The sequence below is a fragment of the Protopterus annectens genome, chromosome 11.part0 (assembly GCF_019279795.1).
Source record: "Protopterus annectens isolate FY-2018-M chromosome 11.part0, PAN1.0, whole genome shotgun sequence".
Classification (NCBI taxonomy): Eukaryota; Metazoa; Chordata; order Ceratodontiformes; family Protopteridae; genus Protopterus; species Protopterus annectens.
Genome location: NC_056745.1, coordinates 1,075,420,360 through 1,075,492,448, shown reverse-complemented (window position 1 = coordinate 1,075,492,448; position 72,089 = coordinate 1,075,420,360).

Here is a 72,089-nt window from a genome sequence, read left to right as displayed (position 1 = left end):
CAGGAATAAACATTTAGTTAATTATAATTTAACTGTTATGGAATGGGAAGCTCTCCAGAATTTAAGTAAAATGAGGGAGATTGTTTTTAAACCCTCATATAAGGGAAACAAGTTGGTTATTATGCATTATACTCATTATTTAGATATGTGCATGAAACATCTAGAGGATAAAGAAACATATGATAAGATTGACTTGTCGATCTACCAACAAGCTTTACTTGAATATAGTAAGTTATTACACAAAGGCAATAGGCTTGGATATTTTTCTGATGCAGATGTAAAAAAGAAGTTTAAACAAGATGGATGCAGAATGGCCCATTTTTATTGTCTTCCAAAAATACATAAAAATTTAGTTAATCCACTTGGGAGACCTATAGTTTCAGGCTGTGAGTATTTTACTCACAAGCTGGGTTCATTTTTGCATAGCTATTTAACACCTGTAGTTTATACTTTGCCATCCTATATAAGTGATGTATTTGATTTTTTGGCTAAAATAAGTGATGTCAAATGGAATGACAATATGTATTTTTTTACTATTGATGTTAAAAGTCTTTATACAAATCTTAGCCACAATTTTGGCTTGGAAGCTTTAAGATTTTTCTTAGGCAGTTCACCAGTAATGGAATATATAGTTGAACTGGTTTATTTTTGTCTTACTCATAATTTATTTAATAATGACCTTTATAGACAGAAAAAGGGCACAGCTATGGGGGCTGCATTTGCCCCCATGTATGCCAATTTATGTATGGGTCTTTTCAAGAGAGAATATATATATATATATATATATATATATATATATATATATATATATATATATAAATATATATCATACATTTTTTGTGACCATGTTATTAGGTATTTCCGATATATTGATGATTTATTTTTTATAGCTGAAGGTGGTTCAGAAAAGGTATCTTATTTAATTGAAATGTTGCATAATAATAGGTATGGTTTGCAATTTTATGGCCTTAAGTTAGGCGCGTGTATTCCCTTTCTGGATGTGGTTGTCAGTATTAAATATGGTACTGAACTTTCCACTTCTTTGCATAGAAAATTTGATTGTGGTATACAGTATGTTCATGGTGACAGTTGTCATCCTCCCCATACTATTGTAGCACTCCCTTTTGGTGAGATGCTTAGGATTTCTAGATTATGTAACAAGATTGGAGATTTTAGACAGGAATTAAGAACAACTGTTGATATGTTTGGTAATAGAGGCTATAGTTAAAGCTTATTGGAAAAGAGTTGAAATAAATTGTGTAATGTCTCAACTATAGGACATCATATTAATAGTAGATATTCTGTAGTCCCATTTAAATCTGGGAATAGAAATGACAAGGATATGATTTATTTTGTGACAACATATGGATGTTTTAGTAATATAGTTATAGAGCAGGTTAAATATTATTGGAAATACCTGTGCTCTTTAAAAAATGTCTCTTCCTGGTTGAATGCCAATCTTGGTGTTTCATATAGACGGGGAAGAAATATTCATAATGTTTTAGTTAAGGGTAGATTTTGTTTGCCATCTACTAATATACCACATAGCTTATATTCTACAGGTACTATTTGTTGTAATAAATGTAAAGCTTGTAAATTTATAGTTCAAAGTTTTTCTAGTATTAACAATATTTCATTTCAAACTTGGAACAATTTTTCCTGTGATACTGTAGGTGTGGTGTATGCTCTTAAATGCCCCTGTAATTTAGTTTATATTGGGGAAACAAAGAGAGCATTTAAAGTTAGATCATTGGAGCATGCAAGGGATATTTTTAATCAGAAATTTGAAAGTTCTATTGCAACACATTTTCAACAGTTTCACAATACTAATAATGAAGGGCTACAAGGCACCATTTTAGAAAAAAATAAATGTGTCAAATTTGATACGTTATACCCACATTGGTTGAATGAAGAATTAAATTGGAGATTGTTAATTTAATTGTTTAATTGTCTAATTGTTTTATTGCTATAATTTTTAGTATTTAGGCATGCTCTTTTAAGATGTTTCTTTACTCCTTTTAGGCTTTTTCAGACGTCAGAGAGAGAAGAGATCTTTTTTGTATTGTGTAATAAATCTGTTTGGAATCTGTGGCTGGTCGTATTTTATTTAAATAATACCTACATGACTGGACAGGTACTCATAAATTTATCCAAGGATTGACTGGCCTAGCCTTCCTGGAGAAAGGGAGAACAGTCCAAAGATGGGTACTAGTAAGGCATAAATGGTTACAAGGCTTAACTACCTTGAAATGTCTATGAGTCCTAGGAGTCCTAGAGGCAGATTAGAGCATATTGTATAGCATTACCTGTAACTAACAGTTTACTTAATACAGTGTCAAGTCTGTTACAAGCAATTTAGTCTAATACTGTAATTATTTTAAAATTACTTGTGACTGACTGATTGGCCACAATTAGCAAAATTACATGACTCAGCTGCATGTCTGTTACAAATCATCTGGTCTAATAATGTGATTATTATAACATTACTTATTGGCTAGTAGAAAAGTTTATAAGCAACGATGGGCATTATTTTGTTGTCTTGAGCTTCATTCCTTTAGACCTAATTTGCCTTTTTTGAGACTCTGAGCAAGTGACTTACAGACAGTGCTCCTGGCTTACCCATGAGAAGGGACAGTTGTGTAAGCGATTTTACTTGATTAACAAATAAATAAATACATAAAAACCTCAGCGGTTTGAAACATTATAGTATAGTACAGTACAGTGCAGTGTAATATTGTATAATAAATCAAGGCCAACTTCAGAGGCATCCTGAGTCACTGAAAGTCCAAGAAAAAAATAAACAGTGCCAGCCATGTAGAACAGTTTGCAATGCACCACCTTATGCGATACGTAACCTACTCCAGACCTGCACAGCCTCGAAGTAGGCTATGCATTCGTTTTTATCCCGCTACAGCTGCTGACAATCAGTGATATAACCCCTTGAAGACTTTGCCTCTCCCTTACAAATAAGTGACTCATTGTGATCTCCATTCTCCACTGCAAATCTTAAATGGAGTGTACACACTACCATCCATGCCCCCATCTCTTCTGAGAGGCAAGTGTCGCTTGTCTTGTGTAGCTAGTTAAGACAAAGAGGCCTGGGTATTCATTTTTATACTTTATTACATACAAACACATCAGGATTCATAGCAGCAACATAAAATATAAACAAACTGACTGACTGACTACTATACATACATGCATGCTTACACCTCTGCAGCTCTCTACAAAATGGCAGTCTTGCTTGCACATGCTCAGCATTTATATACACATGCTAGCTCACTGGAAAGCTTCTTAAATGTACATGCACACTGTCTTTACTGAGCTGTCTTGAAATAAAATAATTTTCAAAGGTTTTATAAATCAGAAGATGTCCATTGTTTTATTAAAAGAGAACATTCCAAGAGACAAGTTGATCAGTTAGAAAGCTGTCACCCTACTTTTTATGTTGATGGTGTGTATATACACACACACACACACACACACACACATATATATATATATATATATATATATATATATATAGATATATATATATACCTCTGTATTGCCAACACACTTTGGTTGACAGTGCAAATAGCGGACTGTTGTGTGATCAAATTCAAGCCCCTGGATGATGAATATGCCTCTTTCCTAGGTATTGTGCGATCTGTGAGTTATTTTAAAAAAGTAGCAGGGGTTTGGTGGTAAACACTGTTTTATAATTCTGCATGCACCAAGAAATAACCTTGGTGCATGTGCTGAAGCATGTTGACCTCTGCATTTCAACATTAGTATGTCGATTTTTGCCATGTCAAAATAATGTTGATTCAGTGAATGTCACTAAATGCAGATATACTTATATATACATATATGTATGTATTAAAAAAAAATAAATATATATGAATGCATATATATATATATATTTTTTTTTTTTTAAATGAATGGCAAAAATGACAGCATCCAAATGGCTGCATAAGACTACCAGTTGTACTTGTCATTATAGGGCCATTTCTCTACAAGCGTACAAAGTATTATAGTAAATTTACCACAACAATCTAATTACCTTCAGAGACAAAATACATTTAGCTGATGGTTCCAGCTGTAAGACACATACACAGTGGTATCTTCTTGTAATGAACAGGGATGGAGGTTCATAAATCCAGTGACAAAAAAAATCTGTTTTCAACAGAACCTAATTAGATTTTTACTTCTGATTTAATGACAGCTTAGTTAAGTATTTAGACTGTTGAGTATTGTACAGAATATCACAGCAGCACCCGTAATGAAAAGCAAGTGTAATGCAAAATTTCAGACTGTGGCAGAAAAGGCATATGAACTAAATCCTCTACATCCATTCATTGAAATGCTATGCCTTTGTTTTTCTTTGAGATTTCATTGCAAATCATTCTGCTACTTCTAACATATATAATGGGAATCAGAGGTTGAAAGTCTGCAAGTGGAAAGTGGGCATAATACCAAAATCTTTACTGTATGTATACAATTGGCCATATGTCACTTCACTGAAGGTAGTTCAGAATAAGAAAAAAAAGGAACTGGGTATACTAATATGATACTTGTGTACAAAAACACTTACATTGGGCCAAAGTGGAATATGTCCCTTTTGAGACAGTATACTATCTCTTACTGGAAGGAATCATAGAACTATAATGGTCATGATGTCATTTGACTGATACTGTGCCAACCCAACAAACCATAGCACTAATCAGTTTGAAGGATCCTGTAACTGCCATTTCAAGCGTCACCCACCTTCAAAAACAATGTCCACATTCACTATAATTCTGATGTCTCATCGAGAAGAAAATGAAAAGCAGCACCACAACCTAGTTCTGACCGCTGTAAAATTAAATAAGAAATAAACGCAAAGTGGATCCACAACCTAGTGCTGACTGCCGTAAAATGAAATAAGAAATAAACGCAAAGTGGATCCACAACCTAGTGCTGACTGACGCAAAATTAAATAAGAAATAAACGCAAAGTGGATCCACAACTTAGTGCTGACTGCCGTAAAATTAAATAAGAAATAAACGCAAAGTGGATCCACAACCTAGTGCTGACTGCCGCAAAATTAAATAAGAAATAAACGCAAAGTGGATCCACAACCTAGTGCTGACTGCCACAAAATTAAATAAGAAATAAACGCAAAGTGGATCCACAACCTAGTGCTGACTGCCGTAAAATTAAATAAGAAATAAACGCAAAGTGGATTTACACTGTGGTCAGTGTGTACTGCCCAGAATCTATCTGATTTTTTGCCAGTAAAAAGTGAAAGGACATCCAAATTATGGCTTTCAAATCCTAAGGTCATGCTGTACCTTCCGCCAAACTAGAGCAGTGGCCGCATTAATTTGATTAGCCTCAGACTACCATTTGCTTTCTTCCACAGACATTATCACAGTTTTCACTCTTTCATCTCTAAAATATGGAATACAGTGCTACCTAACAATATGGAACAAAAGACAAAATATGGAACATTTTTTTTACTTCATCTAGGAGGCTCACAGCATAGTAAATAAAATGTTTCTATATACATGCAAAAAGTTATTTTGATGAACTAAAGCAATTCAGTTTTACTCATTATGGCTATTTGTTAAAAAAATCCTAACTCAAAATATGGGACAGAGTTTCTTTGTGAAACAGAATGTAACAAGAAAGCTTTATACTCAAACTCACAAACTAAAGAGTATTGTTTTATTAAGGTACAGTTCAAAGCTATGCAGCCTCTATGTCCCCAGACAGACAATTTTGGCTACCTGTTGTGATCACTAAATGTAATAAAAATAGATGCAGCAATGTATTTCAAGCAATAGTGTAGCAAGGATGGGATGAAGGTAGCATCTGCCCTGAGCACAACCAGTTAGAGGGTATAATCTGAATTTTTTTTTTTTGCTCTTCCATTAAGCTAGAAGGAAGAGGGTAGGCTTCAGACTGCCATGACCAGTCTAGAAGACTGCTTTCCTTTTTTTTTTTGCTCTTCCAATGAAGAGCTGGTAGGGAGGGGACATGGGAGGATGTTTCTTTCTTTTTTTTTTCTTCACTATGAGCAAGGGGTTAGGGTGCTAGTGCAGTGAATGGCACAGGGTGTTGGGTGAGACAGCTATGCCTCTGATATCAAGTCACATTTTCAGGACTAAAAGTGCTGCCAAAGAGAGCTCTCCAACTGCTCTCAGCCTATTAGCTCAAGAATTATGAGCAATGCCAAAAACTAATGTCAGACAAATTCCCAAAATCAGGGACAGATTTTAAATATTGCTCTTATGTACTTAGAAAGTTGTTATTATAACAAACAAGCTTTATGTTAGCAACCATTTTCTAAAAGGAGGGAAGTTTAAAGCTCAAATATTTATTAAGTTATTGCAGTCCACAGCAATTTACTAGGAAGATGCACATTTTGTGATGAACAGACCATAAATATGAGGAAAAATCAGGGATAGTTGAGAACTATGCCCTCTTTGTACACACACACACACACACACACACACACACACACACACACACACACACACACACACACACACACACACACACACACACACACACACACACACACACACACTACAAGTGCACTTATGGGTAGCTTGGTAGATTGGCAATAAACCTGCTGCATGTGTTTGAGTAGAAATTGGAGCAGCCAGATGAAAGAAACATGGATAAAAGTAGATTGTGGCAAACCTATACAGAAGGCATCCAAGCTGTGACTTGAACTGGAGAACCTCCTACTATGAAGTAGCAATGCTATTTGCTGAGCAACTGTGATATCCAGTAAAGGATCAGAAAAGAAATGTTGCATTATACAGTAGTACATAACATTTAAAGTCACATAACTGACTAAAATGGTAAAGGAATTAGGGAGGGAACATGCCTTTCATTAACATTTCTTCCATCCTTTTTAAGGCAAATATATAAAAAATAAGAAGACAAGACTTGCTTTGCTTTTACTGATAATGACATTTAATACAGGCAACATTATAACTCATCAACATGTTACTTGTTTTAAAACATTAATAAAACATTAATATTTAACAAGTAAACAACATGCAACCATCAATATTTTCCTTATATGTAAAGTACACTTCCACACACATGCATGCACATCAGACAGACACATGTACATATGTGCACACACAGACAAGCCCATATGAATACACAGGCCCATACATGCATGTGGGCACACACACACACACACACACACACACACACACACACACACATAAAATGTTGCCACTTTTGCTTCACTACATGTTCTCTGCAAAATGTATTAACAACATATACTATTATCAGTATGACCATACAATTTATGACTAAATCCATCTTAATATTTCATAGGTATTTATTTACATAGACATTCATTTTTTTGTACATTGATAGCATATTTCATGATGTCCAGAATTTTAGCATAGATCTAAGTGTTGATGCTAAGAAAATCAGCAAAGACCATTTATAACATTTATAAGAATTCTTAATAAACTATAATAAACCTCACAAGAAATACAGCAATCATACAATCTTGGAGCCTTTACTATTAAATGAAAATACATTAGTTTGGGTGCAAGCAAAGGAACAAAGCATCCAAAATGCTGTAAAATAGAAACAAAGATTTCTGACTGCCTAAAACACGTGCTTTCAAGCACTTTGGAAGAACACACAGTAATTTAATTCTGAATGATAATAATGATAATATAATATATGGTGAGGGCTCACACACACACACACACACACACACACACACACACACACACACACACACACACGCACACACGCACACACGCACACACGCACGTACACATATGCGATTATAGTACAAAGCAAAAATTATCTAGTAAAGGGTTGAATGTTTTCCTCTTGCAGTAGATGAACTGGAACAGAATATCTTTTTTAATTAGAATTACCTGCATTTTTCACAAAAATGCACTCAGCATTTTACTATGCCACCAAAAGCTATGCAAAGTTAATTACCCTTTCAAAAAAAAACAAGCATGAGTACTGTAATAAGTGTTTGTTTTGTATGCCTTTCAGCATAAGTCTCAGCTTACTTAAAATGAGAACAAAAAAACAAGAGGACCTTGGGACATGACAAATACCGAAAAGTATATTACTTACTCTTAATAACATGATAATGCAAAAACATACCCAGGATATAAGCTCAGCAATGCTGATCTGATGCACCTGCAATAACAATACATTCAGACTAGCAAGGCATTATATCATGTTTCATGTTCATGGCAACCATTTACAGACAGACATTATGCCTTGGAGAACAGAAAAGGCAGTAACATTAAAAAAAAATAACTTCATATCATATATAAGCATTTGTGGATGCAAGCGCTACCTGTATTGTATGTCTTTGCATAGGCATGTTTTGTATGCTTGAAGAGTGTTTTTGGCTTAAAAAGGTATAAGAATTTATAATAGTGTCTCTCAAGTTGCAAAAAAAGCTCAATTAAGTTTTAAGTCAGAGTTTGACAAGATCTACAATTGTAAAAACCAAGACTGTGCAAACATGAGGTATTCTGAAAATCTGATCTCTGGTTTCATTCTGTGATATTTATTTGTTTATTGATGATTGCTAACCATGTAGCTGGAGTGATCAAAGATAATATGACATGCATAAATGAAATAAACTTCAACTGGATTTATGATCTCAGTACCTTAAATAGCCATGATTACTTATTTTGCATAAGACCCTCAGTCATCCTTTGTGAATCATGCCTAAAGGCATGTAAAAATATTAAAATCAGCACTTTTTACCATTTAATTGCACTATAGCTTTAGGAACAATGTATTGGTTAAATAAATAAACATTTATAGAGATGGGTTTAATGTTCTTTGTAACCATTTGCTTACTGTGTGACTTTGACTTTTTTTACTAGATTTAAACCTAGACAAATCCCCCACAATAAGACAATTTCCCAAGCAGGCATTATGTACTTAGCAAGTTGTTGTCTTTCGGCTTTTCCCGGTTAGGGGTCGCTACAGAGGAACTCCGGTCCGCTAATGATTGGCAGTAGATTTTCACGAATGCCGAGGTGCCAGCTCGATGTTCAATCTTCAACAAAGGCACGCCCATTTACACGTGTCTTTTGAATGCCCACCCAACCGCAGGGAGGACATGCAGACTCCACACAGAAGGCACTCCCCGCACTCCAGCCGAGAATTGAACGGGAGAACCTTTTGCTGTGAGGCAATAATGCTAGCGCTGCACCACCGCGGAAGTCTATGTAGTTAGCAAGTAATATAATCATAATTACAGAATGAAAGATTAGCCATTGTCAGTACAGATGTATCTACCTATCAGATTAGCCATTGTCAGTACAGATGTATCTACCTATCAGATTAGCCATTGTCAGTACAGATGTATCTACCTATCAGATTAGCCATTGTCAGTACAGATGTATCTACCTATCAGAAGGAACAAAGGAGAGTAAGGCATAAGCCAAGAGAACCAGCTATAGTGACATAAAAAATAAAGCCTTGATTAGAACAGATGACGTGATGTCAATTAGCAAGTTGGCTGCTTAATGGCATTGGTAGGGAAGGAGCAAAAGACAGAGCAGAGCATGCACAGCTGAAATCCCTTACAGGTGGGGCAGCATTGTAGTGGGTGTCCTGTCCTGGGTGAGTCTTATGGCTCACAAACCACTGCTTGGTGGCAGCATTCATTAGGGAGTGTATGGGAATGGGTGCATGCACTCATAGTGGGAAGGCATTGTCAGTCCCCACAGTAATCCAGGTAACTTGTCGTCCTGCCCAGAGATTGGGTTTGGATTTATACAAATACTCATATTACTGTGATTCTGGGGCAGCACAAACTCTTAGATGTCTTTTTGAATCTTGTTATAGTAGATATGGAAATAAATTCCCCACTGCTATGGAGCAAATAGTTCATGTCATATAGGGGTATTTTGATGGCTAATGATTGACAATCAGGGGATGAAAACACCTAGTTAAAAAATTATACAAACCCAAAAAATGCATAAATGAATGAATAAGCCTTTATTTTTATAAATGCAGAGACACACACTCATGTGAGCATGCATTCACAGATACATGCAAGCATCTGCACACATACACACATATTCTGAAGTTAAGAAATGAAAAAAAAACATAAACATAATATTTAAGCAAACTATTGAACCATAGTTTGGAATACAAATGATGCATTGCAAAAATAATCATAATAAGAATGTAGCCTTCCTAACTTTTGTACATAAAGGCAAATACACTTCATTATGCCCAGCAAGTATATAACACTGTGTTACAGACATTCCTTGCTATCACCTTGATTGTGGGGTGTTAGTAAATAAGCCTCTTGGCGGTTTCCATGAAGGGATTTATAAAGCATATATGCTATAAAACATCTAAAAAGGTAATGGAGCAGATTATCAAAACTCACATATGAATTTATGTTAAATATACTTGGCTTCCAAGACTCTAATCTGAGCAATTTTCTCTTTCATCAGCAGTATCAATAACTTCTTAACAGATTTTATAAATGATGCAGTATGTGTGTGTGTGTGTGTGTGTGTGTGTGTGTGTGTGTGTGTGTGTGTGTGTGTGTGTGTGTGTGTGTGTGTGTGTGTACGCGCGCACTCCTATCTATATATGCAGATATAGATGAAGTTAAGTTTCAACTGACGAAAGCGTTTAATTTGGTATTAAAACAACGAATAGTGCTTATTTTGGGTTTCATAGATATAGATATAGTTATAGATGTTTTCTGTCCAAAATCAGCTTTTGGGATTCACATAGGAAAGGAATATTCAGTGTTTCATGACAGAAGTGATTTTTTCATACTTTACGTTTTGACAGTCTGTTACAAAAAATGTTGACTTTTTTAATTATGAAGAAATGTTTCTACCATAAAATACAAACTTGTAACTTTGGCACACTGAGAAAAATTTTCAGAATATTTATGCTAGGGGATCCACATTATGAAATTGTACATGCTATGATGTAAGTTGCTCTCAGCAGATGATTTTGCATTTATTATATATGTTTTATCATCTCTTGTCTAACATTACAGTTGGAGTTGTACAAGTACTTGGACAGTTAAGCTATTCATAAGACGAGGCCATGCAAAATGGTTTTGCCCCAGGCAGATATTTTTGTCTTTGTAAGCCTGTCTGGGGTTTTGTTTTGGAGATATTTGTTAAAGATAGGGTAGGGGAGAGTGAGAGTTGTTTATAGGAGTTAGTTTGCAGGTATTACATGTTTGGGTATGGGAAGTGAGGCCTCAGGGGGAGATGGGCTGATAAGGATATTAAAGGAAGGGAACGAGTCTGAGGAAGTTCTCATTGTGCAGGTTTTGCTGAATGAGTATAATGTGAGAAGATCCATCAGTTCTGTGTCAAAGCAATCAAAGGAAGCAGTAGATGCAGTGACCAGGTAAGTAGGTAGGTGATGGGGATGTGGGAGGTAAGAGGCTTCATTACCATCTTTTTGGGTTTACAGCTGGACTGCTTGAAGATTAACTCATGAGTGAACGTTAGCTAAGCAGTAACAAAAGGTGTGTAAGTTTGAGTATGAGGTGGTCTGTGGTTACATAGGTAGCCTTGTTCTAGAGTGATGCTGAGGGAGTGCTAGGACTACTCTAACTTTCAAATTAAAGAAATAAATATGTGCATATGACAGCAGAGTCCCATTTCCTCCCTCTGCCTCTCTCCCCTTCCCCCCTCCTCTCTTGTGTCACTCCCCTCCTCCTCTTCTGTTAGCTGATTTAACTTGGGTTACAGTGTCATGAAAGGTAGAAATCTCATCCTTTTATTAATAAGGATTGCTTCAAACTGTATAATGAAAAAGCAGGAAGAGGTACCTTTAGGTGGGGGCTCTTTTTAGTGTTCTTTGCAGGTATGACAAGGGAGAGGTTTTTTATTGGGATGACTGCAGCATGGTCATTTGCCCATATTAAAAGGATTGATGAAAAGTTGTAAATCCTTTGTTAGGCCAGCATGGCAGTTAGGATGGCTGCATGATGGTGCATTGTCTGTAAAGTCATGGCACTGAGATATGAGCTTGCCACTAGATGCAACATATGCCTGAGAATGTTTGCATGTTAAAATGGTGGTGTTAACTTTTAGGTTAAGAAAAAAGAGAGATCACACCTGGAAATAGGAGTGTAAGATGGCCTACAAGAATTAAAAAGGGGCACACATTACACTATTAAAAAAGGTAAATAAAATAAAAAAATAGTTGTTGTGTCTTTCGGCTTTTCCCGGTTAGGGGTCGCCACAGCGGAACTCCAGTCCGCTAATGATTGGCAGTAGATTTTTACATGCTGGCTTGCCGGGCCTAACACACAACCTTCAATGAAGGAACACCCATTCATGCATGTCACCACACAGAAGACGCTCTAACTGAGAATCAAACAGACTTGTGTAGTGGGCCTAACTGGTTGAATAAAAGCATTATGATGTTAAGAGGAAAGGATGGGTTGCATACAACACAGCTTTGAGAGGAGGAAGGCCACACTGGTGTGGAGGCTAGAGCTGTGGGGAACTAAAGCAGCAGCATTTCCAGAGCGGTAGTCAGCAGTGGTCTTGGATTATAAGGTGATTACTGCAGTCACTAATAAGGCAGTATATGGCGGAGCCTTGATGTGGGATTTTGGGCTTCTTCATGATCCTTTGGGAGAAAAGCAGTTGAAGGTCAGGGTGTAAGTAGTTGGTCTGGTGGGGGCAGCTTCAAAGAAGGGAAGGTTAAGCAGTCTGCTAACTTCGACCAAGAGGAGTTTGAGCAGACAGGTAGTATCAATTGTTCCTCACAAGATGCAAAGTAAGGTTCAGGGTAAGGCGTATAAGTTTGTATGCTAACTGATTCCATTTGGACATGCAAGCAAGCATAGTTACAGTTGGGGATACAGGGCACAACTGAAGGTACCTATGAGTTTTATTTAAGTAGATGGTGGGTGGGGTGGGGGTAAGGATTAGGCTATAGGTAGTTAGCTCAGGACTTAGTCTCAATTAAGGGGGCTATGTGGTGTGGATATTGATATGTTTTCCTATAACTCTCTATTGTCTTCTCTCATGGTGAACATGGAGGAGTTCAGGAAGAGGTGGGAGGAGATCCAGATGCAGGTGGCTGAGATTTTCTAGTACGCAACTCCTACATCATAGGAGAAAAGCATTGAGCAGTCTAAGCAGACTAGATGTCAGAGGAGGAAGATTACAGAAGCCAATGATCCACTGGCAGAGTGCCCACAATGGGGGTAGGGAGGGATTCCACTGCCACAAAATGCTGTAGATAATGGACCTGTTATGAATGATGGGAAGTTTTCAGGGGCTTGCAGCGGGATCTTTATTTGGAAGGCAGGGTGTGATTGCAGAAATTACTGGGGGGGGGGGCTGGAGGTAGAAGTAGGGCATTTGCAGGATTTCCAGGTTAAGTTAAGTGGGGTGGCAACAAAGATGACAAGCTGTTTGTTATGGTTCCTTTTTGTTCAATCAGGCAAGGTGGGTTTTGAAAAGATGCACACACTGAGGTTGATGTAAGGTGTCGGTCAAGCAGTTTGATTGATTCTACGTAAGACATTGAGTAGTCAAGTAATTGTGGATGGGATGCACTCTTTCCATTTTTTTCAGATTGGGAGGGCCTCAGACTTAACATATGAAGGTAAGTTCATTGATTTTGTTAAAAGGAGGGGTTGATGGGTTTGTAATGCTTATAGAGTCTACATAACAAAGTTTAATTTATTTCTGTGGCCTAATTATAGTATTTTAATTTTTCTGGGAGGGAACTGTTGTTGATCATAGGTCATTCCTTCATATACTTAGATGAGAGGTGAGCTGCAATAAAACCAGGTGATCATTTCCTAGGTCTTGATACTATAAAATGGCAGATTGGAAAGTCTGGTGAGATATGCATTGACTGCAGTTGTTGCAACTGGCAGATGAGGTAACACTGCTGTGCAGGTTATTATAGTTTATTTGGGAGGGAATGATTTGGGGGTTATTCTGAAGTGAAGGCTTTAGGTTAGATATTGAGAAATCTGACATTATTGAAGCAGCATTTCCCAAGTGTTAACATAGTTTGGTCTTCTATTCCAAGACTGGCATGGAGAGGAGCAGTTAAAGTTTTACCTGTGGAGGCTTCTAGGTGTTTTATAAATCATAAGGTGGCAAGGGTGGCATTTTCATAAGGGATGATGGTGCTCGAACACTACAATTTCAATAACAAGTATCCATTGTGGTATAGGGAGGATGAGGTGCACCTTAGTGAGTTGGGCTTGGATCTTTTCAATCTGAATATGGTATTGGTAACTCTTTCATGCCTATAGTGTAACTTCAGCAGTCATTGGATTAGCACCTGCAGTGCCAACATGGAAAGACTGCATGTTCCTTTCATGCCTGCAGAGTGTATATGCACTGTGATTTTTTTTTTTGCTTTTACTTTACATCATAATTAGTTACAGATGGACAAATGCAGTTGATGAATGGTGAGTCTGTGCATGAGTAAGGCAGTTCAATAAAAACATGCCTTGGGATTCAGTAAACTCTGTGCAGGCTTTGTGCAAAGCCTGTATGGAGTTTACATGTGTAAGCAGTGATGCAAGGTGAGCAGCACTGCTCACTGCATATTCATGCAGTACACTGCATTTAAATGTAAATAAGCAAGGTTTCATGACTGGCAACAGTGTTGCTGGCCAGCAAACCATGTAAGGGAATACAGATAGCAATCTTATTTAAATCAGAGCACTGAAAGTCTGAGGTTATGTGCAGAACAGAATACCACAATGATGCCTGAAGCTTAACAGATAGCTCTCAATCTCTTAGTGTAAGATATCTGGGCAAAGACCAACATAATGAGGGGGACAATGACCCAGAAATAGGTACATATTTTATATATTTGCTCATTAGAAATATGCTAGAATAACCAAGGGTTTGTGTTAAGACACATGTTCTGAAGGATTTGAATTCTGAAACTCAAAAGTATGTAATTATTGAGTCACATCAGTCTTGAGATTATCCCATTAGTATGGCAGAAAACTACAATTTTGATAAGGAACACACCAAAAGATATATAAGGCAAAACTGGGCATTCTGTGAAAATCTGGACACTTGAGAGGTATTATTGTTAAGTGTATGGTTCAAACATAAAGGACAGTGTATCTGCAGTGCAGATTATTGTGAAATCCCATTCCTGGCATTCTGTACTGAAGTTATGTAAATGATCTGTAAGGGTGCATGGACTGCAGTGTAACATAAACACTCAGGGGAAGTGTGTGAATTGAATAGGGGCACACAGATGAATTGTAGGAATGAACACAGGGAAAGAAGACAAGTGAAACAACTTAATGAACAGCAGATGAGGGCATGTCAATGAAAGACGGTTGCAGCAGCAACACCAATTGCATTTCAGTCTGGTACAGTAAGGACTGCACAGTGAAAATGTGTATTATGTGATGTCACACAAGGTGACATAACAATGGGGAGGATGTCTGTGTGACATAAGCATCCTTACATGAATAATGCAGAGGACATCTATCAGGGATATGACATACAACTGGGGTATGTGAAGCTGTGCAAACTGATTTGCTTGAATATGAATGTAATCTCATCAGAGGTCTTCAGCAAGTTGGACACAGGTAAAGGCTCATGGACAACATTAAAAGAAGCAAGCACAATCATGGGTAATATCAGAATAATACCACCAGTAATCCCATTCGTCTGACATAACATATATGATTTAGAGTGATCAGTGATGATTCTGCACAAATACACTTGTACAAATATTATGATACTTACACACTGTATGATGGTAATCATGCACACTGTCCTGGGTACTGTAACATCTGCCAGACGTGTTAGGAGGGACAATGCTGCAATATTATGCAATACAGGCTAGTTGACTGGTGCATGGCATATATATATATATATACATATATATATATATATATATATATATATATATATATATATATATATATCTATATATATATATATATATATATATATATATATATATATATATATATATATATATATATATAGATATATATATATATATATAGATATATATAGATATATAGATATAGATATATATATATATATATATATATATATATATATATATATATATATATATCTATAGGGTCTATATTAGATACTCGAAGAGGCATTTCATCAAACGCCTCTTCATCGACCCGTAAACCACGAAAACACAAAACAGTGAATTTGCATATAAGCAATAAGAAATTGCTTACCCTAAACAAAATAACACATCATTACAAACAATACAAAGTGGGGGGCTTCATCTCCACACCCCCCAATGTGGGAGACTGTGCCACCCACATCCCTCCAACTAAATATACCAACTCCAGGATCGCACTACAGTGGGAAAAATGGCAAAGTAACAGAGGTGGCCAAGCGTTTTTTTTCCCAGGGAAAGAAATTGCTTTGTTATTTAATGGTCAATGAAGTGGCATTCAATGAAACGCCTCTTCTAGTATATAATAGGAACCCTATATCTATATATATATATATATATATATATATATATATATATATATATATATATATATATATATATATATATATATATATATATATATATATAGTAAAATCCACACTGTCAAGAATGGTACCCATGCCATAAATGTTTTCAAACACCTATGTATGTACTGTGTGCATCACCAGAACAGGTAGCACACATACATCTTGTATAACAACTTGATGGGGGTTCTGCACCATCAGACAGTATATTTATGCCACAAAAAGAATACCTAGATATGGCCAATATGATATGTGACAGCTCACTGTGACACAGGTGATACACTTCAGTTACACATCACCGGAAGATGTATAGGGAGTTACATGAAGAAAGGTGCATTGTACTCAGCTATTGGCATGACAAAGGCTGTGAACTATAGAGATATTATGGGCTCTGATGTGGATGTCCTTCACATACGCAGTAGATGTGTTCATACAAGACAGTAGTCAGCATTGTTGCCATATGCTGGTGGACGATCCACATACCATCTAAATAAAGACAAAGGTCACATTCCTAGTGGTCTAATTATAGAGCGTGATGTCCACATTATACTTCTTTTGTGTTTGTCTTCTTGAAGTAACAAATCCCCCCATGTTTTCTTATCATTGCAGGTCTTGTCATGTCTGTGGCAGTAGCCTTTGCTGTGTATTGACATGACTGTGTTATAGTAATATCACAGTTGGAGTCAATGATTGCCCACAGTCTGTAGTCCTTCACACAGCTATTTGGACACAGGATGTTTATGTCATTTGTGATTTCTGTGACTTTAATAAGGGCTTAGCAGACAGCCCTGATGTATGGACCTGATCACTGGACCTGAGATATAGTTTACTTCACACATTTCAACATATTTAGATGCCATGTATGTGCACCAGTGGTCTCCCCACTTGGTGATATAGGTGTTTATGGCCAGATCTGACAGTGCTGAGTGAATACGTCAGTGTGGATTTGTGTCAAATGAATTGGGCTTGTCAAATTCAAAAGGATGATAGTGTTGTCATGCATGAACTCAATGACCTATTTGAGGACATTTAACAGATGTAACAGACATGATGTAGCATTAACAACTCACACAGGTCTGTTGCACACAGCTAGGATATTACTAGTGTCCATTTAGTTAAAAGTCCATGATGACATGTTGGTCTCCTTTACAGATGACAAGAGTCAGGATGTGTTTATACATGCATGCATTGGGTGCTGTCCCCCACTAATTCACGTGGATGCATGTTGATGAAAACCCTTCTACAGGAACATAGTATGGAGGATGTGTTGAAATGTGTATTCAACTGTGTCAGGAAGGTGTATATGCTATGTCATGCAATAGGTGATCTGTGATGTTGTCACAGCCCATTGATTTTGTGTGATAGGCCTGGATGAACTAAAACAATGCATACTGCCTATCCTGGTCTGGCCTAAGGTTTGGTCATGATCTCCCATGCAGGTATCATTGAGAAACTCACTCAGCTGGGGATTAACCCTTACATCAGTAGATGGGTAACCAACTGTCTCAATGACAGAACACATACTGTGAAAGTTGGTGAATCAAACTGTACCAGTAGAGCTGTCACCATTGGCATGCTCCAAAGATCTGTGCTTGGCCCTTTACTGTTTGGAGTCTGTTTCTCGGCAGTTCAGGCTAAAGTTTATAGCCTTTGGCTTTCCATGTTTGCTGATTCTTGCATACTGGGTGCAATCATTGAGTCCATCTATGTTGATAACATACTACAGGAGACACAGACAAATGCTTGGTGACAAAGCCACATGGTCTACAAATAAATGCAAACATGCATCTTTATTTTGTCCTTCTGCAAAGTAGAATTCTTTGCTAATTACAGCATTAGCAGCAGTCCCACTATGCTGAAACCCAGTGATGCAAACACTGGGAGCACACATAGCTAGCAATATGAACTTCGACCCCCAAGTGTCCACACTGGTATTGAAAGCCTATGTTGTGCATATCATAAGTCATGCCATCGTGTTCAGATCTGAGGACTGTATTACAGAACTATACTCAAACATCATCAGAACACTAATAGAGCATAATGCTCTCTTTTGCATGTATCTCACCAGACACATGCAGCAGCTGGAGAGACCACAGGGGTTTCTCACCAAGAAAAAAACAGGACCTACAAGCCATGCCATAACGTATGTGGATAGACTGAAATGCATGTCACTGTAATCTGCATTGTATAGGATGAGGTGACTTCTGTCTGACATCCTGACCAGTCTCTGACCCTGCCCTTGTGAGAATAGTGCATATCCACAAATCAGATATAGTTGATAACATCAGCAGTGTCTTGTGAGGAGATTGTGGTAATAACAGTGTCCCACATGCTGGTGTAAAAGATTTTCTGTAAGGTCAAGCAAGCGCACAAACACACACATGCTCCAGTTGACTGTGGTGAGAACAGAACCTCTACATATTTAAGTACACCAACTACAGAACTCTGTATTTAAGACAAGCACCACTGCTCAAGTCTGATTTAGACTGTCTCAGACAACACCTTATAGCTGGTGACATCAGCCGTGTCTGTTGAAGAGAATATGGTAATAACAGTGCCCCCCACATGCTGGTGTAAAAGTCTTTCTCTAAATTCAAGCAACTGCGCACACACACACACACACACACACACACACACACACACACACACACACACACACACACACACACACACACACACACACATGACTGCAGTGAGAACAGAACCCCTACCTATCTAATACACAGACTTCAGAGCTCAATACTTCACACAAGTTCCATGGCACAAGTCTGACTTTTACAAGGCTGCAGGACAACTAACTTATAGTGGATGACACCAGCAGTGCATGTAGGAGAGAGGATGTTGAGAGACCTGCATGAAATGGATGTGTAGACATGTACAAGTGTCAAAATACTGTCAATTCATAGGACTGAAGTGGTAACTGTAGGATACACATGTATGTTCTTCTGGCTAGACACACACATGCAGCAGTAAGAACAGAACCCCTACACATCTAAGTACACAGACAACAGAACTCAGCATTTTACGCAATCACCACAGCACAAGTTTGACTTTTACAATGCTGCAGGACAACTTATAATGGATGACATCAACAGTGGATGTAGAAGAGAAGATGTTGAGAGGCCTGCATAGGTTCATAGGTTCATAGGAGTTTATTAGGCTAATGTCCCTAGGGTCTTTACAAGACTAGCCATGTAAAAACCCAAGTATCCTTATTAAGCATAGTTAGATGTTCATTGTTAGCAGACCAATTTTGTAATCAGCACTGACTTCCCCTGTCCATGTGGGACATAGGTGACACCCCTGGGGTAAGTTTATGATCACCAATCCAGTTGTCAAGGTTGCACTTGAAAAGGGTCATTGAGGAGCACTGTTTCACATGCAGTGGGAGCCTACTCCAGAGGAACAGCAATTGCTGGGAAATATATCTGTCTCTCCAGCATGTTCTGCTCATGTCACACACTAGGTTGAGATCCTTGGAGGAAGTTATTCTTATCTCATTTGATTTGCTGATGTCCAGCATTTCCAGTAGGGCAGGGTATGAGACTGCTCTGTAGGCCAGGCACAGGTCACCTTTCAGCAGCCTGTATGATACTGAGTACAGTGACAGGGCTCAGTGTTTCCATGTATGTCATGCTTTGGAGGCCATGGATTCTCCAGGCTAGAAACCTCTGTGGTTTCTGCAGTTTCTGCAGGTGTCTGGTGAGGTACATATAGAAGAGAGCATTGTACTCAGTGATCTGATAATGTTCATGTACAGTGGGGATATGACCTCTTTGGTCTTGGTTGTGATGCCCTTATTTATAAGGTGCACAGTGTAGAATGGGTGCCTTATCACTATGGAAACATAGTGATCAAAGTTTAGATTGCTATCAACTTATGTTCCCATGTCTCTTTCCACTGAGTTTGAACTTAGAGGAGTGCTATGTATATCATAATTAGCAGGGTACTTCTTTGCCAAAGGAGATAATGAAGCAATTTTTGCATTAGGTTTCAGTCCATGAGTTTGGCATCAATCATTTGTTGTGTTAGCCCTTTCTATAATATGTTAATATCTTTGGGGGACTTTATATGATTATGCCCAGTTGAGAGACATCTGCAAACTTGGTAAGCCACAGGTCATCTACCTTTGTTTGGACTTCAGATAAATAGTTTGCAAACAGTAGAGTGCCCAGCACATATCCTTGTGGTACTCCACTTGTAACTGATCTACTGGTGGAAGTAGACTTCCCAACTTAGTGTGCATTCTGTTGGTGAGCCAGTTGGTTACCCATCTAGTAATGTATGAGTTAATCCCCCAATGGGAGATTTTTTTTCTCTGATACCTGAATGGAAGATTGTTTCAAAGGCCTTGGCTAAATAAACATAGGCAGTATGTGCAGTTTTCCCTCATCCATGGCTTTGAGGACATTATCAAAGAAGTCAACTATGTTTCATAAGCAAGATCTACCCATGACAAAAACAAAATGGGTCAGGGGTACAGAGGTTGAATCTGACACTGAGGATGACATACAGCCATCCCCTGTAATTCCATCAGAAACAGACAGTAGGTCTATGCCTACCAAATCCAGTGAATCCTCAGATATTGGACAGGTGGATGATGAGACAATCGATCAAGGAACTGTGGTTACTGTGGCTTCAGTGCTGTTGACTCTGGCCATAGCCAAAGTGTGGGTGAGATGCCATGCAGGAGGCATGTTAAGGGTGCTCAGAGGAGGCCTGCTGTCCATTCTCCACCTGATACAGGTGTCTCTTCTGATGCCACTCAGTGTATGTTTAGGGCTGTCATAGAGGCACATGCACATTTCCATGGGTCCTCCAGAGAAATACTTAGGTTTGTATATGTAGCACAGGCTGACATGCATGACTGCCTCCACCATGTTACTGATTCAATGTTGTATTGAATGAATGCCACATTGGAATGGGCAGTGTCTGTGATGGAACATCTGCTGGGAGGGGGGACAGAATCTTCGTGGGTGTAGGTCAGCCACATTATCTGGTGTTAGCCAATGTGGCTGTGCCCAGTCATGCGTCCATAGTGGTAGTACTTCCAATGCTCCATCAGTGGTTGTGCTGTTTACACCCAGATATGACAGGCCATGAGGTCATGGTCCTGGGCATCCTTGTGAGGAGAGTTCATCCAGCAGACATCACATTCAGGTAGCAGCAGTGCATCTGACCGTGGGTGCGGATGTGCCAGCGTAACTCCTAGCAGAACCATTTCTCATGGTCAGGTACAACAAGGATGACCTGCTGCCTCTACTATGCATGGCTCACACCTGTACAACATACTAAGATGTAGAGCTAGCACAGAGCTTAGCTGTGTTCATGCAGGAACTCACACACTAATTTCACCTGGAGGACCCATACAGACACACACACACACACACACACACACACACACACACACACACACACACACACACACACACAACAGTTATATAGTTCATCCATGAAGCTTAAAACTAATTTTTTTCTCACTGGCCATTTGTTACTGTATGGGAATATCTACCTGCTTCTCTTTCATACTCACACAAACTCACCAACTTTTGTGCCAGATTAGACTTCCTGCCCCACCACACAACACCCTGTGCAAGTGATGATAACTGTGCTATATCTCTGTTTGCTATCTTTTGGATTCATAGGCTCATATGTTCATAGGTGTGTACTAAAGTAATGGCCCTGGAGCCTTTACAAGCCTAGCCCATAGGATTACCCTGGCATTGTGCCACACGACCTTAGTTCCCAGTGCCTCTGTCAAGTAGAGCCACTGGAGTTATCCCCGCAGTGAATTTTCTATTTCCCATCCACTTAAGATTTTTCTTGAAGAGGGCCAGTGAGGTGCTTTATTTGACATGTATGAGAAGTCTATTCCATAACATGGGCAGTCTCTGAGTTATGAACCTGTCCTTCTAGCACATTCTGTTGATTGTGGTAATGAGGTTGAGGTCTCTGGAGCATGTGGTGTGGAGGGATTTGGATTTCTTTAGATGTAGCATTTCTAACAGAGGGATACATAAGCTTTGTGCCTGATGCTCAGGGTACATAGCTTATTAGTGCTTAGTACATCTGCATTTATGATGTTGAATTGTTAATTTTATCTTTGACTTATATTGGTCTCAGAAAGCTAAACAGTTGATAGCATCACACTTTTTTGCATCCATATTGTTAATGATCTTGTGAGGGTTGTAAGTCTGAAACTGCAATGTGTCTCATTGCTTTCTAACTTCTCTCTTTAATGATTTTAGAGTACAAACATATGGTGCTAAACTGAGGGCATGCAGTGACCAGCAGTACTTTTGAGAGGTATGACTGCATGAATCTTTCATACCTGAAGCCTGCTCCTTTATAATGGACACATATAAGTCAAATAAGTTTAGGTAATTTCTGTCCAAATCATCCACCTTTTACTTACTTACATTACTAAGTAACAGCATGCAAGGATATGCCAGCCATTCATATTATTACACAATATACTCCAAGATCAACACTTACCTTGCAAATCCAGAAGTTGCAACAGTTTTAGTTCAGGGCTGACTCTGTCTGATGCTAATAGTACACAGCCATTACATGGGTAGGTAAAGGTTGTGAGCATTTTCTGGCTTCAATGTTACTATATGTATATGCATAGGAGGATGGTTTTAGTGCTTTAGGTGGTTAGTGAGTGTGCTATGCATTTTCTCTTAGCCAATGAGATGGCATATTAAGCATGTCTATGTCTGTCTACACCAACAGCAGCTGCTAGTTCCCCCTCTGACTCCTCACCTGCATATAGCTGCTATTGGTGGTCGGAGGTGTGCCCCTTCCCCTTGTTGATCCTGATTAAACTGTTTTCTCATGGTGATGTTGTATAGCATGACACATACATTGAATATTTCAGTACCTGTATGTGGATTGTACTGCAGGGTTCCCTCAGATGTATCTAGGCACTGGAACCCCAACTTCAGCAGCCCAAAGAAGCATTCTATGATATTTCCAGTTTAAACATGTGGCTTATTATGGTGTTCTTCACCAGCTGTGTGTGCACTTCTGATGGGTGTTATCAGCCATGGTTCCAATGCATAACCTGCATCACCCAGTAAATGACCTTGTGGGATATCCCCCCTAGTGAATATCTGATACAGCTGGGAGGTGTGCCACATATGTGAGTTGTGGTAACTACCTGGGTTGCCAACACAAACACTCAAGATGATTCCCTTAGTGTTACACACAACTTGGCCGTTAATAGAGTTGAAGCCCTTTCTATTTATGTAGACCCTTCCCTCTTCCATGGGTGGTGCCTTAATTTCTATACGTGTAGAATATTTGCACCCAGTACTTCAGGGTAGTGTGCTACAGGGTAGAACTCCTGTATATTTATGGCCTTGTCCTCATGAGTATGGGGCAAATATATGTGGTCACTAGCATGTTGAAGCATAGCGTTCAAGAACGGATGGAGGATCCTGGATGCTGATGCCTGTGACACCCCCAGCATGCTCCCTGCTGGTCTCTGAAAGGTATCTGTAGCTAAGATTCTAAGTGCTACACATACCTTTGTCTCCACTGGGATGGGTTCCCCTCAGTTGGACCTTTTTAACAGTTTATTAACTAGATTAAGCACTTTCATCAGTTTGTATCTCAGACTTCATCAGAATCCATCTTAACACCACAAACCACAGTGCTTAAATAATACACCAGTAAAATATCACATAATTATATCCTAATTAATTAATTAAGTAATGCACCAGTAAAAATCACATAATTACATACTAATTAATTAATTACTTAATTAATTAATTAATAAAAAAAAACTTTTAACCCCTTGTTAATCTCAAAATCAAATACACATGCTTTTTCCAACTTTTCCAACTTTTCCAAGTTTAGTTATCTAAAGCTTATGAATGAGTTTTTTAAGCCTAATGAACAAGAACTAATACAGGGTACTGAACAACAGCAAGATGCACTGTATACACAATTTCCAGTATTTCATGTTGATAAATTAATGGGAACAGTAATAGAAAATGTGAGCATATATGGACGTAAACTGACACAACAAAAGAGGAAGAACTTAGATAGAGACATAGCCGACTTTAAGAGTGGGAATGTCTTTTCGTGGCCTAGATCCCAGAGAATTAATAGACCTGAACAGAATGGAAAAGCAAATGAAAATGAACGTAGCTCAGAGCTTCAAACTAGTAAAGAACATTTGAATGTTAAATCAGTGGGAACACATAATAGAGTTCCAGTTAGTGACTTGCAAAGCCCTATTCCTTTAGCACAAGAGAATAGTGGTTTACCATCTCATGAAGTAATAACTAATGTAAGCCAGTCAAGTCCAGAAGTACAACAGTCTAAGCATATACAACCTGGTCAACCAGTAGTTAGATGGAAAGATACTACCAATAATGGATTACAAACATATCCAATTTTTCGACTACCCACCCGGCAAGAGAGAGAGGAAGGCAAACATTTTGGTCCAGGAGTCGAGGCAGGATGAAAAGGAAGGAACAAATGGACAACACAGAATATCCGACATTGAAAAAGTTGTGGCAGCAGAATTAAATCAAAATATTGTTTGGAATATATCACAGAAACAACTAACGAGTTCAGAAATTTCAGTTTTGCAAAAGGGACTTTCATTTACTTTGGTGCAATCGGCTGATTTGCCAGATACGTAAATAGATCTAAAACTCTTTCTGAGAAATGTTATGTTGAAACTGACATTTCCTATGGACACAGTTAGCAGGATTCATGAATATAAAAAGTTGAGTAATTATACACCTGTTAATCATCCAATCTTAGAAGCATTTGGAAAAATATGTGAAGATGAGATGTATAATATTTCCAGGAATAATATGCAACACAACAGGTATGTTAATTTAACGCAACAAGAAAATGTAGCGCTAACACAACTCAAAACAGATACATCATTGGTTATTAGGCCTGCAGATAAGGGCGGCATGACAGTAGTAATGGATAGAGAATTTTATTTCAATTTATTACATCATATGCTGTCTGATAAAAAAGTATATAAGATCATTACACTTGCAAACATACAGACAATGCAACATCTGATGAAAGTTAATATTGACTGCATGATTAGATATAATTTGTCACTGGAATTGATTCAATTTCTTATGGTGGAAAATCCTTTTATTCCATCATTCCAAGGCCAGCCCAAAATACATAAAAACAAATCTGAGCTACCCTTTAGGCCCATTGTAGCAGGTAGAGGGTGGCTAACAGAACCTTATTCTATCTTTGTTGAAAAGCAGGTTAGACCAGTATTGGATGGAATTGATGTTGTGTTAAAAGATTCTAAGGAATTTTTAGAGAGTCTGTTTGCATTTAATCAGGTATTACATTATAATGATAACACATATTTAGTAACACTTGATGTAGCATCTCTGTTCACTTCAATTCCCAATGTGGAAAGTTTGTATTTATTAAGGAACTTCCTGATAGGGAAACATTGATATAATAAAATGTTGATAGATACTATATGTACGTTCATGGACATAGTCTTGAAAAATAATGTATTTGTTTTTGATGGTACCTAATATCTCCAATGCGAAGGTGTAGCTATGGGCACTTGTGCCAATAGCTACGCCACCACAGTTATGGCACAGTGGGAGATGGAATGTATGTTTCCATTAGAGTTATATAAGAAGCATGTGAGCTTTTATCGCTGCTTTGTGGATGATATTTTTCTTGTTTGGGTAAGTCTCCTACCATTACTTAGAACATTTGTAGAAACAATAGAAAGTACCACACTCCTTCTAAAATTTGAATTGAAGTATTCCATAGAGGGGTAGCATTTTTGGACATTTTTTTCTCTATAAATGAACAAGGATCATTTAAGACTAGAATATATTGTAAGGAATGCTATACTAATACACTTTTGCATAGGTCAAGTATGCACCCAAGGAAAACATTTAAGAATATAGTTAAAGGGCAGGCGATGCATGTATCATGCCTGAGTAATCAGGATGATGTGTTTAATGAAGGTCTTGTCCAACTGGAAGGAAATCTATGTCATAGGGGATATCAAGGCACAGAAGTGATCCCAGTATTAGAAGTTAAAACAATGCGAAGTGGTAGAGCTAAGCCATACTTCTCTATTGGACCTAATATAGACCTACAAGGACGGAGGGAATTCAACTGGAACATATAATAGAGCAACTAGAGTAAAAATTACCATACCATATACCAGTGATATTAATAAAGTCAAGCATGCATTTTATAAGCATTGGCCATTGCTTATGACCGATAACAAGATTAAAGTAGTAGTAGGAGAACAACCTTACTTTTGTTTTAAGAATAGGAAGAATCTTAAAAGGATTTATGCCATCCAAAAGAACTAGCTGTTCCCACTAATTTGACAGTGACTGGAACAAAAAAATGTGATCATTGTAGTATGTGCCAGTATATCAAGCAAACTAATGAGTTTATGCATCCTGAAACACATGTTGTATATAAAGTATACAATCTAATGGACTGCAATAGTAAAAATATAATATACTTGGCGCAATGTGATTGCTGCTTAAGATTCTATGTGGGAAAAACTAACCATACATTTAAAGGGAGCATATCAATAGCATAAAACATAGGGATTCAGTTGGTGCACTTTCTAAGTATAATGAAATGAGTGTCTTGAATCATAATTTTAAATTTATGGGCTTGGAACAAATCAGCATTGCACATAGGATGGGGAATATTAAAAATCTAACTGAAAAAAAGTGAACTTAGATGGATATTACAGCTCAGAGCTGAAAAAGGACTAGGTCTTAATGGTAAAATTTCTATGAGGTGTGTATTGGAAGCAAGGGGTTTACCTTGTAAATAGCTCTAGGTGTATGTATATTAGGCTATATAGAATTTCTAACTAAACATATATGGAATAGATTTACCCTGTCATTTATTAGCACAGATATATAGGTATGGCTATAAGTAACCCATATAAGGCTTAGCTATACTAATTTAGTGTTGTATATATATATATATATATATATATATATATATATATATATATATATATATATATATATATATATATATATACGTGTATACATGTGTGTATATATAAGCTTAAGGCTAGGACTGTATGAACATATAACTAAGGTGAAATTGATGACAAGCCCATTTATGCTATATTTTTTTATATAAACAAATTTTGGTCATGCATTAAGCTTAGGCATACTACAGTTTTTAAATGAAAATATATTGTTTTATATTTTTTTATATTACAATATGTAATTATGCTGTGTTTTATAGCAGAGTCTAATATGCTTATATTATATATAGTGCTGAGGATATATAACTGTGACTACGCATTTTGCCTTTTTATGTCAAGTGGAGTGTTATTTAACATAGTATATTTGTCCTTTTGTTTAAAATGATTTGTTTAGTTGGCTATTGTTTATCTGATGAGGGTATAATGATATTCTCACAGGGTATACTGGTAAATCTATGGAAAACAGTAGTTAACAGACAATTGTTATGCAAACGGGCATACATTTATAGCATTTGTTGTTAGATCTATTTATGCTTAAAATATGCACGCTATTTGGATTTGCAATATTCGCTGATGATTCCTATTTGGTATATTATGGAAAAATGTAATCAGTATATGGATTTTACATAGCTATGCATTTTGCCGTATTTGAATGAATGCATACAGCATGATGACATCACTTTAGTAGCGTATTCACAAGGGACTAACAGAGTAGGTGCCTCAGCATATACAAGAAATAGATATACACAATAAATGCAAATTTGTTACTACTATTTTGGGTTGCCATGTGGATCTTGGCATTAATGTTGAGTGGATGTCACGATTATGTAAATTATAAGGTATAGAAGATATTTCATTTCTCTATCAAAGGAATGAATGTGAAGTTTACTTACTTTGACTTCTGCTTTTTTGAAGGGCTGAAAAGTGTTTTAGTTGGAAGATATAATCTTATTCCAGTTATATGAAGTCCTTATTTCAAAGGACTTTGATACAATAGTAAAACTTGTACGAGTTGATCTAGAAAGAAATTATAGTGGCATACTCGATTATGCTAGTTTTTAATAATGCATATGTGAGAAAGCCATGCGACTTGCAATTTAAATGTGAAATAAGTGCCCGATTACTTCTATAACTTAGTTTTATGGTAAATTTTTATTATTGTGATGCTATACATGAGAAAGCAGTCTGACAATTTGATTGTTGTTTTGAACTGTATAAGGTAACAATTAATGACGCTCATTAAGTAGGGGGCGTTTATGTAGTAGAATGATTTGCTAAAAGAAATATTTGAATTTAATGAGTAGGAGGTGATGTATATATAAATTTGTCTGGCTGTTCATAAGTCTTTGTTTGTATATGATCTGATGAAGCCATTATATGTGGTGAAAGCGCTTACCTGGAAATAAATGTGGTTTTGATTTTACTGGACGGTAATTCGAGTCGTGCTTCAGTGTACCGTTGCTGTTTTTAGCTGCTTTGTTTGTATATTACAATGGGACCTGTTCACCTGCTGGGGAATACTCTATTTTAGACAACTAAAACTTCACTTATCAAATCAATGGATCTGCTCCTGTACATATCCTGGACAAATGCCACTGTTATCTTGCCATATCATCAAACCATTTCTCTTCATTCAGAATCCTATACCCCACAACCAGTCTTCACAATACCTGAACAGTTTTACTAGCATCTCCCAGCTGTACACTTCATTTTGTGACACTGATCACCCCACCTCTATATTTCTAATATAAACCTTATTATAGCCTTATATATAATTGTCTGTGAATATGCTTTATACCCTACTTCTTAAATAGAATATTAATATTTTTGCCCTACATAATTTGTTCCCTCACCTCTATATCTTTTTTTACTGAATAAATTTTTATTGTTTTACAGAAACATAAACATATATACAGTATGCATGTCAAATAAATATTTACATAGTCAAAGCTTAAAGTGGAGAAACAAATACAAAAACAAACATTACAAAACCAACTATTATATAGGATGTCTATACTTGAAAAAAAAATGTTTTCTTGAATGTATCTTTGAATAAGATTATAATTTATTGCAATCTTCTGTTTCCAGCACTTGATTTACTTTCTGCCAAGAAATGCTTAAGGAAGTCGGTTGTCCTGTTCTTTCCTTGTTTTCAATTCCAACTGCGAGACTGATAAAACCATGTTCTTGAAATGTTTAAAATTGGGAGGAGTTACAGCTTTCCAGTTCTGTGTAATATTTTTCCTTGCAATAGCAAGGAGAGTCCACAAAATTACATATTTTTTCCTTGGAATACAAGAAGACACAGGTGCATTCAACAAAACTAGAGATTTTGTAAGTTGGAAATTATCAGTGAACAGTGCCTGTAACAAATAATACTTTCCGAATATTGTTTAAGTAAATGGCATTCATAGAACATGTGTTGCCAATTGGCTATTGATTGTGATTTACACCTCCAATATCTATTTTCTTTATTATATACTAGTTTTAATTTGTTTGCTGTTAAGTATGTTATATGTATAAATTGCCATGTGAAAAGCTGCCAATATAGTGATACAGATTTTAGTTATGGAGATGTAAGACTTAGTTTCTTATCTTTATCATCTGGCATTTTAACATTAACTGTTTCATAGTATTTCCATATATTTTGTTTATTATGAAATCTTGTTTCTTTAACTAATTTATACAATACTGATAAAATTCCTTTCCCATTTGTGGGAAATTCCATCAGTGTTATTAACTGCTCTATGAACTTAGGAACCTTTTCCCACCTCTATATCTTTGAATTTCTAAGCACTAATTGCATGATCTATTATCTGTCCGAAAAAACTACTAAAGCATCTCTTCAAATGCTCAGTGTTCAACATCTACTAATGCTTAAGTATCTTTTATACAGTAACAGTTGCCTCTACTTTCATATGAATGAAATATAATTAGCAAATGTGTGCGTAATTGTTAATGTGTATTATTAATGGTGATTGGTAATGTATGTTACTGAATGTCTTTTTAAAAATGTTTCTTATATGTTGAAGCTTTTTTCCCCGGGCCTCTGCTGAAAATGGGTTTTTGACTTAATCCAGCTGGACCAACCTGGTAAACAAAATCAAAATAAATAAGATGAATAAATAAATAAATAAAGTGCAGGGGCAGGTGGTAGGAAGGAAACGTTATGGTATCAAAGATAACGTACAAGACAGGAGCTGGGTGAAAACAAATGGAAAGTTAGGAAAGGAAATATTACCCCACAGGATGCTAAGACACAGAGTGGAGGGACTGAGGTTCCAGCCTCTCCTGGTAACTAAGCTTTTTAAGACATAAGATCTTCTTGGTTAGGAACCTCTTAGGCTTTTCATGTTTGTTGATATGATGAGAACGGTACATCACAAAGGTAGCATTGTACTTTATAATGGGTTTGACTGGTGCTGAAAATATAGGCAAGGTAACATCTTTGGCGCTAGATAAAATAGCTTTGCCTATTAATGTTGCAAAGTAGAAGGATTTCCTGGTTACAGTTATCATGTGCTAATCATGTGCTAATCAAAGGAGAGGGCACTGGCAGCCCAGCACTCAGGTTCCTGGGTATCCTTTTTTACTAAGGGGATATTATTCATGCTGCATGTTTTGGGTAGTTGCTGTTTTCTAAAAGAGATAACACTGTACTTTTTAGCCTTCAATTTAAGCCTATTATTTATACACTAGGTATTAACTAGGATAAGCTTTTTTTAATATCACAGATATTTGAGGGGATTTTGAATTATACTTAGTTTACAATCTTCTATAGATCTGGTTAACAAAGAAGTTAACAAGGTTTAACAAGCATGATCTCCCTTGATGAAGCCATATTGTTATGGGTCAAGCCTAATATGATTTTTGATATCATAATTAATGAGATTGGTTATGATACGTTCCATACCATTATAGATCAGACTAAGCAGAGTAGCTAGGGTAGGGTGACTGGAGAAACAGCACAGGGTGCAAAGTGTTTGGGGAGGCCACATTCAGCCAATCCCAATCTCTCATTAATGCAATACTGGCTTTTAAAATCCAGTATTGCATTTGTGGTCAAACCTAAACACTTTAGCGCTCCATGTGTGGTCTAACCTTAACTAAAACCTGAGCACTGTAACACATCATTAAAGCAGAGTATAAACTGTAGCAATAGTTTGTTGGAGGTATAGCAAGTACTACAGTTTAGAAAGAAGTTTTTTTTTTAAGTAAAATATGAGCACCATAGATCTCTGTGCAGCCAGAATATAAACTGCAACAACTGTTTGTTACATTTTTAGAAAGCAGTTTGCTACAGTTTAAACAGAAGCATTTTTAAACTAATACATGAGTGTTGTAATGCTCGACGCAGGCAGGGTATAAACTATATCAACTGTTTGCTACATTTGTAGCAAATAGTTTGCTGCTGTTTAAAAGAAAAAATGGATTTATTTTTTAATAAAATATTTCTTGAAGGAAGGCAGGGGATAGAGCTAGAACGTACAATGGCTTAAATTAAATTGGCTTATTGTAGTGAAGTACTTTTTTATCTTCACTTGAAGAGCTGACAGGGTAGGACACTGGTTCATAGTATCAGCCCAGGATGATCAGACTAGTAAGTTTGATTGGCTTATAGTTCCAGCATCCATGGAAGGGCCATCCTTGTATAGGGCAATCACCACAGCAAATTGCCAGGATTCAGGAAACATAACTTGTGGTTAAGCCTAAGTTAAACAATTTAAGGAGAGGTCAGATGAGAGCATGTTCAACACTGTTTATTAAGCAACCAAGTATGTCCTCAGAACCAATGGAGGAAGTATTTCTGATCTTTGATAACTCCTTAAGAACTTGTTCCTTAGTAATAATAAAAGTATAAAGGATTCTGGAATGAGTGGTGCTTGAATAAGGGTTTAAAGAATGAAGTTAGCAGAGCTCTTATTTCCTAGTATATTTCAATAGCATTTGGGTCACAGTTGGGGTGAGTTCATTAAGGGAAAACTCCACAACAGTTTTGAGTGTTACATCTTAGTTTTCTAACATAGCTAACAAAGGTCTTGTAGTTATCCATCACTTCAGAAGCTAATCTCAGTTCATTGATTGCTTTGCCAGTCCTTATAATGCTTTTCAGTTTTTTGGTGATGTTTTTTATACTATCACCATTCTGAGTTCTAGCCTTACTGTACCTTGCTATACAGTTTAAGAAGCTTTATCCTCTTGTTATAAAGTTTATTTATGTTGCTTGACCACCAGGGGAGTTCAGCTTTAAATTCCCCATTGTATTTGGCCTTAGTTGGTGCTGCTAGATCTGTGCATTTGTCTAAATGGGAACACAACTCCATAATGAGCTGGCTAGTATATTGAGGCCAGTATTGGTGATGACATTGTTAAATGTACATGCTTCATTGTATAATTGTATGAAGTTCACATTTTGAAGTCCTTAATTACACAGACATTTGGTTACAGGTATGGTGGTTATGAAAGAAATTGTCATGTGTTTGTGGCCCTGCTTCACTGGGGAAGGAGATACTAGTGAAGTGGAACATTTACAAGCAATATTATATTTTTCAGGAGTATATCAAAAATATTTTGCTCCCCATACATATATTTACTGTGTTCATGAGTGCATTGAATTTATTTGAAGTTCTTTGCAAGTTAGGTATCTGTATCAGTGTATCAGTATTTTGATTAGTGCGGTTTTAAATGTATGGACACATATTCCAGGTCAGTATTGAAAGTCTCTTTGTGTTAATTAGTCGGTTTGTGTTGAATGGCATCAAAGGAAGTGATGTGTGTGTGTGTGTGTGTGTGTGTGTGTGTGTGTGTGTGTGTGTGTGTGTGTGTGTGTGTGTGTGTGAGTGTGTATGCTTGTCTTGTAATAGATTGTCATCCAGTCTAGGTGGAGTGTTAGATGAGATTATCTACCTTGCAGAAATGGAGTGACAGGATAGTATGTGGCTCACCCCATGACTCTGGATTAGGCAAGCAGGTAACTGGAGAATGCATGCATAAATGAATGAATGAATGACCATACCAGAAAGGCTTTTCCATAGCCAGCACAATAGTTCGTCATCTACTTTAGTCCAAACTTTGCCAAACAGAATTAGATAAGCTCTCTAATCATACCATTCTGTGTAGGACTCTCTTTCTAAAATATTTAGCAGAGTGTGAGCAAACAAGTTGTCCATGAACTTTTGACATTACAGACTGTGGTTAGGTATTACTTTGTCATTAGAATCAACCACTTAAACATTATGTTTTTATCTTGCTGGTAGCTTGTCTGTGTCTGACGTGCTCTTACAGGGCTAGCCCTACAATAATGATGCTATAATGTAATGAAACCCTCAGTGAATGCATCATTTAAATTAAAACAGATATAGAAATGGAGTGCTAGAATAAGTTTTGTAGACATATATTCTGAAGAGTACAATTAAAACTGCTAGTTTGAAGCCCCCAACCACCCCAGTAGCAGTTCACTAGTTCTGCTTTCCTTAATTCACTATAACATTAAATCCTTGCATGGGATCCATACTGAAACAATGGAAAATTCCTGCTAATGAAGGTACATTCACAACATGATTAATGCTGAAGTGAAAAACTGTTGAAATAAATTCTTTATCAGAGTAATTTTCTCAAAAACAGACTTTGACTAAAATGTTACAATTCTATATGCCCTTTCTCAGCACCCTATCCACATCAACACAAGTGGAGGCTGTACCCCCAATTAATATAATCAATGCAGAGTTCACTCCTCATACTTGAGCCTGTCTGGCATGTGGGAGGTAGGTTGGCAACAACCACTCATGTGTTGGTCAGGGCTGCATCAGGTTAGTGTATGTCTGAAGGGAAGGATTGACAAAGGACTGCCTGTATATCTGTCCTTTCAGGAATTTCTGGTGTGCAACTCCAGCAACTTGATAAAATGTGTTGTTTACTGGCAAATCTCTGAGGACTGAAAGCACTAAATGATGACATACATTTAAGTTTCAGATTTCATGTCATTCAGGAAATGTGTGCTGACACAAATCCTGTTATACTAGCAGCTTTCTAAGTTTATAAGAGGAATATTTAAAATATGTCCCTATTTTTGGGCCTTTGTCCATATTTCTTGCACTTACAGATTTTGAGGTACATTTCATAGGTTGCTGTGGTGGATGATCAAGAACAAAGGCTAAACACTGGGCTGATATCAGTAAAGTAGCTGCCTCTGACAATGATGTTAATTGACACAATCCAATGACATAATGGCATTGACTGTAACACTACAAGGAAGAGATCACCCACAGCCACCATTACAGAAGTATTTTAGAGATACAGGCTGAGCACATCAACCTCAGCATGTCTTACTGAACATCATCTACATGAAAGACACTCACAGAAACTGCCTATGTCTGCAGTGCTCACAGCATCCAAAATGTGATGTAAGGATACCCACCACTAAGAACAGATGCAGAGGTGGTTAGGTGTCGCCAATACTTTAGGGCTGTCTTTGTTAGGGCAATGATGCTTGGTTTTAACCAGCAGATTCACAGGTCAGTGATTCAGGGACAATTGATTGCTACCCATTAATAGTGAGTTTGTTCAGTGTATTCTAACATGATATCCACATGACACGGAGTATAGAAAGAGGGAGTAGAAAACACTACTGAAGGCACTGGTGGAAAATGTTGCTTGCATAGGAATCTCTATGAGAAATACTGTAGCTGCCATCAGATCTGCCTGCAGATAACATACCTACTCTGCTTATGAGAGGGTACAGATTTGGGGAGCCCAGGCACAGATCTTCCCAAGTCAGAACACAAAAAATGTTGGTGAAATAATGTCATTGTCATCTGTGGGCACACAGCCTGCTACACTCAGTCATGTGCATCATCAAATTTGTGGGCAATGATGCTCATCAGGATTATAACATAGTAGAGAACATCAGAGTGAATGCTCACATTGATATTTTTATCCCCTCCCTGCCATGATTTGCACAAAATTGCAGCACTACAAGACACCATGGTGGACAATGCTGCTGGTCACATCATGGCAGCTTGACCTACTACTGAAGGATGTGATCCCTGACTCCCCACAGCCTTCCAGAGCACATGGCTACTGTTTTGTTCTCCAATAACCCTACCCCATCTCATACTATTGCACATACATGTCACTGTGTAATGCCATCTGTACAAGTGAAGATGACTGTGCTTTGCTCCCAACTAACAAGAAGGTGTGTGGCGATGTCTGATGCACAACATCCCCACTGCCATGCAGGGTCTTGAATAGCCTGTGAGTGTGATAATGCATTCATCATTTTGCTCTGTGTTGTCTGTGTCAGAGCCCATAGTTGTGGACTTGATGGAACCTCATTGCCAGTGCTGTAATGTATCAGGCTACATGGAGAACACAATATAAAGGTTTCTTGGAGATTTCTGGGTGTATTGTACTGCCTCACCTAATATATAGAGGCAGTGAAAGTGCTCTTTGAAATCTGAATACCCGCTCCACTATATTATGTGTTTTGGCATATGCTGCATTATAGGCCATTTCCTGCATGATCATGGGGTTTCACATGGAAGTCACCAGCTAGGGTCTAAGGCATATCTAGCATTAACCTGCAGCAAACAACAAACTGCAAATTATATGTGGCCGGCCCCCTACATCTATAGTGCATGTGGCCATAGACCTGCCTCCCTAGTATGTTTATGCACCTTCTAACTAGATGACAGTCTAGAAAATTTCTTCAAAGTAACATTTCGCATTGTTTGGAAGTGTGCAAGATGTGTGTCATTGGAACTGGCCATTATGAGTATAGGCATACAATGCATAATGCGCTGGACATTACAGACTGCCTGGAAAGTAAGGGAGTGGAAGTACTTCCTGTTGATGCACTGCAGTCCCTGTGGAAAAGGTAGGGAAACTTGGATGGCAAAGTATTGCTCTGATAACTTCATTGAAATGGATAACATTACAAAAAGTCCGCCTGGTTCTGATTGCCTCCTTTGCATTCCTAGGGGTTCAAATATGTTCCTCCACATGCTGCAGCATAATGTTGAGGAACTAGTTTAGGATTTGTAAGTTGACTCCTGTGGTATGCCTACTGTGCCCCTAGTAGGTCACTGAATTGTCCCTGCAGAATAGAGGGATTTAGCTACACATTCCTTAATATCCACAGGAATGGTCATATTATGCACACCAATTGATTTTACATTGGGGTAGCACAATTCAGTAAGGTTCTTAACAGTCTTCTATCAATACAGAAATAGTCCACAGCCAGCTGGTGGAATGTCAGGCACAGTCTGTACCTCTTTCATTGGCCTGGACGGTTGTGATCTGCAACATTGCAGGCACTGACTCCAATGGTGACCAGTAATACATGCTGCTAAACTATCACCGCAGCTAATCCAACATCACTCCTCTCATGTACACCTTCATTTTCTACTTTTTAAAATCTTTATTAAATTACTAGTTAAGACATAGGCAAACATACATTAATAGAAAAGAAAACCATATTAACATTTTTTCATGTACATACATTGTACATCATATACCTTTTCTTTCTTTGTAGTTATCATCAGTCCAACATTACATCAATGGCTGAATCCCCTGCCTTCATTTAAACCTCATTCTTTCCCCTCTTTCTGAACACTATTCTGCATGTATTGTTTCCACAATTTCCATTTATTTCGATGTAATTTGCCCTTTCCCTTTTCTAAATATAACTCTTCTAGTTCTTTTATAATATTCAGTACTTTAAATGCAGTTGGTTTAGACCTAGATTTCCATTTTCTAGTGATTGCTTTTTTCGGTAGCCAAAGAATTAAACTTAATAAGGCTTTACTATAACTAGGCAATTCAAATCCTGTGTCCCAGCTCACAAATATCATATCCATAGTTACAACAATTTGCTCACCCAATATTTCTAACAGTACTCTGTAGGGAATTTTTAAACTCTGCCAACTCATTATACTCTTAAAACACGTTCCCAGTTATTTCTTTCTTCCCCATCACCCCTCTAACATTTGCTATCTACCTGAGGAAAAATTCTTTGAAGTCTGCTTGTGGTATAAAAATACCTATGCAAACACTTTGAAACAAATATCCTAAACCTTCTGGACTTTGTAGCATGTTTGGGAGCCATAAATATGTCCTCCTATAGTTCCCTTGTAAATTGCTTTTCCAGTCTATCTTACCAATATTTTCTAACATATTTTGATTGATTTGTATAATTACCATGCAATATTTTATATGCCCTACTATTTATCCCTTTTTAACAGCAGCTTTAGTCCTACATTTAACTAAAAACTGAACTAGAGCAGGTCTTTCACCAAAGATTCCCTTATCCCTTTCTATTTGCCTATACCCTGACATCAATCCCTGGTAGGGAAGGCAGTCTCTAGTCTGCAGTCTGAATATCTTCTTGGCCTCCTCCCACCCTATTACCTTTTCCTCTCTAGTTATTTGCTTCAGAACCTTGGTTCCTTTACCAGTTTTCTCCATTACAATCCAGCCACCTCCTACCTATTCTCTGTACTCATACTTGCAATCATCCCTACTGGCAAAATCTCCATTATCGTGTTGGCTTAGTACTTAGAATACTTTCTGCTACTTTAAGAATATAATATAAATATTGTTCTTATTTTCCTTAAGGATCTGCATTCAAAATCCCATTATCTCTCTTTATTTCTTGAACCCCCCCCCTCCACACACACACACACACACACTTCATCTTCATCCCTTTCCATTTCGAATTATAATCTGCTACTTGCGTTATGTAACAGAACTTTAACTGTGTGTCTCCTTTATCCTTTCAAATCAGGTAATCCTAAGCCACATTGTTCTATTGGAAGGCTCAACTTATGCCACATAACTCTTGCTCACTTCCCTTCCCAAATAAATTGCTTCCACTCTTTATTAATTATTGTTCACAACTTATCCTCTGTTTGATAAAAATATACTTGACCTGCATATAAAATTAAAGGGGCTAAAACATTTTCACTGCTTGTATCTTACTATCCATATCCATGAACAAGAGCTTTCAGTTTCTCACTTTTTATTATATTTTCTTTAGTCTCTTCCCACGTATCCTTAGCTGCCAAACCAGAAGCCTTTTTAATCCATACTCTTAAATACTTCATCTTATCATGTCCCCATAAATATAGGTATTGTTGAACCAATTCATGTGAGGGTATATAATTGATGCTTACAGCCATTGTTTAATTTCCACCAATTTTATATCCTTAGAAGACTTGAAACTATCTCTATATGTTCCACAACACTGAGATTTCCTTTTCTGGATTTATCAGGTACAAAATAATATCATCTGCAAGCAAAGCCAGCTTTTCTTCATTAACATACCAGTTATATCCTTGCATTTCTGAGTCCCTTATTTTTTTGCCAGTGACTCTAAATATAAAGCAAATAAAAAAAGGGGAAAGAAGACAATTCTGCCTTGTTCCTCTGTTCAAATGCAACTAATCAGGGAGGATACCTCCCACTTTAATTCATGCCTCCAATCCTTCATATATCCTAATTAACCATATTACTGAATCAGGAACTTTAAATGATTACATTGCCTTTCTCATAAAATCGCAGCATTATCTGTTGAATGCTTTCACTGCAGCAAGACCCACCAACAACAGCAGTATTTTCTTACATTCTGCTTCGCTTCAGATCAGCATTGCTCTATTAATATTGTTAAACATTTGCCTACCTTCCACAAAATCAGACTGATCCATATCTATGAATTTTGGCAACACCTTTGCCATTATTTTAGCTAGTATAAACAGACACTTTATAATCATGGTTTAAACTTGGAAAGGGTCATCTGTGATGTCCCCATGCTAAGCCAGTAATCAAGGAGCCTGAATCCTCACCGCTGACACTGAAGAGGGGCATGTACTTGGAATACAAATGGATACACTCAGTATTTCCAGATGCAGACCTCTCTGCATCAAGCACAAATTCCTTTAAGAGGACACAGGGAACACACTCAGTCTGGGATCTAGATCTCTCTATCTGTCTCCCTCCAGGTCCCCAGTAAGACTTCCCACTGGTACAGCTGTAGGGTTAGGTCCTCAGCCAACTATCAAAGCCAAGTCCTCCAGCACCCTCTCTGTAAGCCTAGTGCTTGGTGTCCCTGATCCAAGTAGCTGACACACGCACAACCTGTGAGATTTGATTTTTCACACACACACACACACACACACACACACACACACACACACACACACACACACACACACACACACACACACACACACACACACTCACACACACATGTACCTGGGAAAGGCTGGTACAAATGTACCTGCTGTGTCCACTTCTGCCCAGAGTACAAGGTAGTTATCACTGCCACCAGACACTCCACAATCATCTACTCTAAGGCCCTTAACAAAGGGTCTCCAATTATACTGTGCAATATTAATAGTAATACAAATGGTAGTAGTTGACCAAGACAGCTAGACCTTCTGGAGTGTCCCACACAGTGTCACCAAATAAATATGTGCAAATATTCTCAATGGTTAAATGCCTTCTACAAGGACTATCTAGAATCAAAGTTGTAAATATATTTAATAATAAATAATAGATGAGCATGAAAATACTACTACTACCACCACTAGGATATACTTCTTTTCTGTGGAATGTGGGGTACTCACAGGTCCCACAATATCCATAGCCACCCTCTGAAATGGTTCTTCAATCACAGGCAAAGGCATCAAAGGAGCTTTGACCTTGTCTTCTGCCTTGTTTACTTTTTGGCACTGCTCACAGGTCCTGCAGTACCTGGATACACCCCTGGCATTCCCAGGCCAATAAAAGTGCTGCATAATACATCTCTTGGTATGCTTTATGCCCATATGACCTGCAAAAGGAATGTCTTTACCTCACTACCTTCTGTTGCATTACCTCACCTTCTAGCCCTCCCTCAGGGGTCCATTCTCTAAACAGTAACCCTTTGTTCCAGTATACAGGGTCACATTTTCCTTGAGAATCAAGTGCCTCCCTAGTTACTTCCCTCAAGCATTATAAAGTATGGTCTGAGAGCTGAGCCTGTCTCAACTCTATCTTTATGACTTTTCACAGCTCTGCTTCCACAGGAAGTCTGCTATCTTCTTACAGCGGTGCCTCACTGTTAGCCAGGGTACTACCACTTACCTCTGCCTTTGCAATCACCCTGTCCAAGGGAATATCAGTGCCTACCAGCAGCTGTGGCTCATCTTCAGGCTGACTGCTACAGGATAGCTCCCTCCCTGAATTAGCCACTTCACCAGTCCTGGCTTCAGGGGGTGTGGTATCTGGGTCTCCCCAGGGTACCAGACCCACATGCCTGTTTCCAAGCCTGACTGCATGTCACTACATGTACACAAGGTACTTCATTATAAAAGTCATTCCCTATCAAGACATCTGCAGGGATATCCTCAAACACACCTACTTGCTTGCTTCCTTTTCCACCCTCCCAGTCAAGGTGAACCCTGGCTAAAAGCATTTGGACTGGGATCCCTCCTAAAGCTCTGACTGGAGTGGACTGACCATGCAAGTACTGCTCCTCTTTTATAACCACTGTAGGCTTCACAATGGTTATATCAGAGGCTGTGTCTGTCTTACCAGTGGCCTGTTTTCCATACACCAAGATAGAATACAAATTATGGTGGTAGTTTAATACCCTTGTTGTCTCCAGACATCTTACCACTGGCATTCTGTTATTCCCACTGGCTGGCTCCCCTACCTTTTGTTCCATGCATTGCCTCTGTGGGCATCTATGTGCTACATGGCTCCACTGGTTATATTTGATCCTGGCCATGTACCTGAACTAGTGGCTTCCCCTGTTACTGGCAGACTCTGTTGTGGTGGTTTAGGCTGCTCACCATGGGTTCTCTTATATCCATGTGCAGCACTGGCTATCCCTTTCCTGTACAATGATGCCCTGCTTGCTAAGTAGAGATCCTTATTTTTCCCCAGCTCATCTGCAGAGCTGCATTCCACATCTGCCAACCAGATTCTTATGTCCTCATGCAAAGTGCTAAGGGCTTGTTCCCTCACCAAAAGGTCTGGAAGCCCTTGAAAAGCGTTGACTTGACACCCACTCACCCACCTATGAAAATAAGTGCTTCACTCAACAATATAATCACACACACTTTCATCTGCCTTGCGTCTATGCTCTCAGAACTTTTTTTCTGTAAGCTTCTGGTGTTAACTTAAAACATTCCAATAAATATTATTTTAACTGCAGCATAGATTAAGCAATCAGTGTCAGACAATGTAAAAACAGCAGTTACAGATTTACCAGGATTAAGGCGGTCAGGAACTGTACCTAGAGCCCTTGCTCAACATTGCACTGTTTACATACCCTTTCAAATATATGACTAAAACTATCAAAATTATCACCCTCTGTAAATTGTGGAAGACATTTACCGACCTTTATTGCTTCTGGGGTCTGATTATTCCCTTCCCCATTACTTCCATTACCCTGATGAAGAGTCATCATCTCCCTCTCATGTTGACATTATTTCTCCTTTTCTTTGGCTTCCAAATGCTGAATTCTCTCATTTTCTTTGGCCTCCAAACACCACAGTTTCTCACTTTCTTCAGCATCCAAATGTAACAGTCTCTGTGATGATTCTAGTTCCAAACATGTGGCCTCCAGTTCAAGTCCCTTTAATTCCAGATGGATTTTTAAGTCCTCTGAGAAAAAGTCAAACTGTTCTGTTTCTGAAAACTGTACATCTCTAGTGCCAGAGTGGCCGTCTTCCTGGTTGCTGGTCTGTGCTGCAGCTGTGATTAAGGCTACAATAATTTCCCCTTTAGTCAGGTAGGCATGCACCAGTCCTTTTGTTTGGCACATCTCAGCCAACTGGTTCCTTGTCAGCTTGCCATAATCCTCTGTTGACATCCTCGTCTGCTTCCCTGACTAACTAAGCTTACAAAAAGTAAATAAATAAAACTATTGTGATATGAAACTCTGAATGTCTACTTTGTGGCTGCCTGAGAGTACACCCTTTTTAGTGACAACTGCTTACAGGCTACAGGAGTTCAATTAATATCCCACCACTGCTCACCAGTTTGTGATGCGTGATGGTCTCACCACTGCCAACCAATATATGATGTGAACACACTGGGCCAGTAATCAAGGACCCTGAATCCTCACCACTGACAATGGAGAGGGATGTACACTTAGAATACAAATGGATACACTCAGTATTTTCTCTGTGTATCAAGCACAATTTCCCTTAACAGCATAAAGGGGCACACTCAGTCCAGGGTCTGGATCTCTCTATCTGTCTCCCTCCATGTCCACAATAAGATTCCCCACTGGTACAACTGTAGGGGTAGGTCCTCAGCCAAGTGTCCAAGCCAAGACCTCCAGCACACTTTCTGTAAGCCCAATGCTTGGTGCACTTGTTTCAAGTAGCTGAGACACACACACTGTGAGATGTGATTTATTACACACACTCACACACCTGGGAAAGGCTGGCACAGATTTACTTGCTGTGTCCCCTTCTGCCCAGAGATAAGGTAGTTATCACCACCACCAGACTCTCCACAATCAGCTACTCTAAGGCCCTTAACAAAGAGTGCCCAATTATACTGTGTAATATTAATACTAATACAAATGGTAGTAGATGACCAATATAGCTAGGCCTTCTGGAGTGGCCCACATAGTGTCACCAAACAAATATGTGCAAATACTGTCAAAGGTTAAATACTTTCTACAAGGACCAGCCACAATAAAATGTTTGCATATATTTAATAATAAATAATAGAAAAGCATGAAAATACTGATATATATATTTACAGTAAACCACAGAGTTCATATCACAGGAAATATTGAAAACAACATTGATTGACAGACTTGCAAATAAAGAAATACAATCTCTAAACTAAGCTTCACTATATTCCCGACTGAATCTAGGAGAATTACTATCCCCTAATGACTTAATGCCACATGAAATACATGAGCAGTCATTCTAGTCAGGTTCCCCAAAACAGAATACTCAATACTCAGGGATTACTCCCTGTAAAGTAAAATATCCAAGATGGCTTGCAGAATTACCTCATCTGGTCACCTGATTCTAGGTTCTCACAGTATTCCCATTTGAAACTGAGACAAGAATTTAGCATAGATGGCTATAATACACATCTAAATGTTTATGGCAGTGCCTGGGGCTTCCCTTCTCTTTACTGCGCTAATAAACAAAGGCTTCTTCCAGACCCACTGTCTCTCATCCTATTCAGCACTGTGGGATGCCATTTTAATGGTTTAATGGCTCATTTACATTTCCCTTGTTTTTCTGAAAGTAAGCTAGCTGGCTAACCTCTGCTGTTCCACTATTGTCTATTAAAACATAAACATTTAATTCAGTTATAATCATACATGTACATTTCTTTTCATTCCAGCAGGGTGCACTGTTGATACATTTTAACACAAGCAAACCTGACAAATAGATTTTCACCACAAGCATCTGTACAAATAATTTGCTGTATAAATGACATATAATTATTTACAAAATGCCAGGTAACTGTGCTGACACGAGTCATACATCCACTGTTCTACTTTTTTTTAGAATGGCTGGCAGTACCTCCTATTGTCACAAAGCCACTACAACTTTCTTCCAAGATGTTGGTGCATCCCCTTCTTTTAAAATACTGTCAAATAAAATCATCCAGATATTTATCACTTTCTTCATTCCTAATGTCCAAATTTCCACAGGAATACCATCTGTTCCTGGAAAATTTCATGAATGTTGATTATACATCACCATTTATCTCATCCCCTCTTATCTTAACTTCTATTTGTTGAGCCTCATCTACCTATAACCTTGGCATAATTAAGTCTTCTGTAGATATTTCCATTTGTGCCTTTCTTGATTTCCACATTTCTTTGCTTTATACAAAATTGTCTTGCCATAAGCTCCCTAAGTATAGCAACATGCCTTTGTACTTTTTGCTGTCTCAGTTGTTATGTTAAAATGTTCTGAAGTTAATATCAAAAATAGTTGTTTAACAGGAATCTTTCCAAACTCATGCATATTATCTAGATACTCTCTTGCTTTATCTTTAGCACTCTAAATTTACACCTGTTCTTGTTCTGTGAGATTCTCATTCTGCAATAGTTTAACCTTTGTTAGCACCTCAAAGTAATCCCTATTATTTCATAACCATATTTGTTTTCTCTTTTATTTCTGCTCTGTTTTTAAACCCAATTTTCATTTTGTCTAACTCATTAGCTGTAACTTCTGAGGATATTTATATCTTTCCTAGTAACTATTGAATAATATCTACTGCTCATTCCTTAAAATCCTCTCTTTTTAACTGATAGGTGGGAAAGCACCTATTTTAACTTCATTACTCTGTATTTTTATTTTTTATTGGTACATAAACTGAAATAGTTACTGGATGTGTGTCAAAGCTTTTAATTAATTGCAAATGTTCCCATGAAATGTAATTTCTATCTAGTTTAGCCAGGTTTTTGTACTTTAGGGATGTCGAAGCTAGCATAATCTATTTCCTCAACTGGTGAATCTGGGGCATCTGAGGCAATGTATACAATTGCCTCATGTACCTGACAACCCACTCCTTCTCCCACAAAACACAAATACATGTGAGATGCAACTATATAGCTCTCTCAACAGGCTGGCAAGACCAGACAGGAGGAGGAGGAGGAAACACACACCACAAACTCAGTTTCACATAGAACCATCACCAAGCAAAAAACAAACACATAAACACACAAAGACATACAGGGGAGGCACTGATCAAAATCTACCAAAACTACAGAGGCCTCCAAAGCAGACACCCAAGCAACTGCCACCCAAGACATAAGACATGCAACACATAGTTCTCAAAGTCAGTCACAATGCCAGACACACTTGTTATAGGTGACTCCATAGTCAGACACACTGACCAGACTGAACAAGGAAGCGATCACAGTTAGCTGCCTGTCAGGCTAGAAGGCTCTTTCCACCCCATAAGTGCCTTTTAGGCAAGGGCTCAAATGATAAACCTACAAACCACAAAGGGGAGTATCCTCCATCGATACACACACCACCAGGTTAGTGGCAATGCACATGCACAACAAAGCAGGAGACCATCCAGGTGCAATTAACCATAGGTAAAAACTGCCTACAACAGTTAACATACTAGACCACCACCTCCTCAAGAAACCCACCACACCTTCCCCTGAAGACAAGAAGAGTATAAATGTCTAACCACCACACCATCATATTTCATGAACTTCCCAACCATAGACTAGAGACTGGGAACATCCCTCAAGCCCCTTTTACCCCAAGGTTCCTTGTTTTCAGTTCTCAAAAACATGCTATGGAACAACTAGTCACCATTCCAGAGAGAGGAAAATATACTAGACCTGATCATCACCAAACATGGGACAAAATGCTCATAAACAAATACAACAGGAGAACTTACTACATGCTACTACAAAACAAAATAAATGGGAAGGCTCATCTCATCATCACTAAAAAAAAAAACTTATCATAAAAAAAAATCCCAAAGGGCAACTTGAAAGAAAAATCGCTAATGACACAAAGACAATCATAAAAGCCTTCTTTTAGCTGTTAGAAACCTGGGGTGAAACTCCCAGATATGATCAGAATTAGTCCAAAATGATAAAAAAATCACTGAACCCACAGACATTGCCAACATACTGGCAGACAGGTTCAGTGCCTCCCTCCCCCAAAGAGTCTATATCTGCAAACATCTCAGCTGCCCCATCCAGAGCTACTCTCTCTGAAGAGCTGCTCTCTCATCAAAAAACACAGCATCAATGGGACCGGTGGTGTACCCGTGTGTGCTACGAACTCAATGAGGAACTAAGCCATAAGCTGTTTTACTGTTTAATCTTAGCCTTACTACAGGATCGAATGGTGTGCGGCTGTGGCAACTGCACTCCCCAAAGGCTGACAAAGCGGTGCTTCCCTGGAAATTACAGCCCGCCCCAAGCTTGTGAGCCTTGCTGCAAAGCTATGGAGAGGATCATAATGGAACTCATAAATAAAGACATTGGGGGCCTACAGACACTGGATCGCTTGACTTTTGAAACAGTCACTAAGGCCATTGATGAGGGTAAGGCAGTTCACACAGCCTACCTTGACCTACTCACCAGCTTAGATGTAAACCCATATGTCACAAGATGGGTTGCAAACTGGCTCAAGGACAGAACACACAGGATTAGAGTTGCTGGTGCCATGTCAGACTCTAAGCCAGAGGTCTCATAGAAAAGAGCTAAATGCCAAAAATTTATAGTCCCACTCACATTGCCAAAGCCACCTGATCATGAAGGATTCACATCCAGATCAGGAGAGGTCATTGGTACTCTTCACTTATCAGACCAATGATAACTGCAGCAGTTGAAGGATAAAGGGTGATCTGCAAGGCATGCCAACCCGAATTAATGGACATGCTCCATCAAAAATCCAAATCCACCAAGAGACTTAAACCAACACAGATATAAATCGTGCTGGAGGGACAGATTCATCACCCAGAGACTCCCTACACTATGGAACAGAATCCCAGTCCATGTGAGGCAGAGCCTCTCACTGACTCTGTTCAATGAGTGGATGGGAATCATCTCTGTATCACTGCTGGACAGAGGCACAGCAAACTAATGGGTATAGTATTCTCATCTGCCCTAGGGCAGATAGCCTAGTATGAACCTATGAACCTATGAACCTATAATATATAAATTCTGTCAAGTTCTTACAAATTAAATCAGATCTTCCATGCAAAATATTTTCATAAATTTCTTCAGAAATCTACCATATTTTATTATATTTTCCCTTCTAGGGTTTTCCTGATACATCATATTTATTGCAAATCAAGTTTCAGTCCCTTCCTATAAGTAATTTTCCCAGCTGAAAGCTAATTATTTCTGTCATAATTTTCTTAAACTCTCTAATAGCAGTTTTTGGTGGAATATAAGCACACTTCATTGTAACCTTCCTCCCTTGCCAATAGCCCCTTAATACCACATATCTAGCATTGTTGTCTTTTTTCCTCTTCTATCACTACTGGAGCACCTCTAATATTTAGTATATATATATTCTGCTGAATAGCCATCCTGAAGTCCTTTCTTTGTCAAATTTAAAAGCTTATTTCTTTCCAAATGTTTCTCTTACAGAATTGCTATTTGCACTTCTTAATATAATTCAATACTCTTTCCTTTTTGTCTATACTTGTAAGGCCATTTACATTCCAAGATAATATGAACAGCATAACCATTATGATAAAACGCTATTGTTCCCACCTATTATACATGACAGTTTTTTGAATGTGCATTTTCAACTTTTGTGTTACACATACACACTAATGTTTGACAAGCTAATCTTTTATACACTTATTTCTTCTATCACTTTGAACCTATGTCATATTTTTTAATTTTTTTTTTATATTAATTAAAACCCTCAAACAAAAACTAAATACATTTTCAGAATACCCAATCCCCTGCTAACTTAGAGCAAACTTGCAAAGCTATGTTCAGCATTAAAAAATGAAGTTGAACCCTCCAAATAGGAACAACTGTCCCACATTGACAGCTGCACCCAATGAACACCTTAATTGTCATAATGGATGTGTACTCTTGTGCAATTTGCCAGATTATACATTTTCATAGGTGTAAGTTATTATGCAAAACTGTTTCCATATATAAACCAAGCCAATGAGATCTCATTTTGCTTTGTTTAGAATATGGAGGTAGTAATATAATTTAAGGTGGAGATTCAGTTATGAATTACATATCTGGAATAAATAAACTCCCAGCAATTTGTTCTAAAAATAACTAACTATATGTTTCATGGCATAAAAGTACATTAACATTAAAACCTCTTCATAAAGATTTTACTCCTGTACTTTATAATGATCTTCATAACCTCCCACTAATATTATATGCTGATGACATTGTCATCTACAAGTCCACTCCAGTCATACCAAACTAAGAAAGCAATTCTAAGAAGACCTATAGTCAACTCTTGTCTCACGTCCAACTCTCTCCTTTTTATCCCTCATAAAACTAAATCAATGATCTTTGGCACCCACCAAAAACTATCAAATGCCCTAAAACAGTAAATATTAGGAACCAAAATAACCATTGCATCTAAAAGACTTTAACATTGAAATACTTGAACATAGGCCCAGACCAGTCCTTACACTTTTAGGCTCAAATCAGAAAAAACAGATCAAAGTCAATTAACGTTTATTTTGAGACCCAAAAGATCATCAGATTCATGCTGTGTCATCAAAGGTAATTCCAGCAAACAGAAAAAAAAGAAAACATTCACTGAAACTACTTTCGACTGCCAACTCAACAATTTTGTTTTTGCAGGGGGCAAGTCCCTCTGTACCCTCATTTGGGGGAATCACCCCACACCCATGGACTATTTAAGCTAATTGCCTGTGTCTCCCGTTATTGTGCTGGATTCGTTTTTGGTGTTTATATATATATATATATATATATATATATATATATATATATATATATATATATATATATACCAACTCTGAGGTCACACAACAGTGAAAAAAAGGCAAACTCTACTATTGGTGAAAGTAATTTTGGCGAACATTAATCACTCTTTTTGCATTCTCTAAAACTACTTCAGTTGACACAATGTACTCCCAAGATTACCCGCTCCCTTTCCACCCCCATGAGCAGCCATAGGCAAAAGTATATGATTTGCACTGCTTGAATATGGGCCACCATTAATTGCCACTGCATCCAAGGAAAACCTCATCAGGCATCCAGTCATTCTTGCTTTCTCATCATCATAATCATCATCATCAACAGCCTCCTTTTTCCCCACTTTCTACACAGGATAAGGGAGTCATGTCACTTGTCACCATCTCTCACTTTTCAGTGCCAATCTCCTTCATTCCTCAACAGTCATGCTTGGCTGTCTCAGGTGCTCTCTCATGCAGTCCATCCAACCATCTGCTGGACTCCCTCATTTACTCCCCTCTTCCTTCTGTCTGTCCTAAATCCTCTTCACCAGATTGTCTTCTGCTCTCCTGTACATGTACCTGAACCACTGCAATTTGCTCTCTTTGACCCCTTCTTCAATTGGAGCCACTTTTGACCTCTGTTCCTATGTCTCTATTCCTTTGTCTGTCCCACAGTGTGCATCCCAAAGCCTGCCCCAGGCACCTCATCTCCATCACCTCCAGCCTCCTCAACTGCTCTACATTTACCACCCAGACTTCTGTACGATACAGTAGTATTGGTTGCACCACTGTTTTATACATGATACCTTTAAGCTTCTTTGCCATTCTTCTGTTACTCGCTACCCCTGCTACTCTGTACCAGTTGGCTGCAGCCCCTAAATCTCTAGCCTTAACCTCCTTTCCCAGACTTCCCCTCTCCTCAACCACTCCTTCATTATTTTTCCTTCTATCTCAAGTCTTAGATTTCTCTGATTTTCCCCATCTGCTGCCACCACTAACATCTTATCTGCACTCAGATTCATCCTATGTGCCCTCATTCCTGCACTCCATCCCCAACTCCTTGCCAAAGTCGTGTTTATAGTCTCCCTGTAATGCCACATCATCTGCATAGACCAACTCTGTTGATCTGTCCCCTCTGACCAACCTGCCAGTGTAGTCCATCACTAGTACGAACAGCAGTGGGCTCAGAGCAGGTTGTCCCTTAAGAAGATTGTCTGACTATCTTCTTTATATTTCTGTCTTTGTCTTGCAACCTGATAGAGTTCCTTTGTGCCATCCACTGAGTCACTTCCAAGAAGTTGGTAGACTGCCTCTGATGCCTTGCTCTCTGTTATTGCAATTCCTCTCTGAGCCTCTTTATTAGACAACCAGTATTCCTTCTTAGCCTGGTCTGCCTTTTCTATCTCCCACTTTTTCCTGCACTCCTTCTTTCTTTTGATGACTTCCTGGACATCTGCATTCTGACTTCCTGGACATCTGCATTCCACCACCAGTTTCCTTATGCACCTTATTTCCATACCTGGTTAACTGCATATCTGTTCTGTAGCTATTACACATGCTGTTTTGAGGCACTATCATTCTTCTTCAACTCCACCTATTTCCTCTTCTTCTTGAGGTTCTAGAGCCCTGAGTAATTCCTTGAACTGTTATGCTTTCTCTCCAGTCAGCCTCCAGGTCTTCAGTCTGGTTTCTGTTGACCTTAGAGCCCTCTCTGACCACAGCTTGCAGCTGATTTTGGCAACCAGTGGTTTATGTTGTACACAGACTGTTTCACTGAGGATGACTTTGCAATCACTGATTCTAACCCAGTCCCATTTCCTTACTAGGAGGAAGTCTACCTGAGTTTCATGTTGGCCACTTTTGTATGTGATCTTTTGACTGTCTCTCTTTCTGAAATTTTTTGGCTACCATTAAATCATTTGCCAGACAGAAGTCTAGAATGCCCTCTCCTTCTTTATTCCTATTGCCCTACCCATGTAGTCCCAGGCAGTCCACATTTCCTGTTCTGTTTGTCCCGATATGTGCATTCAGGTTACCCATTATCAACACCAGTTTCTGTTGCCCTGCTTTATCTTGTAGGTCCTTTCAAGTCCATAAGCAAGAGCACAATGCCTCCCAATAAAAAAATGCCAACATAGGTCCAACCTCTTATTTGTCTCTCAGTCTTTAAACTTCTGCAGCTGGACAGTGTCACTCCCATGCCACTAAACTCATTTCTGTCATCCCACCCACACACAGGTTTGAAACCAGTCCCTACTGGGGGCAGCTGTACAAACACCCATAACTAAGCTTTGTTACATCAGTCTTGGTTCCTCTTTGCTAGCCATCCAAACTTTGGAATAAGCTTCTACAAAGCTTAAATAATGTATTCTCCTATGCCATTTTCAGACCTCATTTTAAAGCATAAAGGATGGAACAAAGCCAATTCAAATGTCCTAATTCAGGCCACATAGCTTACTTCTACAAAATATCCCATCTGTCTGACTACTACCCAAGACTGTCTCTCCACTCACAGTTTGCAATAGTTATGTATATGTACATAACAAACCCTACTAGCTCTTCTGTTTTCTGATAATCACTTCTGTTTTGTGGTAAAAATACTAACACAACAGAAATAAATTGCCTTGATAACCAGATGCATGCATCTATATCATATAATCGACAGGTTAGATTGTTGAATGCATAAACATCGACACCTATGCATCGAAACCTTACAATATCTAACGGCCACATACACAAATTCTTTCCATTGGGAAATAATTCACTAGGCCGTCCGTAAACAAAATAAACAAGAAAACCCAAACATAGTGGAGGCTTTGCCCCCTCCCACACCCCCCTAACTAAATATACCAAATCCAAGATTGCGCTACATTGGGAAAGGGGCAAATCCCCGATAACAGCCAAGCAAAGTCTTTCCAGAGGAAAGAATTTGCGTATGTGGCCGTTCGCTATTCTAAGCTTTCAACACTTAGATGTCGATGTTTAAGCATTCGACAACCTAAGCTGTCGATTATGTAATAGGAACCCAGATACAATATATTATGTTAAGAAAATGTTGAATTTTAAAAATAACATCTTCTTTTATGCACAATGGAGACAGTTCTTTATCCTCTTTGATGTATAGGAAACCTTTGTACATCTTGATGTAGAAGAAGGCTGAGTTAGCTTAACTTTGAAACTATCCCAGTTAACATAAGGTACTTCAAAAAGTACTTTATCTTTATATATTGAAGTGGCAATGATGTTTTATCTAGCCTGTTATATTCTACCTGAGAAGGAGAGGAGAATAGCTTAGATTTATACCAGAGTAGAAAAGTTATTTCACACAGCTGGAAGACTACAGGCTTCTCTGCTGCCAAAACCTGTAACTCAGGCTCATGAAGTTTTTTCTAGAAAACTAGACCCTCTGAAATAGTCTGTAAAATGAGTGAAGTTTGTATGTTGTCTGATACTGAAGCAACTACCTGTTTTATTTTAATCTTTGAAATCTTTGCTGGTAGGTGCTTTCCAACTACAAAAAGGAATGGCTTCTCTTCAATGTCAGAGGAAGATGACCACAAATATTTGCCAGTCTCAGGTGAAGAAAGAGCTAACAGAAAAATCCAAAAATTGGTGGATGAGGATATTTTTTTATGTTTTTTGTTCTCTTTTGTATATTTTTTCTACTTTTATATATTTTTTCTACTTTTATCGCCAACATTTCTGGTTTACTCTTGAAATGATCGATGTTCTTAATGACGTCATAGGTTCATAAGTTCATTGGTAGGTACTAGGCTATTGGCCCTAGGGCCCATATAAGCCTAGCCAAAAAGGTACCCTGGCTTTCGCCACCCAAGAAAATTATTTTCCTGTGCCCCTGTTGAGCAGAGCCACAGAAGTGATCCCTGGGGTGAATTTCCTATCATCCCATCCAATCATCAAGATTTTTCTTGAAGAGTGCTGATAAGCTTTGTTTGATATACATAGGTAGTTTGTTCCAGAGTGTGAGAAGTCTCTGGGACATGACTCTATCCCTCCAGCATGTTTTGTTTATTGTGGTGTCAAGGTTTAGGTCCTTAGAGCATGTAGCTCAGAGGGATTGGGATTTCTTTAAGTGGAGCATGTCCAACAGCTCTGGGTTTGACATAGCTTTGCATGTTAGGCAGAGATCACCTCTGAGTAGGCGATATGTGACGGAGTAAAGCTGGAGTTTTTTGAGATGGTCTGCATAGGGCATCTGTTTGAGGCCAGTAAACCTCTTTGAGTGGTATTTCTGTGGCCTTTCTAGTTGTAGATGTATTGGAAGGTACATACCAAAAGGTCTGAAGCAGGAAAAAATCTTAATTAACCATTGAAAACAAGAACAGTAGTTAATGCAAAATAAACATTCTGCAGACAAGTGGTGACATTTATCTACTGAAGTTTCAAGAACTTATTGAAGTATTTATCGTCTCTGGAGATAAGAGTAAGACATACACATGTCAACATCAGTGAACACCAGCATGAATGTTCTTTGTTCAATATAGGGAAAGGAAAAGACCACATCAGTCTTGAGTTGTGAACCAGGAGATCCAGATCAGGTGAAAAGAAAACCTTAAATTTGGTACTTTAACCACTGGTTTGAGACCAGACCATTTACACAGGCAAAATTCAGTTGCTATTGGGACATTCGTTATTCTTGTTGACTTTAAGTGGACTGGTTACATTACCCTACATTTTGATGTGTAACATTCAAGTTTATGTGACCACTATCCTGTCATGTTATTCAGAGGACCCTTCTCAAAGAAACATTTCTTTAGTGGAGATTTGGGTAATTTAGTTACAGGAAATGAAAAAATAAAAGGAAACAGATTGATATTAAATCAGTGATTTGCTTAAAGAAAGAAAAGCTGAGACAGACAGCAGTTTGGTACCAATATAGTGTCATGATTATAAAAAAAGCATATACAAATGCAATTGCAGTGTTTAGAGGTTAACAGAATGTTTGCTAGTCATGATTTAGACATCTGTGTGCTGATCAGTTGTGTGAATGATCAGGGGAAATAAATTATTCTCCAAAGTTCTGCAAAGTTGAAGGTGATTACAAGTAAGGAGAACACAGGAGTTTACATTACCTGCATAGAACTGTGTGGGGGTTTTGGCCTCCGTAAAGAACAAGGTTTGAATTTTGTGACTTTCATACTAGGCAGACTTTAACTAAATGATTGCTGCATGGATATCCTACACTCTAGCTATTTTCCTTATAAAGTCAGAGAAGCTATGCATAATGCTCCATTTAAGAAGCTGAGTCTATCTCTAAGGTTCTTCATATTACATCATCTGCTTAAGACATGGACTGGATGCACTTTGCTATTACTTTCTTGTTCACGCCTTGCAGTTATTCCCGTTGGTCCCATTTTTCATTTAGTTTGGAAATTTTACCACTACAGTAGCCATACAGATGTTATTGTTGAAGTGTATAATTAATTTTATGGGGACTTTTAGTTCATTATTTTGTACTTTTGTTTTATGATGATATCGTTTGCAGCTCAGATGTTAGTGCCAACCTAATGGCCTAATAGTCTTTTAGAAATCTGACCACAGTTGCCCCAAAGCAGAATTTAGATATACCCATGTAATCATATCATAGGATCATAGGAGATTACTAGGCTAATGGCTCTGGGGCCCTTACAAGCCTAGCAAAGAGTTTATCCCCAGAAAAGAAACCACAGTCAGTACCTGTCACCCCTGTAAATGAGGGACACAGGTGGAACCCCTGGGACAAATTTGTGGTTGCCCATCCACTCATCAAGGTTGTGCTTGAAGAGGGTCAGTGATGTACTTTGCTTGACATGTATGGGGAGTCTATTTTAGAGACGGGGAAGCCTCTGAGACAAACCTGTCTCTTCAGCAGGTTTTGTTAATGTCACATATTAAATTTAAGCCTTTTGATCAGGTACTATGCGAGGATTTAGACTTATGGATATGGAGCATGTCTGGTAGAGCAGCGTCTGAAATTGCCTTGTAGGTGAGACACAGGTCACCTCTGAGCAATCTGTATGATATAGAGTAGAGTGATAGTGGTTTGAGCCTGTTCACATAGGACAGGTGCAGTAGGCCATGGATTCTCTTTGTGAGATATTTCTGTGGCCTTTCCAGTTGGTACAGGTGTTTGGAGAGGTACATACCAAGTGGGGCGTTGTACTCAATTATTGGCCTAATGAGGAAGGAGTACAGAGAGCTAATAACCTCTTTTTTTCTGGATGCAATCCCTATACTTATGAGATGAAACAAGTAAAAGGCTTTTCTGACCACTGCCGCTACATGATGGTCAAATATGAGATTGCTGTCAACTTGTGTACCCAGGTCTTTCACCACAGGTTGTGTGCTTAGGGGGTTGCCACTAATGTTGTAATCAGAAGGGGTCATGTTTTTGCCAAATGGTATGATAATACATTTTTTTGCATTTATCTTAAGGCCATGACTTTGGCACCAGTCATTTGTTGCTGTGAGACCCTCTTGAAGTATGTTAACATCATTTGGGGAGTCAGTGACAGCACCCAACTTACAGTCGTCTGCAATCTTGGTCAGCCACAGGCCTTATGTTTTTGCCTGGACCTCTGAGAAGTAGATGCCAAACAATAGGGGTCTCAGGACAGATCCCTGGGAACACCACTAGTGACAGGTCTGCTATCGGAAGTAGTGGCACCTACTTTGACCTTGTGGGTTCTATCAGTGAGCTAGTTGGCCACCCACCTGATGAGATAGGGATTTATACCAAGTTCTGTTAGCTTTTCGATGATGCCCAAGTGGGGGATTGTGTCAAAAGCTTTGGCCAAGTCAAGGTAAGCTGTGTGTACTGACTTTCCCTCATCCAGTGCCTCGGTGACAGTGTCAAAACAGTCAACCAGGTTCAACAGGCAAGATCTGCACTTGACGAATCTAAACTGGGTGGGGTCAAGTGCTTGAAGATTGCATATGTCCTTGTTTATGAGGTCCATAATAATACGCTCCATGACCTTACAGATCAGACTTGTCAAGCTAATGGGGTGATAGTTATAATTCCTTTTTAAAAGCGGGAAGGGAAGGAAATGGCAATATCTGAAGGGAGGTGAAGGCAGGGAGATTGTAGTGTTATGCACCTGTCAAGTCTGTTAATGTTGTTAGTGGAGATAGTTTGGCTAACTATATGTGTACATGTGTTAGTCCTTCTCCTTCTACAAAGGGTGTGTGCAGCTGAGTTGAGACTAGCACCTCCAAAAATCAACTCCAAACCTAAGTGCTACCTCTCCATTCAATCAACATTAACAAGCACCAGAAGCCATGGATTTGCAATTTCCAATCAACTCTGAAGACAGTTTGGTTGAAATGGTAATTTTGAGACAATGTAGCAACTGTCACATGTTTACTGACACCCACCTGTTACCTAAACAAACTGGCACAGTGAGAGATGTAGTTATCGAATGTTATAGAATGTTATTGGAAGCAAACCTGTCACATGAATCCTCAGCAAATAACATATAGACTGTCAGTACCACATAACATCACACTAAACCAAACACACATAGTTCAGACCAAATGCATACATATGGAGAGGGTCTTAAAGGTAACATATGTAAACTGCAAAAGCTTCCTAAGTGCAACCTAAGAAACCCTCAGCAACTAAATAACTACATAACACAGGCAGCACCGACCATAAAAGACGCATCTAAGAGTCACACTGAGTCAGTTCAAAAGCACATAATGCAATTCTATGCACATTCCAATATCTTAGTTATAAGTGACTCCATACTGAGACATACTTATGCACCACTCACCAGGTTGTTCAAGGAGAGGGGCACTGTTAGTTATATATATCAAGCAAAAGGATTTTTCACATTGCCCCAGCACTGAAGTCTTTGCACCACACATACAAACATGACGCAGTCATAGTGTACATGGGTGTTGACTTTAGAATTGTCTCCCTGGACCATATAAGAAAGACATGATGGAACTCTCTGAATATGTGTCTCACCAAGAATGATGGTACAATACAAATAAAATCAACAATTGGCTTGGATTTCAGTCTCATTCTAAGGCGATACAATATTTGTCAGCCTGGGAAGAGATGGTAGATAGTCGAAACTGCTTTTCCAGGAGCTGTACCTGTCACCCAAGGCTTTCATATATTAGCTAATTAATTAATTATAGCTCTAAATTCTTGCAGGAAGTAAATGGATTTATACTGTAGAAAGGAAAACATTGCTGTAAAGAAATTCATTGTTCTTACATTTCACTAAAGAAAGGTCTGTAAATAGTTCAAGAGATATAATGAAGAGTATCATTGAGAAGTAAGTTATAAAATTATATAAGAGCGGAGATATTCATTTTGTGCAGGAGGATACTGGTAATAGTATTTGAGTGCTAGAGCATGGTATAAGTATTGCTGCTCAATGCTTAGTCTTAGTAAAAAGCTCCACTCCCTACAAGCACTCCTTATCCTGGAAAAATCAATACATGCATTGTCACAGAGACCTAGTTCAAGACCAGTGACAGCACTCTATCAGTGCAGGATATTATTGCCTACCACATGTTCAGACCCACCCCATTAGATGACATGGGTTCCTGTCAGAAGAGCGAAGATGCATTATGTCGAATGCTTCTTCATCGAACTGTAAATGTTGAAAATGCAAAATGATGAAGCGGCTTTTAAGCAAATTCTTTCCCTGGGAAAGAAGTCGCTTGGCTGCTTCCATCACTTTGCTGTTTTCGGCACTGAAGTGCAATCTAGTTGTTGGTATATTTAAGTAGGAGGGGTATTTAGTGTTTAGTGTGTTTTTTTTTTTTTGGGGGGGGTTGTTTGCTCTTTTTTGTTTTCATTCTTTTGTGGTCGATATAACAGCGTTCGATCTTTTGATCGTTCACTGTTATAACATAGACCCGATGATGGCATTTAAGGAGGTGGTATCTCGATATTCTTGAAAAGCCATTTCACCTCCAGGCTCGTTAGACAATGACCTGGAACTCTTTCAAGTTCAAATTACTATTAGCAAAACCCCTTATATCAAAGCCAACTATGGGATCCCCTGCCTCTATTTCCACCTCAGCCTATACCCTCTACCTAACCAGGATGGAGTCGGTATATTAAGCCAAACACCATTCTCCTAGGAGACTCCAACAACCCCACCATTAACTGTAAGGCTTAGACATCCTCAAACATGTATGCCTAAAAATTTCTGGAATTCATTGTTGAAGTATCACTGGACCAATTAGTTCACACTCCACATTCCCCATCAATTGTAACTTTTTTCCTGATCAAGTCAGACCATAGATATGAGTCACATTTACCTTAAGATTGAAGCTGCAAGTATCTTCTAATACTTTGGTATTCAGAGATTATGCCAAAGTTGATAGACTAAATCTGAGTTATGACCTGACTAAATTCAACATCCCATCTATCTTGATGACCCTACTGCTTAAGTGGAATCCTTTACCATCAAATTCTATGCACGTGTAGATAACTGCAAAGATGTATCTGTTCCCCTGTGAAGTAAATACAATGCCAAATTAAAAAATAAACCCCTATAGTGGAACCCTAATATAAACAGGTTCTATAATAAAAGACAAAAATTCATTGCATATAAACTAAATTTAACTCTCAAGATGCCAATAATGCTCTTGCTAAACTTAACAAAGGATTTTGAATTATGCTCAAATCAACCAACCCTACATATTCTGTAAAAATAGTCACCTAGGTGAAGGATACCACAGATCCTTCTTTGACTATGTTTGAAGTCACAGAAACAGTGCCGCAGAACATGCACAGGAGATGCAGGGTCCGTAAGTAAAAAAGAAAAATAAAACAATCCTCACACAGATAACTGCATCACTCCCACCTGGCTTGACTCACACCATTAAGAGTATGAATTGAGGAACAAATAGACAAATGGAATAGCGGGAGGGGGTCTCAATAGTCAAGGTGAGGGTCAGATAAAAAAAAAACTACATATGTGTAGTACACATTAGAGAATCAGTTATATGGGCAGATGCTTAGAAAGCATATTGATTGCTCAGTAATTTAATCAATGATATATTTGGGTATATACTACTAAAGCTGCAGATAATGCAGGAAGAAAGGATTGTTGCCTCCCTCCCTTCCCATCATAGCTGTCATGTAATGCATATAGTAACCTATAATGTATGTAGGAGGCAAAGTCATTCATATAACATGACTGCCCCTAAAATTATATGGCATGTTTACTGCATATATCAGTGATACCTGCATACAACCAGTCCTTCTATTATTTTGACACAAATTAAAATATACTAGAATACTGATGTTATTACATTGCAATGTTCAGAGCATATTTTGGTGCCCATGAAATTCAAAGATATTTATTTTATCATATTCTACCAAATTAATTGAGACAAGGTTAGTCATCACTCATAGAGGATTTCTTTATCTCTTACTAGGTCCATGGTATATAAATGCATCTATATATGTCATAATGTAGTCTGGAACTGTAAATGCAAATAATTGAGCATTTAGTCTCAGAAATGCTGTGTATAACATTAGAAAATATAGCATATTATATCAATCAAATCATAATCAGCAGGCTCCTAGCCTAAGTTTGAGGAACAGTGATCCTTTAAAATGAGAACATTTAAGTGCAATTATGGGGAAATACATAAGTACAAAATCACTATACTTAGAAAATTCTCTTTTCTCTGTGGTACAGTAATCTCAAAGTAAGGATATATAAGCAGGAGGCCTTGCCCCCCCAAATGCTTTTAAAGTGTAACAGAAATTTTCAAAATTCACTGTTTCTTTCTATGAATGGCGCTTAAAGTTTCTTACTTATGGGACTTGCACTACTGATTCATGATCTTACAATAGGGCATCACAGTTATCACATGCTATAAATATTATATTCCAAACAATACATTTACTATGTTATTAACATGGTGCTAAACACATACACTTTTGAGAAAATACGTGTTATAAAACCCAAAGTATTTCAAATTATTTTAATCTGTCAAAAACAGCTTGACACAACCACAGATATGCAGTAATAGTCAGTCTATAAAAGTGTTTCAGAATAACTCTTAAAAGAAATGAGTGTTATGAATTATGATATGAAAACTGATCTACAGTGAAAGAAAGCAACATATCATTACATCTCCAATTCCTTCTCATCACATATTGTCTTCTTAGATAGTTACATGGATCATTTGCAGAGTAATTAGCTTAATGTTTGCTTATGTTTAGCTTGTTGTCAACAGATGGACAGATTTACAACTCTTAAAATATTACACAATGTGTTGACCTGCTTTGTGACATATATTACATTAATGCCCTGAGGGTAACTTTACACCTCCCAGTGTACCTGACACCTTTTAGACATTTTAATAAAATGAAATGCAAACAGGCACCATGGAAAATTACAGTAATGGTTCATTTTGCTATGTTAATGACCCCTAAAAGAATTTAAAAAGCAGTATGTCTGATAAGATCTTGTCTAATAACCAGACCTCTAGTGTTTAAATTATAATATGTGAAATAAGTACCAGCTGCATGTCATTCCATACTTTTGGCACAAATCTTGCTTTTGTGAGACAAGAGATATAAAAAGAAGCAGATTACCTGATCTTTTTAGCATTATTTTAGATGAATTTACGCTTGTGGCTGCTATAACAGGTATGTTTTATTTACTTTTACACACTGTTTTAGAATTTCTTTTGCTAGGTTACCTTTATATATTACTTTCATTTGCTGCTATTATTTATTTTGTATTTGTTTACTGGGTGAGCCTATAAGGTTAGACAACATCTTTTATCGGAAAAATTCCAATATTATTTACAGAACCAAGAGTTCATCCCACCAGGTAAAAAACTGCAAAAGGGCAATATGTGACATATTTGTATCCCAGCAATATAAGAGAAGTATCTAATGTTGTTGTGAATTTCGGCTTTTCCCGGTTAGGGGTCACCACAGCTGAACTCCGGTCCGCTAATGATTGGTAGTTGATTTTTACATGCCGAGTTACCAGCCCTGATGCACAGCCTTCAACGAAGGTACGTCCATTCACGCATGTCTCCACGCAGAAGATGCCATAGCTGAGAATCGAATCGGACAGCGTCTTACTGTGAGGTGACAACGCTACCGCAGCACCACCACCGTGAAGAGAAGTATCTAATGCAAGTACTAAAAACAAAATAAACTTAGCAAGTAAAAAGCTATGGATTTATGAAGTACTTTACCACAGCAGAATGCTGATTAAGTAGAACAGATAGATAAGAGTTATGAAGGCAATAAAACTTATACTGAAATAACAATGACCCAACATAATTACGAAAGAAAGGCTATATTTAGCATTAGTGACCTAGTGAAACATGAAAGATCATTGAATAGGATGCACAGATTGCGAGCACTACAGCTTAGCATGTTCTCTGGAATTGTTCCTTAAAATATCACATATGAAAAACTGCACTTAAATGTTTGTTTGCATCTTAGAATATTGGACCTTCCTTTTGTTGAAGGTGTTGTACTGCAGTTTAAGGTGACATGACTTGGAGATGAGGAAAGCATGGGCAGGATTCACGAAGGCTTGCACGGAGTATAAGAGTAGTGTAAGACTCCATGCAGCCTTCGCGATCCAGGAACAGCCCAAAGTCCATGTAAGAGACAAGCTAAAACGTCTCTTACACGGAGTGGGCGTGGATAAGCTAATCACCTCACTTGCAGCCAAATAGCATGCAAATGAGGTAGATTAGCGATCCAGGAAGCCCAAAGCAGCCCATGTAAGAGCCGTTTTAGCTACAGAAATGTACTCAGTTGACAACTGAGTACGTTTCTGCAAAAACCACAATGGAGCCATGTCAGCTCCAAATAAAGGGTGCATATGTGTCAGGCAGCATGCCAATGGCCAAATATGTGGCCATTGGCAAGGTACCCCAAAGCAAATAGGAGAAATAAATATTTTTTTTTCTGCGATCGCCGATGTTTAAACCCAGCGCAGCTCCGCGCAAACAGGCTGCGCTATATAAAAATATAAAAATGAAGGTTATAAACCCACAAATGTGAGTTTTATGCAATACATGGATTTACAATGCAGGGACCAGCAGACCAAAAACAACATGGCCACCGTGTAGTGGTTGCTAAGGGAGGAAGCTGAGTCTAAGGCATGTAACTAAGCATTAGAAGGCAATCTGATGCAAATGAGTGTTAGGATACTGAATTCCACTGTCACATAGCAAATGAGCACATTCTGAGTAGTGTAAGAGTTACATAAGGGGGAGGAACAGAGTAGGAGATAGGTGACATCACAGGGGGGAATGGCAGAAAGAAATGCAGTTCATTGGAGGCCAGAGTTACATGACAGATGTCAGACACATATCATGGAAAGAGGAGTGCCACAACATAAGCATGGGAAAGTCAAGAAATGGAAGGTGTACACTGTTGCCTACACCAAAGTTTCTTGCTGGGCGTGCATGCGCACGTGTGCGCGCCATGAAGCGCGAGTAGGACAGTGTGCGCACGTGTAAGACAGACTAAGCATGTGGGAGCATGTTGCTAGATGTCTAACACTGTTTGCATGGGTGTGCGCGCGTTTTAACCCAAATAAGCAGATTCTGAACCGTGTAAGCATGTGTGCGCACGTGTAAGACACTGTGAGCGTGTTTCTGCTGGTATGCACGCTGCTCCCCCCTGAGGAAACAGAAAGGAAAAAGGAAGCAACAGAATTAGTAGGAAGCTAGCAGGGAATACTGCTGGAGCTAGCAGGTGAAAACAATTAGAAGCAGGCAATTACACAGGCAGAATAGTAGCTCAGCCCAACACTTAAAACTCTGCAAACAGCAGTGCAAGATGTTTCTCACAAGAGACACTGCAAGACAGGAGTAAGCTATTAGAAGTGAAAACTGAAAAAGCTGAACTCAGAGCAGAAATGTTAGGGGCTGCCATAGCTGTCATAATGAGACATAGGTGACTTGTTGAGGGTGGTGACAATGCAGATGGTGCCAGACAACCCACAGTGAGGAGACGGAGAAGAGTGTACAGGCCCAGGGTCACCTACCATGGGTTACATGAGCTGGAGACAGTAGAGCACTATAGAGTGGACAGAGACCTCCTGCAGCAAATAGTGGAGCTGTGCAGGCCACGCCTCACACACAGAACCAACAGAGGGGAACCCATCCCAGTGGAAACCAAGGTATGTGTTGGCCTAAGAATACTAGCAACAGGTACCTTCCAGAGACCAACTGGTGATATGATGGGGATATCACAGGCATCAGCCTCCAGGGTACTGCACCAGTTCCTGGATGCCATGTCAGCACATGTCGGTGATCATGTATATTTCCCCAATCCCCGTGAGGTATTGGCCAGATATATGCATCTCTTCCAGCAAATAGCGGAATACCCTGAGATAGTGGGTGCAATAGACTGCACGCACATACGCATCAAAGCACCAGCCGGTGAGCGGGGTAGGGCCTACATTAACCACAAGGGCTTCCCCTCCATCAACTGCCAGGTCATGTGTGATGCCCAGGGCATAATAATGAATGTGTGTGCTGTCTGCCCTGGGAGCTACCATGATTTTTTTAGAGGTACTGTCAGGTCTCAATTTTATAGAGCCAGTAGGTTTAACACGGAAGATCCTAGCTTCTCTGAACAGTTGAATGAGATGATAGCCTATTTCACTAGCAGTGGTTATGATGCTACCATCTTAAATAATGAGAAACTAAATGTGCTAGAGGAAAGAAAGTCAAGGGTGGCCCCTGTTATGTCAAATGACGCCATAGAAATACAAGCTGTTGGCTTGCCCAATGTGTCCATCCAGAATGAGATGAAAGTAAGATACGTTACTTCGTTTAGTACAAAGACACCATGTATTAAACGTATCATCCATAAGAATTGGCTAATCTTGATGGCATCTGAAGAGCTAAAAGCAATGCTGGGCAATGTCACATTTTTTGCATATCGTAACATGAGAACCCTCAAGAGTGTCCTCTGTTACAAAGATTTTCCTACAAATATCACAACACATCCATCCAGCACTATGGGTACACAAAAATGTTATAATTGCTCATGCTGTGATGACATTGATGATGAACATTTAGGTATCTTTGAACACCCAGTCAGTAAGAGGCTGTTTAGGTTCAATGTAACTGCTACTTGTGTTACCACCCACATGGTTTACCTCGCTACCTGTGTATTATGCAACTCTTTCTATGTGGGTAAAACCCCACGTAAACTTAAATAGGATCACAGAACACAAGTCTGAAATCCGAAGATGTGTTGACACTAATGCTTTATATAAACACAGGCTATGTTTTGGTGAACAGCATGTATTTAAATTTAAAGCTATAGACCATGTTTCACCCTCACCCAGAGGTGGTGATATCAATAACAAATTAGAAATTAAAGAATATAACTGGATAATTAGATTGATGGGTGACTCACCCCCTGGTTTGAATAGTACTGTCAGCCTTAAACCTATTTTGGTTAGAATGAGTAGATCTAGATTATGAGATTTTCTCCTTATGTATATGATTGTACATTTGATTTTAGGTATAAAAGTATGCTTTTTTAAAATATACATTCTTGCTTTTTTTAAATGTTTTTTGTTTTCATATATGTATTATGCTGTTGCATTTTTTAGCTTTGCATATTTATTTATTTTTACATGTTTTGTTTTAATGGTTGAGTCATGTGACTTCTTGGCTGCCGGTCATGTGACTTTTTTAGACCTATATATACTCTGCATTTGCATTTGTATTTTCAGTATTGATAAAGGATTTTATCCGAAAGCTTTGCTCTTCACATTAAAGTGGTTTTTCTACTGAGAATGTTGTTTGTCTTGCTGGACCTCTTGGCATTTGTGTTTGGACAGCTACCATGATTCCCACATCTGGCATTTGACGCAGCTGTACCAGACATTTGCCAATGGGGACATCCCACACGGACACCTAGTGGGGGATGCAGGTTATGCACTAGAGCCGTGGCTGATGACACCCATCAGAAACGCACACACACCTGAACAGGAACGCCATAATGAGGCACACGCACAAACATGTAATGTAATAGAGCATGTGTTTGGGCTGCTCAAGTCATGGTTCCGGTGTCTGGACACATCTGATGGAGCCTTGCAGTACACACCAACTACATGTACCCAAATTGTCATGGTATGTGCTATGCTACATAATATGATCTTGAGAAAACAGCTGCAGCAGGACCAGCATAGGGCTGGCCCAAACAGCCCCCCACCAATTCCAAGGCCATCACAGGCAGAGCGTGACTCAGAGGAGGAACAACCTGAGCCTGCCCCAGTAGGCAGAAGGAGGCGTGCCCAGTATGCCCTGGCCTTGGCAAAGAGGCAATGCATAGCACATACACTGGCTCAGTAGGAACCCTGGGAATGATACCCCCTCTGACTCACTCAAATAATAACAGGGATGCCTAAAATGACATGACCTGCTCACAAACATGTACAGGGAGTGTAATAAATGCATCCGACAGAGGCAGCCCTGCAGCACCACCTGAGGCATGAATGCCATGTGTTAAGTAATGTAACACCATGTACTATATGCACACCTGAGGATCGTGGCTAACATCCTCCTCTCACCAAGCATCATGCCACAATCAAGTGCAATAATTGGCTGAAGTATTGCAGTCAGTCAAAGGGGATCCAATGTGTGCCAGCCTGGGATGACATGCTGAGCATGACATGATGCTCCACCTGCTAGGACTGGCGTGCACCTATCAGTGCAGGCCATATGGATACTGGCAAAGGCTGTTGTTACCCACAGCGTACCCTGAATATGTAAGGCTCAAAACACAAACCTACCTCCATAGGTATCAGAAGGGATAAGAACCTAGATGTAATGCTACCCAATGCCAGAAGTCTAAACAGCAAGATGCATGCAGTCTAAACTCACCCAGTATGGAGAATGTTGATATCTGTGCTGTAACAGAAAACTGGGTCAAGGCTCACAACAGCACCCTAACACTACCAGGTTACAACTCATACTGTGCTGTACAGCCTCAAAACATGGAACAAGCTACAAAAGGAGGGTGACTAGCAATAATTGTCAAGGATAACCACACACCCATGTTGGTACCACAACAAGAAGCAGCATGAGCATGAACTAGCCATGGTCAAGTAACAGTGGCTAAAACTGCCCCCCAGTTTATAGCCTGCTACAGACTACCATCCCAACACCAGGAACTGCACCTGGCCTATGTTGGAATACATGAATATATCAAGTCCTCCAAACCACATTATATTGGGTGACTGAAAATACCCAGACATAGACTGGGAGCATTATACTAGCTCCAACACTGTAGGACAAAAGTTCATAGAATCTATAAACCAAAATGCCCAGGAACAAAGTACCACTCCCACAAGAGGAGTAAGCATACTGGATGTGATAATCAGCAACATGGGTACTGGATGGCAAGATGAGAAGTGTATTGCTCACTGGTAAGACCAGACCATAGAGTAATCACACTGGATATACACATCCTGACCACAGTCCCTGGCCAGAAAACCACAGTGAAAAACATGTGTGAAGCAAAATTTGCACTCCTCCAAACTGATGTGGAATCCATTAAAGGTCCTGTGCAGGTGCAAAATATGGGCCACACCTCAGAACCTGTTATACAGGCATTCCATGAACACTGCCAGGAATGCTTGGATTATGCAATCCTAAATTAAAACAAGACACAATGCCATACACGCAGGCATCTGGCATGGTGGAAACCAGCCATAACCAAACCATGCAAGAGAATGAGGAAGCTACTACATGATAGAGCAAACATAAAAAATAAGTAATCACTGATCAGTAGTATGGCAATACAATATGTCCACACATACAATCCACTAAGGCCAGCCACAACAAGTTGAATCTGTGAATCTTGAGGCAATGTTACACCTGCCCCAAGTACACAGGCAACCCCCATCTCCCCCCAAGAAATACAAATATATGTGAGAGATGCAACCATCTATCCAAACTGGAGGCTGAGCTCCCTCAACTCAGTACTCCCAAAACTAGTCAGGAGGAGAAGGTAACCACACACACCACAAACCCAGTCCCACATAGACCTATCACAACTGCAAACCAAAGACATAAACACAGAAAAACATTCCCGGAGGCCCAAATTACAAACACACCACACCAACAGAGGCCTCCAAAGCAGACACCCAATCAGACAACCTCCAAACATAGCACATGCAACACATAGTACACAAAGCTGGTGTGCCAAACAGTCACAGGCCAGAAGGAGAAACAACATGCCTGATACAGTTGTAATAGGTGATTCCATAGTGAGACACGCTGCTGTCCTGCACACCAGACTGAACAAGTGAAAGGGTACAATAAGCTGCCTGTAGGCTGCTACAATACGCCACATAACACAAGTATGCAGGTCACCCCAAAGCAAGTAGAAATATGATGCAGTCATAGTCCATGCTGGTGTGAATGACCTGAGATGTACCTCCCCGGACTACATGAAAAGAGACATAGATGAGCTCCCCGATTATGTAGTCCAGGCCGGTATGACACTGACCATTTGCAGCATCCTACCCTCACCAAGAATGATGCCACAGTACAAACACGGAATGATCAGTTATAACAAGTGGCACAATTACTGGTGTCATTCCAAGGGGATCCAATGTCTGTCTGCTTGGGATGTCATGCTTGACAAGCCATGCAGCTGTTCCAGGGATGGCTTGCACCTCTTACCCCTGGGCATCTGGATATTGGATAAGGATTTTGCCACCTCCATAGAGCCTTTCGTAGGCAAGGCTGAAAAGACTAACCCACCACCCCACAAAACATAAGTGGAAAGAAACATAAGGGTAATGCTGACCAATGCCAGATGTGTAAACCTCAATATGCATGCTCCCGAGGCCATCCCCAGTATGGAGAACATCGATGTCTGTGCAGTGACAGAAACCAGCTGCAAGCCTCCTGACAGCACACCAGCACTACCAGGTTATGCCACATATCATGCGTTATGGCCCCAAAACCTGGAACAAAACATAAAAGGAGGGTGAGTATCCATATTCAGCACAGACACCCATACGTCCAGGTAACTGACAATGCACAAGGCATTGGAGTCCACCCATGTGCAACTAACCGTAGGCAATACTGCTGTACAGTCTGTAGCATGCTACAGACCACACTCTCACACAAAGGAACCCCACCCAGCCGTCATGAAGACACCGGACAGTATGAATGTCCCACCAAATACCAAACAAGGTACTCACAAATTACCACATAGGTGGTAAACCATTATGTATGGAAGGAGTAATCAGGGACCTAGGGACACAAGTGGACAGTAACCTGTTATGTGACATGCACATTGCCAATGTGGCTAGGAAGACTGTCTATATTGGATACCGTATCATGAAAGGATTCACATCTACGTCAACAGAGATCATTGTGCCCCTATACTGTTCTCTTATCAGACCAATAATCTACTACAATGCCTCATTTGGGATGTACCTTACCTGACACTTGCAGCAGTTAGAAAGACCTCAAAGGTACCTCACCAAGAGGATAAAGGGTCTCAAATATATGTCATATGCTGCCTGGATGTAGACACCCCAGCTGAATGCAGTCACATACTGCCTACACAGAGGCATTGCATGCCTGTTGTAGGAGGCCATGCCCAACACAGGAGTAATGGACATGCTCCACCCCAGAAAACTCAAAGTCATCGGAGCTGTGAGAGTGAGAGATGTCAACCTCAACACATAATGAAATAGGATGTGCTGGAGGGACAGATACATAACTCAGAGGCTCCCCACACCCAGAAACAGGATCCCAATCCATGTTAGGCAGAGACTCTCACTGACATCCCTCAACAGGAATATTGCCAAGTGGATGGAAGATCGTACATGTACACTGGGGGTCTTCACTGTGTCATGACCAGACAGAGGCACAGTAAAGAAAATCATAAATGGCCATAATAGTCACATAGCAAGGGGTGGCGAAAGACACACACACTCTGGCTTGGCTTACTAATGCCCTAGGGTGGATAGTCTAGTATGAACCCATGAACCTATGAAGATACAAATTGTGCAGGACACTAAGGATAATCCCAAGGCTTCCACAACTGATGGTAGGAAAAGTGTTGGGAATTCACAGATATGCTCTGAATCACACAAATATTACAAACAACATACCAAACACACACACATATTGCCAACATACATCCTGACAGGTGCAGTGCAAACCCCCCCCCCCCCCAGAATGCAAAATATCTATCCCAGCAGACTGCTGGCCCCTGACATTGCAGATGCTGAGGTAACAGCCAGCATCTACAAAGCAAAACACACAGCAGCAATGGTATGAGATGGTGTCCTGGGCTGAGTCCAACATGGACTCCAAGAAGAATGGAATGCCAAATCACACTACTGCTCAATGTCAGCCTTACCACAGGATATGTACCCAAAGAGCAGTGTACAACAACAGTGGTCCTTCTCAACAAAGGTGTTGCCTGAATGGATACTGAAAACTACCACCCCAGAATCCTGAGAAGCTCGATCTGCACAGCTATGGAAAGGATCAGCATGTACTGCAGACATAAAGATATTGGTGACCTACGGACACCGGACCCTACCCAGTGTGGCTTTCTTAAGTGCAGATCCTGTCCCTAAACATGTTTGACTCATTGAAACAGTCATTAAGGTCATTGATGAGGGCAATGTGGTCCACACAGCGTAGCTGGACCTTGCAAAGGCTTCTATACAATACCCTACATGTTCATTATAGATATGCTCACCAGCTTAAATATAAACCCCTATGTCAGTAGAGGGGTTGCAAACCAAACCAAGGACAGAACTGACATGGTCAGACATGTTGCAGCCATGTCAGACTACAAACCAGATATAACTGGCATCCCACAAGGCTTGGTCCTGGGACCTCCCTCGTTTCGTATATATGCCCCATAGGTACAGGCCAACATGGAAGGACTGTGTCTGAACATGTTTGCAGAGGACTACAAACTGCCCACCATATCTGACCCTCCAGCTGACACAAGCATCCCACAAAAGGGCCACATAGAAACAGACAACTGGTGCCATAGCCATGTCAGTAAGCTAATTGCAGAAAAGTGTATAGTCAACCCCCATGGATATACAGTAAGTGCCCACCAATTACCACATAGGTGTTAACCCATTACGTACTTAACATGTAATGAGAGACCTGGGGACACAAAGTGATATATATCCTGCATTGGACAAACATGTGGCTGTAGTGTTTACAGAAACATACCATATACCCATCTAATCATGAAGGTTGTCAGATCTAGATAAGGGGAGGTCATTGTGGATCTGCAGTCATCCTTCATCAGCATTACAATTGACTACAATAGCCCCTGTGGGATGAACCTCAGCAGACACCTCCATCAACTGTAAAGTCCCCAACAGTACCTCACCAGGAGTATCAAAGAGCTTGCACAGGTGCCATGTGTTGCCTGATTAAACAAACTGCAGCTACACACACTGCCATACTTCCCACCCAGAGTCAAGCTGTGCCTGATGTATAAAGCCATGTCCAAGCTGGAATCAATAAACATGCTGCACCTTGTACAATCTGAATGGCAGTGAGCTATGCACATGACAGACCTGAACCCCAGCACTGACATACATAGGACAAGCTGTACTGCATGATCCATAACACAGAAGCCACCCCCAATCATGAGTAAACTCCCAGTACAGGCTATCCATAGAGTCACCCATCGATCCTCCTCAAGAGGAATCTTGATGAGTGGATGGGAGATGGTAGGTTTACCCTCGGTATCACTGTTATGTCACAGATAGACAGAGGCACAGTATACTAACCATGACATATGTCATGGCAAACTCCACTTACAATGTGTGTCGAAGGACAAACACACTCTCCGACTAGCATTAGAAATGGCCTAGGGCATATTGCTAGTGTTTGCAAATGTACATCTATGTTGTGGAATACACTATCAATGTTGGATGAGCCTGGTTTAAGTAGTTCATATCTGAACATAATGCAACATGGTCAGATGTGCACAACTGGCCCCTAACCAGGCTGTTGTGCTCACTTTGGAAATGTAAAGCAGTGATAGGACTAAAGCCCAGGATACTGTCCACCACAGTCAAAGTACTGAACCAGTACACTGTACTGTACTACAGTGTTAGGTCAGTATGAAAGGATGTTGACAACTGTATGCAAAGTATCCCATGCAAACCCTGCAGGCACAGTATAATCCCTGTTGTGTTCACACACAAAGCAGTCGGACAGTAACTACACAACATGACACACAACCATGAACGGGAGATATTTGTTGAAGTTCACACTCATCCACAAATGTGGTGGGCTGCAGAGTTCAACATATGGAAAGCTCACACTGGGCATGCTCACACACTTTGATAAATGAGACATATGTCAGACAACATGCCATGGGAAGGCTGAACTGGGCATCCTCACACACTTAGGCCAAATCTCAGTTTAGCAGTTGGCCACACATATCTGGTATTTGGACATGTTATTCCAGGAACCAACCACATTACAGCAATCTGCCCAGTGCACACAGTTAAATTACTACAGAGACATACATGATATAGTGGATCCCTCCCATATGCAAACATCTTCCACAGATACACAAGTTGTTCATACAAACAGGGAATGCTATGGCAATAAAGACCTGCAAACAGTCTATCAGCAACAAATAATGTGCATTTGACAATTAAACATATGGGTGTAGAGGTCAACACTAGGCTGTTTGCCCTAGGGAATGACAGCTTAGTCAGAGTGTGCTTGGCGTCTGCCTCCCCACAGGATGCACATTCCCCTTTCTAAACACTGATGATGTCAGCACCCTATAAGTACAGCAGGAGAAGAGAAACCTCCCAGTAATGTGAATAGTGTGCTCTGCTAATGTGTCCGTCTCGAGTGTCATAACATAGTTAGGTAGTGGTTTGAATCCTGCAAGTGTGTGTGTTTGGATGGGGGGGGTTTAGTGTGTGTGCAATTTTGTGTGAGGGAAATGTCCCTTTTGGCAACTGGGAAAACACACTACAGGATGCACATTCCCCTTTCTAAACACTGATGATGTCAGCACCCTATAAGTACAGCAGGAGAAGAACAGCCTCCCAGTAATGTGAATAGTGCGCTCTGCTAATGCATCCGTCTCAAGTGTCATACCATAGTTAGGTAGTGGTTTGAATCCTGCAAATGGCAAGTGTGTGTGTTTGGATGAAGGGGGTTAGTGTGTG